The 67,635-nt window shown below is 46.0% G+C and overlaps 1 protein-coding gene and 1 long non-coding RNA gene across 5 annotated transcripts; one reads left to right on the top strand and one right to left on the bottom strand.

Moving 5' to 3' along the window:
• Nucleotides 1-9,995: 9,995 nt before the first annotated feature.
• CYS1 (cystin 1) lies at nt 9,996-56,605 on the bottom strand. 4 transcript variants are annotated; one of them, XM_084622095.1, is made up of 5 exons: nt 55,780-56,605; nt 37,470-37,521; nt 15,770-15,858; nt 14,784-14,844; nt 12,992-13,053 (listed from the first exon to the last, which is right to left on the bottom strand). In XM_084622095.1, exons 1-4 carry the CDS (start codon nt 56,173-56,175, stop codon nt 14,797-14,799), a joined length of 585 nt encoding a protein of 194 aa, XP_084478221.1. In that variant the 5' UTR covers nt 56,176-56,605; the 3' UTR covers nt 12,992-13,053; nt 14,784-14,796. The 4 variants fall into 4 exon arrangements, with proteins under 4 accessions (XP_084478222.1, XP_084478221.1, XP_084478220.1 ...); XM_084622094.1 differs by lacking the exon at nt 12,992-13,053 and having other exon boundaries at nt 14,241-14,844; XM_084622096.1 differs by lacking the exons at nt 12,992-13,053; nt 14,784-14,844; nt 15,770-15,858 and adding an exon at nt 9,996-11,494 and having other exon boundaries at nt 37,466-37,521; nt 55,780-56,578.
• Nucleotides 56,606-60,361: 3,756 nt separating this feature from the next.
• Nucleotides 60,362-65,621, top strand: LOC311517701. Its single transcript, XR_014710766.1, has 3 exons — nt 60,362-60,453; nt 63,893-63,978; nt 65,511-65,621. It is a non-coding gene; the product is annotated as an uncharacterized lncRNA (long non-coding RNA).
• The last annotated feature ends 2,014 nt before the right edge of the window (nt 65,622-67,635 follow it).

Here is a 67,635-nt window from a genome sequence, read left to right as displayed (position 1 = left end):
AATAACATGGAAGAATATTTCTGCTATTTCTTTACTGTGCCCTTCCCACCAACCAAATTGCAGCAACACTTATTTCTAGCTGAGTCACTTTAAAAAGTCTGGGTTTGTCTTGGACTAGAGAACAATAGTGTAGAAACAAACAAAATAAGTTTAAAGCAAGAAAATAGAGGCAGTGTTCTTCAGCTCTTCACTGCAGCCTTCTGCTGTGACACCTGGCTGTACTCATCGTCCTAGCCCCTTATAGCTGGCAGCATGCCCTGAATTTGGGAAGACGAGCAAAGCTGTACTGGTGGGTGGGTAGATAAGACAGCAAATATCATGCCCCTATATAAATCCATGATACGCCTTCACCTTGAATACTGTGTGCTGTTTTGCTTGCCCCATCTCAAAACAAACAAACAAACAAAAAACCCAAAAAAACCTGAAAGAAGTACAGAGAAGGGCAAGAAAAATGATTTAGGAGTATGGAACAGCTTTTATATGAAGAGAGATTAAAAAAGACTTCATCTTAGAAAAGGAACAAGTATGAGGTGGTGAGGTGGAATATGAGTCTATAAAGTGGAGAAAGTGAATAAGGAAGTGTTATTGCCCCCACATAACAAGAACCCGGGGTCACCCAATGAAATTAATAGGCACTTGGTTTGAAACAAACATAAGGAAGTACTTCCTCACACAACATACAGTCAGCGTGTGGAACTTGTCAGCAGGGGTTATTGTGAAGGCCAAAAATATAACCTGGGTTCAAAAAAGAATTAGATAAGTTAATGGAGAATAGGTCCATCAATGGCAATTAGCCTTTGACTGCCAGAAGCTGGGACTGGACAACAGGGGCTGGATCATTCCCTCTGAAGCATTTAGCGCCTCCCACTGTTGGAAGATGGGATACTGGGCTAGATGGACCATTGGTCTGACCCAGTATGGCTGTTCTTACGTATGTGCACCACCTGACAGCAACCCCTCCCCACAACAAAAAGCAGATTTTCCTCACAAGCCATTGGAGGAGGAAGACCATGAAGAAGAAAAGATCCATGGAAATAGGGTTCCCTCCCAAGAACTCTGTCTTCTTGATGGAAGAGGAGAGGAGGAGGTTCCTGCATTAAGGGCTCCATCTCTGTAATTAATTCAGCATCTTGTGTGCGTGAACTCTTCTGCTTTTCCTGATGCCTTTCTCAGTCTTTCTGTCACGGGATCCACCCATTGCACATGGTGCTTCCCCCTGGCACCTCAGGGGATTAGATCTTGCCAGGTGCTGCCCACCTTTGGTGGTGTCTCTACCCGTCATCTCTTTCACTCTGTGACCCCTCTCTTTCCCAGACCTGCAGCTTCCTGTTCACGGTTTGGCCCTCTGGCTGAGTCACTGAGATCCTCCCCTTACAGGGAAGTCAAAATCCTTCTGGATCAACTGTCCGGCAGGCGTCTCCAATGCCCTGCACCACTTCCAGTGGCTGGTAGGGGAACCCAGACCTGCCCTCTACACTGGGTTCCAGCCCAGTAACCCTATAAAAGCAGCTCAGGTCTGCATGGTCCTACCCCTTGCTGCTGTTTTCCTGGGCTTCTTCCTACTTATCTGGCTTCCCCCTCTTTCTGCCAGCACAAGCTCCCTCCCCGCAGGGAGTGGCTGCAGACTACTTCCTTGCAGCCTCTTGCTGCTCACAGCTCCTGGGCTTTATATAGGCCCCCTCCTGTTCCTGCCCAGTTTCACCCATTTCCAGTTTGAGGCCTGTGCCCTGTTTCCTTCCTCGGGTGTAGCCTGGGCAGTTAATTGGCCTGCCTAGCCACTTTAACACCTCCACCCCTTGGGCAAATGTTGTGCCACCTCTTTCAGGAGTCTCTTAATGGCAGGTCAGACCTTAAGAAGCTACCTGCCCACTCTTTCCTCAGACTTTGTAACAGCTTGCCCTAAGCCTGCTCCTACTAACAAGGGGACAGGCTTGTGTAATTCACAATGTTGGTGTAGAATCAGACTTCATTATCTTAAATGTTCACATAAAGTTGCTCTAGTTTAACTAAAGCCTAGTCTACACTTAAAACCTATAGTGACTAAGAAATGGGGTTGCAGTAACTATTTTAGTGGCCAAAAGAGTTATTTTGAGAAAATAGAAATCTGCAAGCCCTCCCTCATACACAGATAGGCTTAGAGAGCTCTCTACTGCTGCATTAATGGAAAAAATGACTGTCTAATAGAAATGACTGGGGGGAAAAAAATGAGGCTGTCTGCTCATACATTGCAAACTTTTGCAGCTTAGTATATATTCATCCCCAATACTCTCAGGTTATGTTCTCATTTATCATTTTGGTCACTTTAATTGACCCCCTGCATGACCTCTATCGGTTCAGGGTTTTCTAGTTTGATTATTTGTTTTTGTTTTTTCCCAGGTTTTACAAATACTGTGACCGGGGTTCCTGAGGGGGAGCCAGCTGAGGTCACTCAATTAGGGTGAACTGCGAAGAATGGGGCAGACAATCCCCAAAGCTGGTGGATATTTTCAATACTTAGAGTTACCTAGCCAGCACAAAACAGCTTCTTTATTACTTCACTTGTTGCCCAGAAGCCAACAACACAGTTCCCTTAAAGTAACCCAGCCTCAGGCCTCCCCCCAGATACCCAAGTCAAGAATGATGAAGAATACTGAAAATCTTTTTCATCATATAAATGAAAAGCTTCTACCAATCTCAAAGGATCAGACCTATTACCTCCCAGGTTAATGAATATTCCAGATCTTACCCAAATACACGCTTACAGCCAATTCTTATTAACTAAACTAAATTTTATTAAAAGAGAAAAGAGAGAGAGTATGGTTTAAAAGATCACTATATATACAGACGAGTTCAGTTCTTGAGGTTCAGATATATAGCAGAGATGGTGAGCTTTGTAGTTGCAATGAGTTTTTTTAGAATTTAGTCCATAGGTTATAGTCCAATGTCCAACATCATATTCAGGGTGTCTCCAGCTTAACTGGGACCTCAGTCTCGCGACTCAAACATCCCCTGATGAAGCTTAAGCAGATCTGAGATAGAAAGGATTGGGACCCAAGGATCTTTTTATACAATTTCAAGCCTTCTTTGCCAGGTTGGAGTTCCTTGGGAAACAATGGGCTCTCATTTCCTAAGCATCATCATTAATTGTTCACACAGATTAACAAAAGGCAATTGCCTGTTTTTCCACCATTTACAGGTGATTTGCTATACCCTTCAAAGAGATGAATACAGCGGTATCCCGTGTTTATGCTTCATTTAAATGCTAGGATGTTCTTTTGATTTCTGAATTAACAGAATACAGCATAGGGGACTGTTGATTACATTGTTGACCACTACCCGTATATATGTAAATACACAGAAACACAAACATCATCTCCCCATATGTCTTTAAGAGTTGAATTTGAGTCATTCATCCTGCAGGATGTTTAACCCATTCTGGCCATGCGTCATAATGAACCTTGAATTTTGTTAGTTATATGCTATTTCCCTTTTCATGTATTTATATATTTTGGTTCATTATGTGTTTATATTTAATATAAAAACAATAAATACTAAGTTTAAAAAATAAAGCCTATAGCGGCATAGCTACATTGCTTGGGGTGTGGGGGGAAAAACATACACCCCTGACGCCATAGCTGTACCAACCAAACTCCGAGTGTAAATGCAGCTGCACCAACAGAATGCTTTTCTGGGTATAGCACATCATTCGGGGGAGGTGGTGTTCCTATTCTGACAGAACTCCTCGTCATCCTCCTGATTTAATTAAACTGGTGCAAACCCCTCTCAGCCACTTACTTTGATTTAAACCAGGCCTATTTTAGTTTAGTTTAAGTCGGTTAATGAATTAGTTTAAACTGGAATAAGTGACTTTTAAAGCAAAAAAGGTTTGCATTAGTTTGACTAAATAATTAAAAATCATACATTTAATTAAATCTGCAACTTTCTTATCTAGACCCTTATCTAACGGTCCAGGTTTCAGACCTCAGTAACTCAGGCTCCCTCTGCTGCAACTTGAGGAGTGCCCATCAGGGAATATGTTCCTGAACGTGCAAATTTACTCTTTAAGATGAACTGAGGTCATTTTTTTTCTTTACATGAGGCCTTCCATGTTTGTTGTGTATCAGTAATTTCTCTCTTTCAAATGTGCTCAATTTACAAGTAGAATGATAATTTTTTCTTAACTGCAAACTCAGCCTGATTGAGCTTTTTCTATCTCATACATAATCACCTGTTACACAGGTTAGGTCAGCATGCTAGGCCACTGTCTTTGACCTATGCCTTCAAGGACACCTGTGCCATAAATAGATTTCCATAAGAGTGCAGCTGATGGAAGTTTACTCAGCAATTCCAGAGATGCTGCACAAGAAGGAATAGAATTTAGCTCCCACTGTACTGGTCTGTTGATTCTATGAATAGCAGCAATAAAAAGCAGTTAGAACTTACTTTTGTTACTGTAGTCAGTAGAGATGAAAAGGCTCCCAAGAAGCAGATCTGCTGAGTAAAAGTGTCACTTTTTACATATGAACTCTTCAAAGTATAACCGCACTCTAAACCAGCATCTTACCCGAGCCCCTAGTTAAGACACCCATTGCTCTCTGGAGCCTCAATTTATTTCTGAGGTTTGATCTTTGGGGCCATTAATGTTCATTGGCCTTTGCTTTCCCTCCTGGAAGGGAGCCTTACTTGTGGCCAGAGTCTGGTCCAAAAATGGCATGCACACACACACACACAGAAAATTCACAAAAAGGTCAGTACTTGGAGAAATCTGATCATCTCTACAAGTGGGTCAAAAAAGCAGCAAAATCTTTTAATGAAAATTTTAAAAAATCTTGAACATCTCTACTCATGATAGTCTCCTTGGTGGGGAAAGAGAAGGAGCGAGTATTGCCATTACCTGCAATTCTCTATCCCAGATGAACTAGTGATCCAAACTCATCTTAATTTTCTTCTCCATGTAGTTTCCTTCTCTGCCATGGCATCTCCCTTCCTAACTTTTGCCTGGATCCGCAGCCTTTTCCCACTGAATGCATCCGATGAAGTGAGCTGTAGCTCACGAAAGCTTATGCTCAAATTAATTGGTTAGTCTCTAAGGTGCCACAAGTACTCCTGTTCTTTTTGCGAATACAGACTAAAGCGGCTGCTACTCTGAAGCTTTAGGAGGAAGTTCCTCAGCACTCATTTGATGTGCTCAAAGGGCTCTCAGTGAATCTTGCTTGTACTAATGGTAATAGGAAGTCTGATCTTGCCTTGCTTTTTGAGAGAGGGACCTCAAAAGGAAGATAAAGCTCTAGATTTTATTCTCCCCGTGGGATCTTCTCTTGTATCCAGTTTTGTTGACTCTTCTGCAGGATGTCTCTGTCCAGTTGAACTCCATTGAAGTAGTTGCCACCTGCTGGTCCGAAAGAGAGTGGCTTAAGTCAATACTAGCTGGCTGGTGTGCTGCCCCACTTGTACCAAGAACCATAGTCAACCCCAGCAGCAGCCAAATGGAGACGTCAGGATCCACTGTGCTCAGCAGCTTGAGGGCTGCTATCTTTTTAGAAGGAGGGAGCTGTTTTCCCAGCCCAACTCCATTTCCTTCATGGCTGGATTGTTCATCCTCTTTACATTTCAGCATACATGTGTGATCCCAACCATAGGTGCCGACTTTTACTTTTTCCCAGGGGTGCTCCACCCCAATTCTGCCCCAAGGCCCTGCCCCCACAGCCCCCCTTCTCCCAAGGCCCCACCCTCACTCTGCCTCTGCCTGCCCCCACTCTGCCCTCTCCCTAAGGCCCCTGCCTTCCCGCCATTCGCTGCCCTTTCCTAAGCCCCTCCGTGAGCTGCCAAACAGCTGTGGCTGGTGGGGCTGGAGCACCCATGCAGTCAGCGCCTATGGGCCCACCCCTGGGCAGGGCACTACTACTCAAGCTGGATCTACACTGGTGGCAGCGGTTTCAGTGGAAAACAAAATTTTCCTACTTTCTAGTTGTCTTCTGTAACATAGCAACACCAGTACAGAGTTCCACCCTGATGGAGACAGGCACACCTGAGGAGTCAGGAAGTCGTCTCAGGTATTATAATCCAGGTGATGGGAAGAGAGTGAGACTGGCTGTGAAAAGCCTTCATCTGAGTAACCTACCGGAGTGAAAGCTGCGAGGTTGTACAGTAGGCTGTATTATTAGAGCTGTGAGTATTGGTTAACAGAGTACAGAAGACACACTTTAGTTTGCCAACAAAGACTGTTTATTACCACACCAAGCATATAGATAAATACAGAGCAAATACTGCTGCTTATAACAAGCGAGTCCTCATTGCTTGATTTTGGCAATTTCCATGTTAATCTTTCCTATCACCTGCCCACACAGTAAGTCACAGCTCCTCCCATTTTGAGTCTTCAATTTCTAGCTCAGTTTGTCCCCTGACCAGTTTTTAAAGCCCTGTAAAAAGGTCTGCTGGCCCATAGCCAGCCTATGAGAGGGTATTTCCCTTCTTAAAACTGCTCTAGAGGTAACCACTTTTTCTGGTTGTTTTTAGGAGACAAAGCAACCAGTGGTTTCCTCTCTAAAGGTCTTGCTGTCTTTGTGCTCCTTCCTGTACAGGTATGTACATACTCCAGGAAAGGCTAGAATGCTACAACAGTGACTACACCCTTTTTATTTCTTTTCCTTGTTCAGTGGCAAGGCATGCGCCTATCATGGTAGTAATACCATGAAAAGCAATCCGCAGGTAAGAAAAAAATTTTCTGTGTATTATATCTTCAAAGGTGCAGTTCTGCATTTGCAAAACCCCAATTTGCATGTAACTCAGAAGTTGAGTAGATGCAAATGGCGTAAGCACAAAAGTGGCTTTTGTTCTGTTTTTGGAAGATTTTGGCCTAGTTAACTAACTTCTAAGAATTCTTTTCAGGCTCTTAAATTTCTTACCATTACAGAGTCTTTCAGTGTTAATCTTTTTACAGACCAACTAGTAAATCTTATGAACGCCAAATTGCCTTCTGCTAAGTTGTCATGCTGCTGGCCAGGTCTTCAGTTTTTTTGGCCTGCTGTCCTCTGCACAAGACTGCTTTTCACGAGACAGATGGTCAGTCAGAAGCCAAGATATTTGCCTTTTGGTTAATATTTATATAAAAATCTCTTATGATCTAGTTTTTTTAGTTTGCATGGCATGCTCTGAAAGCTCACTTTTTGTTTGTTTTTGTTTTAAACACTACACTCAGTGAAAGCTAAGTAAGTGGCTGGAGCTGATAATCTATTTAAGTGGTACCATGGAAAATGTGACCCTTTCCTTAACCCTCTGACCAATGGTGGTTTGGTTTGGTGTTTTTTAAGAAGTGGCTGTGTGTAGAATGGTTAATAGCCAGCACGGCACTAAACATAAGGTAGTTAGTTTGTGCAAAGTTCAGAACATACTGTATTTGTATAATTTTGTATTTACGTGCTGCTTCTAGACAAGGGAAGATACCATGCTAAATTGTGGAAAATATTTTATTGTTTACTTGGAGAAGACTGAAAGTTTTTTGCACTAAATACCATGCCCTGCTCCAGTACACTAGGCTGTATATGTCATGTAGAAGGGTAATGACTGAAATGACAGGCCAGCTACCCAGCTGGTGTATCTCAGTGTAGTCCCATATGTTTAGGGACAGGCTAGATGAGATGCTTTTTTAAAATAGGAATGAATTTTGTCATCTTATGAACAACTGGCTGTCACACAGGGGAAATGGCCATCACAGACAGGACTAAAGTATGATGTCACCCCAAATGCTAATGGGGAGAAAATAAATCATCTTGCCAGGCAGGTTAGATTTCAATGTTCAGGCCTAGTGCCGACCTCCAGGTACATTTCCTAATAATCAGTCAGGGATGACTATTTCTTCATGCTTTTTATTTTAATATTTTCTCTTTCTATAAAATTCCCAGAACACAGTCTTTTCTTTAAGACAACCTGAAAAGCATTCTTAGCTGGAGCAGTTATAGAATACAGCTGCAGAGAGAGAAACTGAACTCTGACCTCAGCAAGGCAGACAGGGCTGTCCTTACCCATACGCAAAGCACGCAGCTGCGGAGGGCACCAGGACATTTGGGGCACCACATTTCCTGGTGCCCTGCGCAGCTGCGTGCTGCTCCAGCCCCTGCTCCGCCCCAGCCCCGCCTCCACCCCACCCCTTCCCCAAGCCTCTGCCCCTGCCCTGCCCCCACTCCCCAGAGGACTGCTACAGGGGTCGGGCGTGCACTCACCGTGTGGTAAGTGGAACAACCCGGACCCAGCCTGCTCCGCTCCTCTGGCTCCCAGCCGCGCCGCTGGTGAGTGCAGGGGGGTGGTTCCCCCTGCCCCCCAAGGCTGGGAGCCAGGGGAGTGGAGCGGGCTGGGGCCGGGGGCAGTCCCCCCCCCACCACAGAGGCCTGGGGGGCTGCATAGGGCACCAAAATGGCTAGGGACGGCCCTGAAGGCAGAGCCTGGAGCAGGGGAAGCTCTCAGATACTGAAGGAGGCTGTGATCTCCCTGCCTACACAGTATAACAGGAAGGTCTGGCAGCTCAAAGTGTCTGGAAAGTTGGTAGATTTCTCCAGCCTGGGATTCCAGCTGAGCGGTCCTCAACTGACATGTGTGCCACCCTTCTCCAGCCTCCGTAGTGTTACATTGGGGTGTGGCCAGAGGGTACTTTCATCCACCTATTCATGGCTGGTAAAATGAACCCTGGAGGCCACAGCCAGCTGCCATATTTTAAAGCATCTTGGTTGTCATCCTAAAGTAGGCAGGCCCCAGCACATAACTGGCCCCAGAATCAGAGAGCCACAAGCAGTTCCTCTGTGGCTTCCTTCCCCTCATCTGTGCCTAACACAAACTGGGCACCCCTTAGAATCTGGCCCTCTGTGTCCAAGAACAGGCTCAATCTAAAGGAAGAAACCTGGATAGCGTAGAAATCTAAAAGTTGGCTAGTTTTTGAACAAAAAGGGGACACACCATGCATGCAGCATCATGAGTAGGTACAGCCACTAGATTTAGAAATCTTCAGATATTTTTTATGTTCTCTACAAAAAATGCACTATGTATTCTTCTCACACTGATATAATTTTGCTTGCTATTATGGCAGGTTATTGGAGATTAATTTCGTTTAATTTAATTCTGGCCAATGTAATAGAATATGGACCTTGGCCATATAAATTCATGTTATTACTTTTGTATAATTTTCAGACATGGTAATATTATTGAACGTGTTGTTTCTACTCAAGAACCAGTTATTACCATATTTTCTATTTTTGTGTGTGGTTCTACTCCTGATACGTTAAGCTACCTCCCCCAACCACTGCACATATATCTTTTGACTGACAGCAGGATATTTCTGGATATACCAAGCTAGGCTCTCTTAGTGCGCAGTCAGTGTCCCCACATGGCGAGCTAGTGTGGAGTAGCTAATTGAGTACCTAGTACACTTTAAAGTCACATTTTAGCTTATTTAGCATATTAGCACTAACATCCCCATGTAGACATGCCCTAAGTATAACTTCCATCTCATTGGGTACCACACCAGACCTCCAACAGGAACATTTCTGTCCTTCTCTATGCAAAGTTCACACCACAATGATACCCACCATCTGAGTACATAAGCAGGACATCTTTTGGAACACTGCTTCTTATCCAAACTGGTCAGTAGGGTTTTTTGTGCTATCTGCATGATCCTCTCCATCCTTCTAGAATTGTGCACGTCCCCTTACAGATGCACTTTGTCTCTACTATCTTCATATTCCTGGAAGATTCATTAAAAGGCTATCAGTGTGCTGAAGAAGCACTGAGTAGGGGAGGACTATGAACCAGCATGGAGACGTATGTGCTCAGTCACATTGGCTACGAGAACATGACAACCTGGAGATAGCCACAGGTTCCTCATTATGTAATCTGGAGGAAAAACTAAAACTAGATGCCTCATTAGGAAGAAAAAATCATATGCAGTGAGACCACATTAAAAATCCTACTGGATATTTCCATGAAAAAATAACAGTTGGAGGGACAGAAGATTGATCACCCAGTCTCTCTCAAACTGATACTTTTGCCTTTTATTGAGAATTATCTGGAACATAGACATTTGTGAAATCTACACCAAAATACAAAGGGAAAGTCAAACCTTGACATCTTAAGGTGTATCCCACTGTTTCCATTAACATGTGCCTCATTGATTTGCCCTTGAGATTTCATCTGACGTGTTATGTTCCATCAGAGGACAGAAAGAAGTTATTTTTTCTAATTCTGATAAGCAGCTACTCCAAGTATATCAGGCTCCAAACCAACCAACCAACCAACCAAACGCACAGAAACCTTAATTAAAAAGTATAAGGCTTCACTGTCAATCATACTGAAAACCTCTGAGTCTTTGCGCTTATAGGATTTTTTGTTTTACTTTTCTGTCCTTAGTGATAAATGTGGTGAATTTTAAATTAAGCACTAATGAAAATTCCTGTGTAAGCCCGAAGTGTCAATTTATATCTAACTCCAGTGCTGGAGTGCTGATTTGTGAACTACTGCTTTTCAATGATGTTAAAGCCCATCTCAAAGTGGATGACCCAACAGGCGCGTACATGTGGCATTGGACCGGTATGTGCACGTCATTCTGTCCTTCTGATTTCCCTGTAGCTTCCATTTCTGTAAGCCAGCAGGTAAGAAACTAGACAAGAATCTTGCCTTTTAAGGAAGCAGGACTCTTGACAATTTCAGTCCCCTGCCTCTCTGGAAAAGGGGAGCTAGAAGGAACAGAGCCATGTGCACAATCAGAACAAATCCCACACCTGTTGTTTGATAGAGAACTGGGATTTCAACTCTTAGATCCTGCAGCCTAAGTTTGGAATGATTGACTCCCTTCCCTCCCTCTTTCTGTGCTGTGGAATATTTAAAAAAAACATGTGGGGGCAAATTCATATCTGGTGTAAAGAGTTGCAAGCTGCTTACCATAGGTCTGAATTTGACCCATAACTAAGTGCCAGGAAAGGTAAATTTTGGATATCTCCTCTCAAGTAAGTATTTATTCAAATGATTTGCTGCACTTCTCTGACTGAAATCACACTGTCAAAATGGCACATCTCAACCTTACACTACATTTAAGTCTTCATACACAAGTATTACTTAGAAACTAGCTTTTAAATATTAATTTACAAGAGGAAAGTAATAAGATCTTATTTTTTTCCACCGCATTGCTTTTGTTCACTGCTCAGCGAGGGTTCCTTCGTTAATCAGTGCTCTTGCTCAGCACTTGCCAAAGAGGAGTTCTTCGAAGTCCTACAATACTAACAGCCTCCTGAGTGGTAACATTCTCTCCCATTTCATTCTCGTCTTTTCCATTTCTTCAGAACAATCTCACTGTGTGCGGGGTTATTTTGTTCACAGAACCCTTGCTCATATGTGCCCCTGTCAGCTATGATCATACAGCACTGGGTCTCAGCGACAGTACTCTTGTTCAATACTCGCCATGAGCTCTTCTTCAGCGTAATCGTACGATATTGGGGATTGCATCTCAGGCTTCTTGTTACTTCTGACTGGAAACCTGGAGGACGAGACAACCAAGTATCTTTACTGTAAAAGAAAATCAAGCTCTCTGAGACATAGTAAGCCCCTTATCTCCAACAGGGAATGAGAAACAGCATTATTTGTGTGTGCAAAAGTCAAAACAAACCCACCGATCTTACTGAATCATGGATTCCTTAATAGCAGGCCTCATAGTTTTCCGACCCAAAAGACATGTGGTGCTCATTAGTGATCTTTGGGTAACAGTGATTTCTGAAGCAAGCACCGAGAAGAAACTGGAATGATTTTCACTGGTATAATCGGAAGTGGAATGTTCATGTTACGCATTGTCATGTTACGCATGACAATCCTAGGCTATGTCTACAGCATGAAATTAGGTCGAATTTATAGAAGTCAATTTTATACAGTCGATTGTGTGTGTCCCCACTTAAGACAATTAAGTCAGCGGAGTGCGTCCACAGTACCGAGGCTAGCGTCAACTTCCAGAGCATTGCACTGTGGGTAGCTATCCCACAGTTCCCGCAGTCTCTGCCGCCCATTGGAATTCTGGTTTGAGATCCCAATGCCTGATGGGGCAAAAAACATTGTTGCGCGTGGTTCTGGGTACATGTTGTCAGGCCCCCCCTCAACCCCCCATAAAAGCAATGGCAGACAATCGGGTCGCACCTTTTTTCCTGGGTTACCCATGCAGACGCCATGCCATGGCAAGCATGGAGCCCACTCAGCTCACCATCACCATACGTCTCCTAGGTGCTGGCAGACACAGGACTGCATTGCTACACAGCAGCAACTCATTGCCTTGTGGCAGCAGATGGTGCAGTATGACTGGTAACCGTCCTCGTCATCTCCTGGGCGCTCTTGGCCGCCCTTGGTGAGGTTGGTCGGTCAGGGTGCCTTGGCAGACATGGGTGCTCCTGGCAGACCTTGGTGAGGTCTGTCGGGGTGCCTGGACATAAAGGGGAGTGACTCAGGTCATTCTCTTCTTCAAGTTTTGTCTAATGGAGATTCAGTCCTGTCTGGAATATTGGCAGAGGGATAGCTCAGTGGTTTAAAGCATTGGCCTACTAAATCCAGGGTTGTGAGTTCAATCCTTGGGGGGGGCCATTCTGCCTCAGGCTGCTCTCCCAGCCAGCAGCACCGCGAGCATCCAGAGAAGATGACGGCTAGCAGTCGTACTGCACCATCTGCTGCCAGCCTACCCCTTGCTCCTCCCTCCGTGAAAGCAATGGCCAACAATTGTTTCACGCCTTTTTCCATGCAGGCGCCATATTGCTGTCAGCATCGTCATCCACCCGCCGCTTCTGCTTCCGCTGCCACTCTGCTCTTCTGCAGACACCATACCACGGCAAGCATGGAGCCCACTCAGATCACTGCGACAGTTATGACCATTCTAAACACCACGCGCATTATCCAGCAGTATATGCAGAACCAGAACCAGCAAAAGCAGGTGAGTAGGCAACGGCAGCACGGTGAGGAGAGTGACGAGGACATGGACACAGACTTCTCTCAAAGTACGGGCCCTGGCAATGTGGACATCATGGTGGTAATGGGGCAGGCTCATGCTGTGGAACGCCGATTCTGGGCACGGGAAACAAGCACAGACTGGTGGGACCGCATAGTGTTGCAGGTCTGGGATGATTCCCAATGGCTGCGAAACTTTCGCATGTGTAAGGGCACTTTCATGGAACTTTGTGATTTGCTTTCCCCTGCCCTGAAGCGCCAGAATACCAAGATGAGAGCAGCCCACAGTTCACAAGCGAGTGGCAATAGCCCTGTGGAAGCTTGCAACGCCAGACAGCTACTGATCAGTCGGGAATCAATTTGGAGTGGGCAAATCTACTGTGAGGGCTGCTGTGATGCAAGTAGCCAATGCAATCACTGAGCTGCTGCTACCAAGGGTAGTGACTCTGGGAAATGTGCAGGTCATAGTGGATGGCTTTGCTGCAATAGGATTCCCTAACTGCGATGGGCTGATAGACGGAACCCATATCCCTATCTTGGCACTGGAGCACCAAGGCAGCAAGTACATAAACCGAAAGGGGTACTTTTCAATGGTGCTGCAAGCACTGGTGGAACATTTCACCAACATCAACGTGGGATGGCTGGGAAAGGTACATGACGCTCGCATCTTCAGGACCTCTGGTCTGTTTCAATAGCTCCAGCAATGGACTTTCTTCCCAGACCAGAAAATAACCGTTCGGGATGTTGAAATGCCTATAGTTATCCTCGGGGACCCAGCCTACCCCTTAATGCCATGGCTCATGAAGCCATATACAGGTAGCCTGGACAGTAGTCAGGAGCTGTTCAACTACAGGCTGAGCAAGTGCAGAATGGTGGTAGAATGTGCATTTGGACATTTACAAGCACGCTGGCGCAGTTTACTGACTCGCTTAGACCTCAGCGAAACCAATATTCCCACTGTTATTACTGCTTGCTGTGCACTCCACAATCTCTGTGAGAGTAAGGGGGAGACCTTTATGGCGGGGTGGGAGGTTGAGGCAAATCGCCTGGCTGCTGATTATGCGCAGCCAGACACCAGGGCAGTTAGAAGAGTACAGGAGGGCGCAGTGCGCATCAGAGAAGCTTTGAAAACCAGTTTCATGACTGGCCAGGCTACGGTGTGAAAGTTCTGTTTGTTTCTCATGGATGAAAACCCCCACCTCTTGGTTCACTCTACTTCCCTGTAAGCTAACCACCCTTCCTTTCCCCCTTCGATCACCACTTGCAGAGGCAATAAAGTCATTGTTGCTTCAAATTCATGCATTCTTTATTAATTCGTCACACAAATAGGGCGATAACTGCCAAGGTAGCCCAGGAGGGATGGGGGAGGAAGGAAGGACAAGGCCACACTGTACTTTAAGACGTATTGAATGCCAGATTTCTGTTGCTTGGGCAGTCCTCTGGGGTGGAGTAGTTGGGTGCCCGGAGGCCCCCGCACCGCGTTCTTGAGTGTCTGGGTGAGGAGGCTATGGATCTTGGAAAGGAGGGCGGTTGGTTACACAGGGGCTAAAGTGGGGGTCTGTGCTCATACTGCATTATCCAGCATGATAATGGGTGTACATTTCCTGCACCTCAACCATATGCCGGAGCATATCAGTTTGATCCTCCAGGAGCCTCAGCATTGACTCCTGCCTTATGTCAGCAAGCTGATGCCACCTATCATCTTCAACCTGCCACCTATCCTCGTGTTTATATTGTGCTTTTCTGGACTCTAACATTGTCTGCCCCCTCGCATTCTGCTGGCTCCTTCAGTGTGGGAGGACTGCATGAGCTCAGAGAACATTGCATCGCGAGTGTGTTTTTTTCACCTTCTAATCTTTGCTAGCCTCTGGGATGAAGATGATAGGGGAAGCGTTGAAACATTTGCAGCTGCAGGAGGAAAAAAAAGGGAGAGTAGTAGTTAAAAGATGCATTTTAGAGAACAATGGGTACATCTTTCATGGTGAACCTTGCTGCTAACACTACATAGCACATGTGCATTCAGTACAAGGTCACATTTTGCCTCTTATATTGAGGGTCTGCAGGTTTGGTGTGAGAGATCACACACGCAGGGCCGGCGGGCAACAGAATTTGGCTTGCAGACAGCCCTGGTAAGCCACAGTCTTTTGGCTTCTTTAACCTTCATAACATGTGGGAATGGTTTCAAACAGCAGCGCCCTCATTTCACATACCAAGCACCCATTGGGTTGGCCATTTGAAATGGGTTGGCAATTTAAAAGGAGGGGCTGCAGTTTTCGGGTTAACGTGCAGCACAAACTCAACTAACCACTCCCCCCCACAATTCTCTGGGATGATGGCTTCACCCCTCCACCCACCGCGTGGCTAACAGCGGGGAAGGTTTCTGTTCAGCCACAGGCAAACAGCCCAGCAGGAATGGCCACCTCTGAATGTCCCCTTAATAAAATTACCCTATTTCAACCAGGTGACCATGGATGATATCACTCTCCTGAGGCTAACACAGAGAGATAAAGAATGGATGTTACTTGAATGCCAGCAAACACCGGGACCATACGCTGCCATGCTTTGTTATGCCATGATTCCAGACTATGTGCTACTGGCCTGGCGTGGTAAAGTGTCCTACCATGGAGGACGGAATAAGGCTGCCCTCCCTAGAAACCTTTTGCAAAGGCTTTGGGAGTACATCCAGGAGAGCTTTATGGAGATGTCCCTGGAGGATTTCCACTCCCTCCCCAGACACATTAACAGACTTTTCCAGTAGTGGTACTGGCCACAAATTAATCATTAAACACACTTGCTTTTAAACCATGTATTATATTTACAAAGGTACACTCACCAGAGGTCCCTTCTCCGCCTGGTGGGTCCGGGAGCCTGCCTTAGGTGGGTTCGGGGGGTATTGGCTCCAGGGTGATAAACAGTTCCTGGCTGTCGGGGGAAACGGTTTCTCTGCTTACTTGCTGTGCGCTATCTTCAACCTCCTCCTCATCTTCCTCATCCCCAAAATGCGCATCTCTGTTGCGTGATAATCCATTGACGGAGTCAAAGCACAGGGGTGGGATAGTGGTGGCTGCACCCCCTAGAATGGCGTGCAGCTCATCATAGAACTGGCATGTCTGGGGCTCTGACCCAGAGCGGCCGTTTGCCTCTCTGGTTTTTTGGTAGATTTGCCTGAGCTCCTTACGTTTCACGCAGCACTGCTGCAGGTCCCTGTTATAGCCTCTGTCCTTCATGCCCTTGGAGATTTTTTTCAAATGTTTGAGCATTTCGTCTTTTGGAACAGAGTTCTGATAGCACAGATTCATATCCCCATACAGCGATCAGATCCCGTACCTCCCATTCGGTCCATGCTGGAGCTCTTTTGCGATTCTGGGACTCCATCATGGTCACCTCTGCTGATGAGCTCACCATACTGGCCAAACAGGAAATGAGATTCAAAAGTTCGCAGGCCTTTTCATGTCTACCTGGCCAGTGCATCTGAGTTGAGAGAACTGTCCAGAGTGGTCACAATGGAGCACTTTGGGATAGCTCTCGCAGGCCAATACCGTCAAATTGCGACTACAGTACTCCAGATTCGACCTGGCAAGGTCGATTTCAGCACTAATCCCCCCGTCGGAGGAGGAGTACAGAAATTGATTTTAAGAGCCCTTTAAGTCAAAGTAAATGGCTTCATCATGTGGATGGGTGCAGGGTTAAATGGATCTAACGCTGCTAAATTTGACCTAAACTCATAGTGTAGACCAGGGCCTAGAATTCAATCCTGCCCTTTCCTGCCTGAGCTAGGAGGGGTGGGAGAGCAGCGGAGAGGTTTTGACCTTGCAAATGTTACCACAAACAGTTAACTCTACCAGGTAGGTCTGTTTTACCACTCCGCCAAGCAGACAGCAGCCTGTTGGGTTGCTTGGAGCCTCTCCAGGCTGCAGGTCTACACACTCTTTTGAAGCTGTGGAGAGCTGGAGGGCAAAGACCCTGGGTCTCTAGGCTTGTGTTCGCTTAAGTGCTCACAATCTTGCACTCCCTGTGTCCTCTTGCCCCCAGAAAGCATAGGAGGACATGGGGCCAACTTTAGCTCCATCTTGCTAATAGTGTTAACAGCACACACATCATTAAATACAGAAGTAACTGTCTCCCCAAATATTGCATGCTGCGTTAGCCCAGTGATTCAGGGGCACAATGCCTATGTCCAGTGGGGGAGGGAGGTGTTTGTCTGGGGCAGAGCCTAGGATCACGTACAGCACAGCAGAAACAACTTCTTCCCCCATGCCCTCTTTATCTGAGTAGTGGCCTCAGCCCTCTACCAGAGCGCAGGGAGCCCCCTCCCTGCAGCCAGAAACAGGAACCTTCTAGGGCTCTGGGGGCATGGGGGTACTGTGGGACGCTGTCAGGGGGCTGGTGCACATGTGGTAAAATAAAAAGACTGAAAAAAATCGCATGATTTTGAACTCTTCAGGTCAACAATACTGGATTAATCAAGAAATCCTGTATTCTAATCCTTGTTCTTGCATTATCTCCCTCTGTGGCATCAGGCAAGTCCATTTGCTTCTGTGCCTCAGTTTCCCCATTTGTCAATGGGGGATAATATGTATCTAGCCCACAGCAGAGCTGGGGACGTTAGTTCATAAACGTTTGTACAATGCTGTCTGAAGTGACTATTTCTGTGACCCTACGTTACCGCTAGTGCTGTGCTGCAAAAGAATGTCACTACAAGAGTAAAATGGTTTAATCCACACGAGACTTTGTTCTCAATAAACTAAACTAAAATTTTCCAGAGCTCCCAATTCTGACAATACCTGCAGGTGAATATTCTTCATATGTACAAGAATTCATCCCTGGTGTCTCTGAAAGGGACATACACCTGATGGCAATCACAGTCCTGCAGTAATTGCTTTGGAAGAATTTTGCCCACAGCATTGCACTGATTGTATGTCAATCCTTATAATATAAAACATTCTCATCTGTCTAGTTGCCCATTTGAAAAAAAATATCCTGATCTGGCTGCGTAAATGTCAGGAGCTGCAGATGTCAACAATGGCTTTTTTTTTCAAACCGGCCAACTGGCATGGCAGATGTCATGTGAATTTCCTACCCGAGAGGTAGCTAATTTACTTTGCACAATTTCTTCAACCACAAGTTCTATGGGCACCAAGAGGTATCTAGCAAATGAGTCTTCACTTGATTCCTTCATTCAGTTTCCTTCTTTTGACAGAGAGGAAATGATTTTTTTCTCTTCATATAGTAAATAAGAGATGGGAGTAACACTTAAAAGCAGGGTGTAGGGCCCAAATACTTCATAATAGGAAAAGGAAATGTAGAAACATGACTTAAACTCACAACTGGCATGTGAGTTATTGATTATAGCTCATCATGTGACCAGCCCTCTGCTAGTTTTACAGGAATGTTGAATGATGGATAAGAAACAGCCTGTGGCAAAATTTCCAAGACTCCATTTCGAAATCTACAAAACATTAATTGTTTCCGTTGGCACTTACACAACCCATTTTTTCTAATTATTCCTGACGGCTGAGGCTATGTCGACACAAGACAACTTACAGTGACACAGCTCTACCGCTGCAGGCTGAGCCGCTGGAAGGTCTCTCACGTAGCTGCTCTATGCCAATGGGAGAGAGCTTGCCCAGCGACTCCCAACAAGTGGCGGTAGCTATGTTGGTGGTAGACGCTCTCTCGTTGACATAGTGCTGTGCACGCTTCCACTTATGCCAGCAAAATGTATGTTGCTCAGGGTGTGTTTTTTCACACCCTTGAGCAACATACATTTTGCCGCCATAAGTGGTAGGGTAACCTGGCCTTAGTCTTCATGGTGACCTTTAGGATGAGAGACGCTCTCTAAATAAAAAACCCAACGTACTGCAAAATACATCAGCTGTCAACTTTTTCTTTTTAAACAATAATGAATGAATGAATGAATGAATGAATGAACAGGGTGACGCGTAATGCTAATGGGCTAGGACAATGGCTGGAAAAAAGCAAACAGCCCCATAGCCTTTCATTTCTTCCTGTAAACCTCATGGAAATATGCTCTAGAATTTAACAGGGATGAAACCTATACTGTCCTAGAGAAACAGAACATGGTTCCTCAGAAATTACTTGACTCTAAATGTCTGAGTTCTCTGGTCTCCTAAGGCCACTTTGTAATGCTTAAAACAGCCAGAGATAGCTGGTAGAGAATCCCCCTTGCATAGGAGAACTCTTGGATGTAAGAAAGCTGGCTGCTCTAGCAACAGCCAGTCCCAGTGTTAAGCAAGAGATGGGGTGTGTCAGGGGAATTCGGGGGGCAGGGCATGGGTGGGACTGGGTCTGCTGAAGCAGAGCTCTACTATGCTGATCCCGCACTGTAACTGGTGGTGCAGAGTTAAAGTAGGTCCCCAGCTGCTCTAATTTACCCTGGGGCTAGGTGGCTGAGGATCAGGAATTGTAACTGTCTGAGCTCAGCCTGTTCCGTTGCAGTGATAACCAATATTCCTCCTGACTTGGAACGGGGAAGCCCCAGAAATTTTTCACCTGGTACGCACAACCACATTTGCCCCTCAGCAACTGTTTGGTTCCTGTCCCATGGATCCGGGCACAGCTCACGACTCCAGGCATTGTGATCTGGTGAATGGGATCGCAGCCCCACTCAGCTTTGGCCCGGCAGGAGCCGCTCAATGAAACTTGGCCCTGCAGCTCTCCATCACAACCCTGCCAGATCACAATGCCATTTACTTTGGGGGCCCTCTCAAACAGGCACCCTGGGACAAACTGCCCCTTTTCCACTCCTCCCATGGGGCCGTGCCCCCACTCCCCAATTGGCACCCCTGCCAATGGTATGCACTGTGGATAATTTACACACCGCTGTGGGCTCCACTGAATTAGAAAATAGCAAATCAACACTTCTGGGGGAAAATAATTCAAAACACAGCTATTCAGTGGGAGTGAGAAATCTGGAAAGCAATAATGCAGAAAGGAAAAGGGCCAATAGTGTACAACACACAAGATAGGAGTTTTCAGTGGAGCAGAGCAGCACAAAAAGGCGCAACTCCACCAGGAATACTGTGCTCATGTCTAGTCACCTCATTACTAGGAAAATATTAACAGCTTGGAGGGAGTTTACAGAACAGCAACAAAAGTGCTTACAGGGCAGAGTGGACTGACGAAGCAAGAGAAGCTGAAAAGAAGCAAACATTTAATATAACTGAGGAAGGGGAACAGGAGAGGAGACTACATCTGTTTTAAGGGTGTTAATGCCAAGGAGGGAAAACAATTATGGAGAGGTCATAGGATACAGTAAATAGGATACAATGTGAGATGGGACAATTTAGACTAAATACAAGGAAAATTTCTTGTCATCAAGACTCATTAGGCTGTGAATTAATCTCCCACAAGGAACAATGGTGGGAGTTCCTTTGCTTGAGAAAGGACTCCTCGTTGTTTTTACACTTGGCAACGTACAACATGGGAAATCCTGCCCTGGCAGAGGGATGGACTAGAGGCTCCACAAGGCCTTTTCCTTAACGTCCATGATTCTGCTTTGTGTTGTCAGAACTAAGGAGACCCCTTTTTACTAGGGTTACTGCCTGCTGTATGACCCTTGCCACAGTCCAGTGGGGTAGTTGATGGTCACTGCAGAGAAGACGTAGCAGGAAATCTGGAATTGAAATGTCAGATTTTTTAAGACAGATTTATCCTTTTTCTGAGGATAGGAAAGTAAACAATAAATTGTTAACGTTCCTTCTTAAAGCAAATGTGACTATTGACTCAGGACCAGATCAATGCCTTGCTTAAACACTGTACTAGAAATACAAGCTTTAGGGGCGGTCATAAGATCACAGTAATTAGAAAGGGAAAAGATATATTAGGTCATCTGGTCCATCCTGCTGCTAGGTCACAGTGCCCTGACAGAGGGTGTCTGAAATACTAAACTGATTTAAAATTTTTATTAAAGCTAACTTTAAAATGATCTAATACACAGGTTAAGGAAAGAGTGCCTATACATCTGGGCATAATGCTTAAATTATCCAAAAGTACAAAGATTTTGGTTTAAAAGTCATAAAATACATATTGTATATACTATGCAATATCCCAAATTAAGGTTAATAAATTTAACAATACAGATAAAATATTAGCATCCAAATATTTGGGTACATCACTCATAAAAAGATATTAAGAATAGCTTCTGGAAAACAAACACAGCAATGAGTGTATAGTGTCCCTTAATAATTGAGAATTTAGGATAGATTGTCCCTCAGTAAATACAATCCATCAGAAAAGTATTTTGGTTACCTTCCCAACTTCACTTCTCGGTGGCACTCTGGCTCATCTCTCCTGGTATTGCCAATGTCCGGTAATGTGTTCTAAATAGATGTCCTTTGACCTCCTGATGGCATCTGATACCATGAGTTGCTGCATCAGCTGAGCGTAGCACTGACTGATTCCACATTCCTGCACCACTCGCTCGTTACTGGGATCCCATGTGCCTAGGGCTCCAATGATCGATGCATGTGTTTGAACTTCATAACCCCTAATTCTCAAGGCATCAGACAGAGAGGTGTATTTCTTCACCTTTCAAACTGGGGACATCCACCACGACAATCTTCTTCTGTTTCTCGTTAGTGATGATGACATCCGGTTGCAATTGGCTGTCCGTTCCAGGGATAGCGGAGTTCACGGCAACCTACCCCATGGGTGGTGAGATGGCTCTGACTAGGCGATCTTGGATGGAATTGTAGCGCAGCTGCCAGGCTCTGGAATGGGGCTTGCAACTACACAAGACATGAGGTAACGTCTCATTAGCATAGCCATACTTTCTGCATCGCTTGTCCCAATTTCCGGGACGGACAGCTCCGTTCAGCGGGAGGTAGTTGAGCCAGGCCCTGTGGATGAATCTCCAGTCAGCAAATCGGGTGAACCTGTCCCTGGGGAGGAAGTGGTTGATGGCATCCCACTTGCATGTCACTTTGAAGGCCTTGCCCTGGTCCGGCTTCTGTTTCAGGTTTTCCACATACTGGCAGTGGATGGCATCCTTCAAGATCCTCTCCAGCATAGTTCTAGCTCTCAGAGTGATGATTGTGTGCTCTGTATTCTTCACCTGTGGCACCAGGACTCCCAGTTCCTAACGTTCTTCACACCATGTCCAGTGGCAGCCAATACGCTTCTCCAGCCGTTGCGTAGCACTTTGGGCATGAGTCCAAAGTGAAGCAAAGTCTCCCCCATCTCTTCCAAAGTCGCTTTCCAGAGGTCCGCTCAGGTAGGTGGCAACATCTTGGTTGGAAGAGGTCCTGGCGATTCGCTTCCTGATGACGTCATGCACAGCACTCGCTGCGATGTTCCTCACCAAGGCGTCCAGGCATGTAGGAAGGCATGAGTGATTACCGCAACGTCATATCGATCACCCATTTGAGGGATGTTGGTGCCACCCTGCCTGAGTGAGATGTACACCAGTTCATTGCTGTCCCTCTGGAGAAGAAACATCCACTGCTTTATGGTGTTGTCTGCCCTGTTAAGATTGGATCTTCGCCAAAATGCTAAGAAGCAGCTGTGATTATCCTACGTCAAACCAAGCCTCCAAAGCTAAAAGTTCTCAGAACTCGCTTAATTATTTTGTGGATGTGTCACTATCTGGATGGATCTCATCTCCGACAGTTGTGGTTATGGGGTACAGACTGATGCAGGACAGGATTCAAAGTAGATTTACTGCCTTTGCGGAACTGCTTTCCAGGAAGAAATACAGCAAATGAGGCTGCATCTTCTTCTTCTTCTTTTTTTTTTTAAAGCTTTTCCACTTTTCTTGTTTCTTCTTTTCGTTCTTTTCCTTTGTTTTATTGGTTTTGTTATTTCTTCAGTGATTGGCTCTATCAGTGATGGACCTGATTTGGTCCACCTGGGACTGATTCTGCTCTCAGGCACACCAGAGTAACTCCACAAATGTCCATTTATACCAGTGTGACAGAGCAGAATCTGATCCGGTGAAAGATGAGACAACTCTAGGAACGAAACGTTACTTAGTTGGTTTGACTTTTCCAAAAACTGAAATTCTGTTGACAGAATGATTAGTTTAACAGATGTTCCCATAGAGTTCTTGATGCTAAAGACTATAGTCCTGATTGTTATTTACACTAAGGTCACTTTAGACAGTGTAAAGTGGGAGTAAGTCTATATTTACTCCCATTTTAAAACCTCTTAAAACTGGCAGAGCAAAGTGGCCTTAGTGTAAATGAGATTAAGGTTCTGCTTCTTCATCATAGACCTGTAGCTGTCTCCAGCTTGCTTTCTCCTTAATCCAGATGTCCTTCCAAATATTCTCCACATTTTCTTTTGAGAGTATGAATTTTCCAGCGGTGACCCACTTTCTATATTAGAATCACAATTGTTTCCTTTGCATTTCAAAGTGGCAGAGATAAGCAAGTTCCTCATAGAGGCGCAAGATGGGGTACGGATTAGCCAGAGCCTATAGCTGCTATGGTTAGTTTGGGAATCTTTTGACTCACTCTTTGGCATGATCAAATTCACCAAAAGGCTCTGCAGCAACCCTTTCCAGACAAAACAGAATAACTGTAATCATGGTGCAAAGGCCAGTGAGGGTGCTGGGAAATATCAGAAGAGGGTGGATTTTTTTACTGAGAGTGCCTGCCTGTATGACCACTCTGCCTAACCACTGCCCACCATCCTTGTTAGCTGTCAAGGGACTGGAGCTGACGAGAAGCTTGCTCAGAAAGTGGGATTCTCGTCAATTTCAATTCCCTACTGGCTCAAAAGCAAAGGAGCGAGCTGGCAGGGAGCAAGGATTGAGCCACCAACATGTGCTTTCATGTCATATCCATCAGTGATGTCTATGGTTAATAGGTCACAGCCTGATAACCAGAATTTTCACTCAGACTGATCTACACCTCCTTCTGGAGAGACAAAGCTGCTTAAAATCAAGAGAGTCACTGTTTGGCGTAAGAAAATGATATTTAAAATCTTTCATCAGTGCCCCATTCACACATCTATCTTACTGCTCCCAGTGCTCCTCTTGTAGGCAGTCATAGGAGAACAGTCTGGGAGCCATTGCTCGTGCTAGTGGACATACTGTTTCAGATTTTCTTTCCTTTATTGCTATACAAACACGCACCATTTTAATCCAACCAGCCTTCACGAAACCACGGAAGAGGCTGATTGGGCCACAGTGTCCTGTGTCTGCTCTGTGTGACTGTGAACCAAAGGGAAGGAATCTCCCTGAAGCGAGAAGAGGAGGGCGGCTTGGCTCACCTGAATGCAGTTGAAAGGGTAGTTATCTCACAAGCCTTATCAACCCAAGAGAGCTGGGCCACTGCAGTTTGCCCCTGTGTGACTGCACCGGTGCAAGTAGCCATATCTCCCCTGGGCACAACAGAGTAGCATGGTAGCACCCAGCATTCCTGCACCTGTGTTGTGGGGATCTAGTCCACAGTTCTCTGTGGTCTGTTCTAGCCAGATACTGGTATGGTCTTGTCATCGCAGTATCTGAGCTCCTCACAACCAGTCATTTGTGGAATTTATCCAGGAAGTCTGGAAGCATTATCAAACATAAGAACATAAGAAAGGCCATACTGGGTCAGACCAAAGGTCCATCCAGCCCAGTACCCTGTCTACCAACAGTGGCCAATGCCAGGTGCCCCAGAAGGAGTGAATCTAACAGGTAATGATCTAGTGATATCTCTCCTGCCATCCATCTCCACCCTCTGACAAACAGAAGCTAGCAACACCATTCCTTACCCATCCTGGCTAATAGCCATTAATGGACTTAACCTCCATGAATTTATTTAGTTCTTTTTAATCCCTGTTATAGTCCTAGCCTTCACAACCTCCTCAGGCAAGGAGTTCCACAGGTTGACTGTGCACTGAGTGAAGAAGAACTTCCCTTTATTTGTTTTAAACCTGCTACCCATTCATTTAATTTGGTGGCCCCTACTTCTTATATTATGGGAACAAGTAAATAACTTTTCCTTATTCACTTTCTCCACACCACTCATGATTTTATATACCTCTATCATATCCCCCTTTAGTCTCCTCTTTTCCAAGCTGAAAAGTCCTAGCCTCTTTAATCTCTCCTCCTACAGGACCCATTCCAACCCCCTAATCATTTTATTTGCCCTTTTCTGAACCTTTTCCAATGCCAGTATATCTTTTTTGAGATGAGGGGACCACATCTGTACGCAGTATTCAATATGTGGGCGTACCATGAATTTATATAAGGGCAATAAGATCTTCTCTGTCTTATTCTCTATCCCTTTTTTAATGATTCCTAACATTCTGTTTGCTTTTTTGACTGCCGCTGCACACTGCAGGGACGTCTTCAGAGAACTATCCACGATGACTCCAAGATCTCTTTCCCGATTAGTTATATCTAAATTAGCCCCCATCATATTGTATGTATAGTTGGCGTTATTTTTTCCAATGTGCATTACTTTACATTTATCCACATTAAATTTCATTTGCCATTTTGTTGCCCAATCACTTAGTTTTGTGAGATCTTTTTGAAGTTCTTCACAGTCTGCTTTGGTCTTAACTATCTTGAGCAGTTTAGTATCATCTGGAAACTTTGCCACCTCAGTCTTTACCCCTTTCTCCAGATCATTTAAGAATAAGTTGAATAGGACTGGTCCTAGGACTGACCTTTGGGGAACACCACTAGTTACCCCTCTCCTTTCTGAAAATTAACCATTTATTCCGACCCTTTGTTCCCTGTCTTTTAACCAGTTCTCAATCCATGAAAGAATCTTCCCTCTTGGTGGATAGAAAGCTGGCTAGATTGTCGGGCTCAACGGGTAGTGATCAATGGCTTCATGTCTAGTTGGCAGCTGGTATCAAGTGGAGTGCCCCAAGGGTCGGTCCTGGGGCCGGTTTTGTTCAATATCTTCATAAATGATCTGGAGGAAGGTGTGGATTGCACCCTCAGCAAGTTTGCAGATGACACTAAACTGGGAGGAGAGGTAGATATGCTGGAGGGTAGGGATAGGATACAGAGGGCCCTAGACAAATTAGAGGATTGGGCCAAAAGAAATCTGATGAGGTTCAACAAGGACAAGTGCAGAGTCCTGCACTTAGGAAGGAAGAATCCAATGCACCGCTACAGACTAGGAACCGAATGGCTCGGCAGCAGTTCTGCGGAAAAGGACCTAGGGGTTACAATGGACAAGAAGCTGGATATGAGTCAACAGTGTGCCCTTGTTGCCAAGAAGGCCAATGGCATTTTGGGATGTATAAGTAGGGGCATTGCCAGCAGATCAAGGGACATGATCGTTCCCCTGTATTCGACACTGGTGAGGCCTCATCTGGAGTACTGTGTCCAGTTTTGGGCCCCACACTACAAGCAGGATGTGGAAAAATTGGAAAGAGTCCAGCGGAGGGCAACAAAAATTATTAGGGGACTGGAACACATGAGTTAGGAGGAGAGGCTGAGGGAACTGGGGATGTTTAGTCTACGGAATAGAAGAATGAGGGGGGATTTGACAGCTGCTTTCAACTACCTGAAAGGGGGTTCCAAAGAGGATGGCTCTAGACGGTTCTCAGTGGTAGCAGATGACAGAACAAGGAATAATGGTCTCAAGTTGCAGTGGGGGAGGTTTAGGTTGGATATTAGGAAAAACTTTTTCACTAGGAGAGTGGTGAAACACTGGAATGCGTTACCTAGGGAGGTGGTAGAATCTCTTTCCTTAGAAGTTTTTAAGGTCAGGCTTGACAAAGCCCTGGCTGGGATGATTTAATTGGGGATCGGTCCTGCTTTGAGCAGGGGGTTGGACTAGATGACCTCCTGAGGTCCCTTCCAACCCTGATATTCTATGATTCTCTTATCCCATGACAACTTAATTTACGTAAGAGCCTTTGGTAAGGGACCTTGACAAAGGCTTTCTGGAAATCTAAGTACACTATGACAGGTTTCAGAGTAGCAGCCGTGTTAGTCTGTATTCGCAAAAAGAAAAGGAGTACTTGTGGCACCTTAGAGACTAACCAATTTATTTGAGCATGAGCTTTCGTGCTACACGAAAGCTCATGCTCAAATAAATTGGTTAGTCTCTAAGGTGCCACACGTACTCCTTTTCTTTTTAAGTACACTATGTCCACTGGATCCCCCTTGTCCACATGTTTGTTGACCCCCTCAAAGAACTCTAATAGATTAGTAAGACATGATCTCCCTTTACAGAAACCATGTTGACTTTTGCGCAACAATTTATGTTCTCCTATGTGTCTGACAATTTTATTCTTTACTATTGTTTCAACTAATTTGCCCAGTACTGACGTTAGACTTACTTGTCTGTAATTGCCAGGATCACCTCTAGAGCCCTTCTTAAATATTGGTGTTACATTAGCTATCTTCCAGTCATTGGGTATAGTAGCTGATTTAAAGGACAGGTTACAAACCACAGTTAATAGTTCCGAAATTTCACATTTGAGTTCTTTCAGAACTCTTGAGTGAATGCCATCTGGTCCCGGTGACTTGTTACTGTTAAGTTTCTCAATTAATTCCAAAACCTCCCCTAGTGACACTTCAATCTGTGACAATTCCTCAGATTTGTCACATACAACAGATGGCTCAGGTTTGGGAATCTCCCTAACATCTTCAGCCGTGAAGACTGAAGCAAAGAATTCATTTAGCCCTGGTCTACACTAGGACTTTAGGTCGAATTTAGCAGCGTTAAATCGATTTAAACCTGCACCCGTCCACACAATGAAGCCCTTTATTTCGACTTAAAGGGCTCTTAAAATCGATTTCCTTACTCCACCCCTGACAAGTGGATTAGCGCTTAAATCGACATTGCCGGCTCGAATTTGGGGTACTGTGGACACAATTCGATGGTATTGGCCTCCGGGAGCTATCCCAGAGTGCTCCATTCTGACCGCTCTGGACAGCACTCTCAACTCAGATGCACTGGCCAGGTAGACAGTAAAAGAACCGCAAACTTTTGAATCTCATTTCCTGTTTGGCCAGCGTGGCAAGCTGCAGGTGACCATGCAGAGCTCATCAGCACAGGTGACCATGATGGAGTCCCAGAATCGCAAAAGAGCTCCAGCATGGACCGAACGGGAGGTACGGGATCTGATCGCTGTTTGGGGAGAGGAATCCGTGCTATCAGAACTCCGTTCCAGTTTTCGAAATGCCAAAACCTTTGTCAAAATCTCCCAGGGCATGAAGGACAGAGGCCATAACAGGGACCCGAAGCAGTGCCGCGTGAAACTGAAGGAGCTGAGGCAAGCCTACCAGAAAACCAGAGAGGCGAACAGCCACTCTGGGTCAGAGCCCCAAACATGCCGCTTCTATGATGAGCTGCATGCCATTTTAGGGGGTTCAGCCACCACTACCCCAGCCGTGTTGTTTGACTCCTTCAATGGAGATGGAGGCAATACGGAAGTAGGTTTTGGGGACGAAGAAGATGATGATGAGGAGGAGGTTGTAGATAGCTCACAGCAAGCAAGCGGAGAAACCGGTTTTCCCGACAGCCAGGAACTGTTTCTCACCCTAGACCTGGAGCCAGTACCCCCCGAACCCACCCAAGGCTGCCTCCTGGACCCAGCAGGCGGAGAAGGGACCTCTGGTGAGTGTACCTTTTAAAATGCTATACATGGTTTAAAAGCAAGCATGTGAAAGGATTACTTTGCCCTGGCATTTGCGGTTCTCCTAGATGTAGTCCTAAAGCCTTTGCAAAAGGTTTCTGGGGAGGGCAGCCTTATTTCGTCCTTCATGGTAGGACACTTTACCACTCCAGGCCAGTAACACGTACTCGGGAATCACTGTAGAACAAAGCATTGCAGTGTATGTTTGCTGGCATTCAACCAAAAGCCGTTCTTTATCTCTCTGTGTTATCCTCAGGAGAGTGAGATATAATTCATGGTCACCTGGTTGAAATAGAGTGCTTTTCTTCAGGGGACACTCAGAGGAGCCCATTCCTGCTGGGCTGTTTGCCTGTGGCTAAACAGAAATGTTCCCTGCTGTTAGCCACAGGGAGGGGGGAAGGTTGAGGGGGTAGTCACGCGGTGGGAGGAGGCAAAATGTGACCTTGTAACGAAAGCACATGTGCTATAATTCATGGTCACCTGGTTGAAATAGAGTGCTTTTCTTCAGGGGACACTCAGAGGAGCCCATTCCTGCTGGGCTGTTTGCCTGTGGCTAAACAGAAATGTTCCCCGCTGTTAGCCACAGGGAGGGGGGAAGGTTGAGGGGGTAGTCACGCGGTGGGAGGAGGCAAAATGCGACCTTGTAACAAAAGCACATGTGCTATGTATGTAATGTTAACAGCAAGGTTTACCCTGAAAGAGTGTAGCGACTGTTTTATAAAATGTGTCTTTTTAAATACCGCTGTCCCTTTTTTTTTCTCCACCAGCTGCATGTGTTTCAATGATCACAGGATCTTCTCCTTCCCAGAGGCTAGTGAAGCTTAGAAAGAAAAAAAAAACGCACTCGCGATGAAATGTTCTCCGAGCTCATGCTGTCCTCCCACACTGACAGAGCACAGACGAATGCGTGGAGGCAAATAATGTCAGAGTGCAGGAAAGCACAAAATGACCGGGAGGAGAGGTGGAGGGCTGAAGAGAGTAAGTGGCGGGCTGAAGAGAGTAAGTGGCGGGCTGAAGACAGGGCTGAAGCTCAAATGTGGCGGCAGCGTGATGAGAGGAGGCAGGATTCAATGCTGAGGCTGCTGCAGGACCAAACCAGTATGCTCCAGTGTATGGTTGAGCTGCAGCAAAGGCAGCTGGAGCACAGACTGCCACTGCTGCCCCTCTGTAACCAACCGCCCTCCTCCCCAAGTTCCATAGCCTCCACACCCAGACGCCCAAGAATGCGGTGGGGGGGCCTCCGGCCAACCAGCCACTCCACCACAGAGGATTGCCCAAAAAAAAAGAAGGCTGTCATTCAATAAATTTTAAAGTTGTAAACTTTTAAAGTGCTGTGCTTAAAGTGCTGTGTGGCATTTTCCTTCCCTCCTCCACCACCCCTCCTGGGATACCTTGGTAGTCATCTCCCTATTTGTGTGATGAATGAATAACGAATGCATGACTGTGAAGCAGCAATGACTTTATTGCCTCTGCAAGCAATGATTAAAGGGAGGAGGGGAGGGTGGTTAGCTTACAGGGAAGTAGAGTGAACCAAGGGGCGGGGGGTTTCATCAAGGAGAAACAAACAGAACTTTCACACCGTAGCCTGGCCAGTCATGAAACTGGTTTTCAAAGCTTCTCTGATGCGTACCGCGCCCTCCTGTGCTCTTCTAACCGCCCTGGTGTCTGGCTGCGCGTAACCAGCAGCCAGGCGATTTGCCTCAACCTCCCACCCCGCCATAAGCGTCTCCCCCTTACTCTCACAGATATTGTGGAGCACACAGCAAGCAGTAATAACAGTGGGAATATTGGTTTCGCTGAGGTCTAAGCGAGTCAGTAAACTGCGCCAGCGCACCTTTAAACGTCCAAATGCACATTCTACCACCATTCTGCACTTGCTCAGCCTGTAGTTGAACAGCTCCTGACTACTGTCCAGGCTGCCTGTGTACGGCTTCATGAGCCATGGCATTAAGGGGTAGGCTGGGTCCCCAAGGATACATATAGGCATTTCAACATCCCCAACAGTTATTTTCTGGTCTGGGAAGAAAGTCCCTTCCTGCAGCTTTTGAAACAGACCAGAGTTCCTGAAGATGCGAGCATCATGCACCTTTCCCGGCCATCCCACGTTGATGTTGGTGAAACGTCCCTTGTGATCCACCAGAGCTTGCAGCACTATTGAAAAGTACCCCTTGCGGTTTATGTACTCGGCGGCTTGGTGCTCCGGTGCCAAGATAGGGATATGGGTTCCGTCTATAGCCCCACCACAGTTAGGGAATCCCATTGCAGCAAAGCCATCCACTATGACCTGCACATTTCCCAGGGTCACTACCCTTGATATCAGCAGATCTTTGATTGCGTGAGCTACTTGCATAACAGCAGCCCCCACAGTAGATTTGCCCACTCCAAATTGATTCCCAACTGACCGGTAGCTGTCTGGCTTTGCAAGCTTCCACAGGGCTATCGCCACTCGCTTCTCAACTGTGAGGGCTGCTCTCATCTTGGTATTCATGCGCTTCAGGGCAGGGGAAAGCAAGTCACAAAGTTCCATGAAAGTGCCCTTACGCATGCGAAAGTTTCGCAGCCACTGGGAATCGTCCCAGACCTGCAACACTATGCGGTCCCACCAGTCTGTGCTTGTTTCCCGAGCCCAGAATCGGCGTTCCACAGCATGAACCTGCCCCATTAGCACCATGATGCATGCATGGTCAGGGCCCATGCTTTCAGAGAAATCTGTGTCCATGTCCTGATCACTCACGGGACCGCGCTGACGTCGCCTCCTCGCCCGGTATCGCGTTGCCATGTTCTGGTGCTGCATATACTGCTGGATAATGCGTGTGGTGGTTAATGTGCTCCTAATTGCCAAAATGAGCTCAGCGGCCTCCATGCTTGCCTTGGTATGGCGTCCGCACAGAAAAAAGGCGCGGAACGATTGTCTGCCGTTGCTCTGACGGAGGGAGGGGCGACTGACGACACGGCTTACAGGGTTGGCTTCAGGGAGCTAAAATCAACAAAGGGTGTGCCTGTACATCAAGGAGTATTTCAGGCAGGACTGCACGGAGGGTTCCAATAAGAAATGGTGCACCTAAGTTATCGTTGTTATTGGAACAAGGAGGTTAGCCTGGCCTCTGATTGATACATGGCTAGATTTACCTCGCTGCACCTTCTCTGTGAGTGACTGCAGTGTGATCTAGACAGGGGAGGAGGCAAATGAGTACAAAACAAATCTGGTCTATTTCTTGTTCTGACCCACTCCATCTATCTTTTACATCTTTGGCTGGGAGCAGACAGTGCAGAAGGACTGCATGCCATCCACATCTCATGGCTGCTTGGCAGAAGATGGTACAGTACGACTGCTAGCCATCTTCATCTCTTGCCTGCCTGGCATAAGATGGTACAATACGACTGCTAGCAATCCTCATCTCTTGCCTGCCTGGCAGAAGATGGTACAGTACGACTGCTAGCAGTCCGTATCGCCTGCCCGCTCACCATAAGACGGTTCAATAGGACTGCAGGACTAAAGAGAATGACCTGGTCAAGTCACTCCAAATTTAGTCCCTGCGCCCATGTCTGCCCAGGCGCTCCCAGCCGACGTGGCCAGGAGCACCTCGGACACGACGAGGACGACTACCAATCGTATTGCACCGTCTGCTACCAGAAGGCAATGGGTTGCTGCTACTGTGCAGCAAAGCCGTACCGCGTCTGCCAGCACCCAGGAGACATAGGGTGACGGTTACCTGAGCTGGCTCCATGCTTGCCGTGGTATGGTGTCTGCACAGGTAACTCATGAAAAAAGGCGCGAAACGATTGTCTGCCCTTGCTTTCACGGAGGGAGGGAGGGAACGGGGGCCTGACGACACGTACCCAGAACCACCTGCGACAATGTTTTAGCCCCATCAGAGTGCTCCATTGTGAGTGCTCTGGACAGCACTCTCAGATGCCCGATTGTTTGCCATTGCTCTGACGCTGGGAGGGGCGCTTACAGGGTTGGCTTCAGGGAGCTAAAATCAACAAAGGGGGTGGCTTTACATCAAGGAGTATTTCAGGCAGGACTTCACGGAGGGTTCCAATAAGAAATGGTGCACCTAAGTTATTGTCCTTATTGGAACAAGAAGGTTAGCCTGGCCTCTGATTGATACATGTCTAGATTTACCTCGCTGCACCTTCTCTGTAAGTGACTGCAGTGTGATCTAGAAGAATGAGTCCCCTAGACAGGGGAGGGGGGAAGCAAATAAGTACAAAACAAATCTGGTCTATTTCTTGTTTTGATCCACTCCGTCTATCTTTTACATCTTTGGCTGGCAGCAGACGGTGCAGAAGGACTGCATGCCATCCACATCTCATGGCTGCTCGGCAGAAGATGGTACAGTACGACTGCTAGCAGTCCGTATCGCCTGCCCGCTCACCATAAGACGGTTCAATAGGACTGACTGCAGGACTAAAGAGAATGACCTGCTCAAGTCACTCCAAATTTAGTCCCTGCGCCCATGTCTGCCCAGGCGCTCCTGATCGACCTCACAGAGGCAACCAGGAGCACCTCAGACATGACGATGACGGCTACCAGTCGTACTGTACCGTCTGCTGCCACAAGGCAAGGGGTTGCTGCTACTGTGTAGCAATGCCGTACCGCGTCTGCCAGCACCCAGGAGACATAGGGTGACAGTTACCTGAGCGGGCTCCATGCTTGCCGTGGTATGGCGTCTGCACAGGTAACTCAGGAAAAAAGGCGCGAAATGATTGTCTGCCCTTGCTTTCACGGGGGGAGGGAGGGAACGGGGGCCTGACGATATGTACCCAGAACCACCCGCGACAATGTTTTAGCCCCATCAGGCATTGGGATCTCAACCCAGAATTCCAATGGGCAGCGGAGACTGCGGGAACTGTGGGATAGCTACCCACAGTGCAACGCTCCGGAAGTCGACGCTTGCCTCGGTACTGTGGAAGCGCTCCGCCGAGTTAATGCACTTAATGCACTTAGAGCATTTTCTGTGGGGACACCCACACTCGAATATATAAAACCGATTTCTAAAAAACCGACTTCTATAAATTCGACCTAATTTCGTAGTGTAGACATACCCTTAGTTTCTCTGCGATGACTTTAAGTGCTCCTTTTGTATCTCGATCATCCAGGGCCCCACTGGTTGTTTAGCAGGCTTCCTGCTTCCGATGTACTTAAAAAACATTTTGTTATTACCTTTTGAGTTTTTGGCTAGCTGTTCTTAAAACTCCTTTTTGGCTTTTCTTATTATATTTTTACATTTAATTTGGCAGTGTTTATGCTCTTTTCTATTTACCTCACTAGGATTTGACTTCCACTTTTTAAAAGATGCCTTTTTATCTCTCACTGCTTCTTTTACATGGTTGTTAAGCCACGGTAGCTCTTTTTTAGTTCTTTTACTGTGTTTTTTAATTGGGGTATACATTTAAGTTGAGCCTCTATTATGGTGCCTTTGAAAAGTGTCCATGCAGCTTGCAGGGATTTCACTCTAGTCACTGTACCTTTTAATTTTTGTTTAACTAACCTCCTCATTTTTGCATAGTTCCCCGTTCTGAAATTAAATGCCACAGTGTTGGGCTGTTGACATGTTCTTCCCATCACAGGAATATTAAATGTTATTATATTATGGTCACTATTTCCAAGCAATCCTGTTATAGTTACCTCTTGGACCAGATCCTGCGCTCCCCTCAGGACTAGATCGAGAGTTGCCTCTCCCCTTGTGGGTTCCTGTACCAGCTGCTCCACGAAGCAGCCATTTAAAGTATCGAGAAATTTTGTCTCTGCATTTTGTCCTGAGGTGACATGTACCCAGTCAATATGGGGATAATTGAAATCCCCCACTATTATTGAGTTTTTTATTTTGATAGCCTCTCTAATCTCCCTTAGCATTTCATCGTCACGACCACTGTCCTGGTCAGGTGGTCGATAGTAGATCCCTACTGTTATATTCTTATTAGAGCATGGAATTACTATTCATAGAGATTCTATGGAGAATGTGGATTCATTTAAGATTTTATTTCATTTGATTCTACATTTTCTTTCACATATAGTGCCACTCTCCCCCCGCCCCCCCCCGCCCCCGCACGACCTGTTCTGTCCTTCTGATATATTTTGTACCCCGGAATGATTGTGTCCCATTGATTGTCCTCACTGCACCAGGTTTCTGTGATGCCTATTATGTCAATATCCTCCTTTAACACAAGGCACTCTAGTTCACCCATCTTATTATTTAGACTTCTAGCACTTGTGTACAAGCACTTTAAAAACTTGTCACTGTTTATTTGTCTGCCCTTTTCTGAGGTGTCAGATTCTTTATGTGAATGTTTCTCGTCTGATCTGGCCCATACTTTATCCTCTTCCATCCTCACCTCCTGACTAAAACCTAGCAAATCTCTATCAATAGACTCTCCTCTAAGAGAAGTCTCTGTCCGATCCGCGTGCGCCTTTACAGCAACTGGCTTTCCCCCATCTCTTAGTTTAAAAATTGCTCTGCAACCTTTTTAACGTTAAGTGCCAGCAGTCTGGATCCACTTTGGTTTAGGTGGAGCCCATCCTTCCTGTATAGGCTCCCCCTATCCCAAAAGTTTCCCCAGTTCCTAATAAATCTAAACCCCTCCTCTACACCATCGTCTCATCCATGCATTGAGACTCTGAAGCTCTGCCTGCCTACCTGGCCCTGCGCCTGGAACTGGAAGCATTTCTGAGAATGCCACCATAGAGGTCCTGGATTTCAGTCTCTTTCCTAGCAGCCTAAATTTGGCCTCCAGGACGTCTCTCCTACCCTTCCCTATGTCATTGGTACCTACATGTACCATGACCACCGGCTCCTCCCCAGCACTACACATAAGTCTATCTAGATGCCTCGAGAGATCCGCAACCTTCAAACCAGGCAGGCAAGTCACCATATGGTTCTCCCAGTCATCACAAACCCAGCCAGCTATGTTTCTAATGATCAAATCTCCCATTACTAACACCTGTCTTTTCCTAATGACTGGAGTTCCCTCCCCCGGAGAGGTAACCTCAGTGCGAGAGGAGACCCCAACATCATCTGGAAGGAGGGTCCCAACTATGGGAAGGTTTCCCTCTGTTCCAGTTGACTGCTCTCCTTCTCTGGGCCTTTCATCCTCCTTAACAGCTCAGGGGCTGTCTGACCTGAGGTGGGACAAATCTACAGTGTCCCGGAAAGCCTCATCAGCATACTTCTCTGCCTCCCTTAGCTCCACCAGTTCCACCACCCTGGCCTCCAAAACCCGTACACAGTCTCTGAGGACCAGGAGCTCCTTGCACCAAATGCACACATACACCACCTGCCCACAGGCAGGTAATCATACATGCTACACTGAGTGCAATAAACAGGATAGCCCCCACTCTGCTGCTGGGCTTCTGCCTGCATTCTTTCCTACAGCTACCTAGGTTAATGATAGGGTTTTTTGTTTAAATCAAGAAGTTTTGATTATAGTTTAGTTTAAAGGTTTTAAAGAATGGCAAGTGTACCTCGTACCCTTTCCACTCCCCTTCCAAACTCCCTCTCGAAACTCCTTATTAGCAGCCTCTGTTCTCAAAGCTTTATCACCGCTTTACAGAGGAAAGGTTATCAGCCCATTTACAGACTGGAGGTTTTTCTGATTACCCGGGAAGCCTGTGAGTGAGCCAGGAATTGATCACGTCTCCTGTGCCCTGGTCTAGTGCACTACTCCCTATATCACGCTTCCTCCCCAGGGCCCTGTCCAGACGCTGGAAGGTCCAATGGATTGCTCGTCCTAAGGATGAGGACCTTCCGAAGGCCACATGACCCATCTCCCTTCTTCTGCACCCCAGAGTGTCCAGGACTGAAACTCAGTGCTGTGCTCCAGCTGAAACTTGGCTCTCCTAAGGGAACATGTCCTGTGGGGTGCAGGGGAGTGTGTGTGTGGAATTTCTTCTGACTCCACTCCCCTTTCCTGCAGACCTCCAGATATTCACAGCACAGGAGCCCTCCTCATGTGTACCTAGGAGGTGTGCAGGGATAGTCTTCTCTTCCTGCTGATCTCTGCTCCCTTCCACATGCATCCATTACAACCTCTACTCCCATCTCATGCCCTCCCTGCAGAAGTTCCCATTGCAGGGCCTTGTGCACTGGTGCACCTCAGTCCATCCTATTCTCTGCCTGTGGCACACAACAGTCTAGTCTCTGGTGGGCTGTGATACTTCGACCTCATTTCATTTGTTGGATCTAGTGTGCAGGTGCTGTCTGGTGTTGGTGGCCTGTGACATACAGGAGGTCAGACTAGATGATCTGGTATCCTTCTGGCCTTAAATTCTCTGAGATCTTTCAGAGTAGCAGCCGTGTTAGTCTGTATCCGCAAAAAGAAAAGGAGTACTTGTGGCACCTTAGAGACTAACCAATTTATTTGAGCATAAGCTTTCGTGGGCTAGAACCCACTTCATCAGATGCATGGAGTGGAAAATACAGTAGGCAGGTATAAATACACAGCACATGAAAAAAAGGGAGTTGCCTTACCAAGTGGGGGGTCAATGCTAACGAGGCCAATTAAATTAGGGTGGATGTGGCCCATTCTCAACAGTTGACAAGAAGGGGTGAGTATCAACAAAGGGAAAATTACTTTTTGTAGTGACCCAGCCACTCCCAGTCTTTATTCAGGCCTAATTTGATGGTGTTAAGTTTGCAAGCTACACTGAGCTGCTTTAAACAAATCATTTCTACCTTTTTCAGGCTTATTTTCACAAACTTTACTAGCCAACAATTCATCACTTACCAAGACTGTCCCCTTCCTTCTTCAGTTAGGGCTTTAACCTGAGGTACTTGGGAAGCAGCAATGAGGGTGTGGGGGCTCCAAAGGGACGTGTGGTGGGGTACAGAAGAGGAAGGGGCCTTCTCTGCCCTGAGACACACAATATGTGATAAAATGATTTGCTACTGTCACACCCTGATGCTAAAGATGTAATGTGAAAGGAAGATGTACCTTTCTGTCAAATGTCACACTGAATGCTACTTACTCACTCGCGGAGTTGTTGTTGTTCTCTGGGTCCTGTGTACTTCTTGTTAAGGAGGCCTAGAAAAGAATAAACGGAGCAGTGCTGTCATATTTGAAATAAAACATTTGCAAATATATAGCTACCTTTGCATGTGCAGAGCCACGTTGGCTCTGCCTTAGCATTCTATGCAACCTCAATGAAGGCAATCGAGGTGCCCAAGATGTAAGAAACAGGCCTGTTGTTTTTTAGTTATAAAAGCCTCGCTAGGTCACCTTCAGCATCTAAGGAGCCTGGCTGTCTTTGATCTGCAGATCTGAAATCATTAAACATTAACTAATTAAGCCTCCTAATTTCCCTGTGAGGCAGGTGAACATTATAATGCCTAGTTCAAAGATGAGTAAATTGAGGCCTAGAGTGGTGATGTATTAAAGAGAAGTTAAAAGAAAGATGCCCTGATTCTTCTCATCTGACTAGTCTGAACATATCCCTGAGGAGAAGCACTTCCCACCACGTACAAACCAGGAATTGCTCCTACAACTGGCACTTGTAGTTACAGTTGGTATCGCTGTGCCCCTTGCTGGCACCGACTGTCTTGGTGAGAGCTGACTTTTATCTGGGACCCTTAGAAATCTTGGCCCAGGCCCAACATTCATTTTCTGTCAAAGCATGAAACTTGGCTTACAGAAATCTTCATGAAAAGCTTTAATTTTTAAATTAAAGCAATTTAAAAGGACACTGGATGCAAGTGAGGGGAAATCCCACTTACAAATATTTTTTCTCCTTGTTTTCCTGCTTTGGTTAATATACGTTTTGGGGATGTTACTGCAAAGAGCAAGTGGAGAGTAGGGTGGAACCAAGGAATGCAGGAGTAGTACAGAACACCCTCTGCAATGCTGCAGTCTCACAGTGCATTTCCATTTATTTTTTTTTTAAATGGAAGCACTTCCATCCGTGTTACTGACTATGCAGATTTGCTGTTACAGAGTGTTCGTCGCACAGTGATTGCAGGAAGAAGGCTACGCTGACTGTTCATGTTTTCAGTGAGACAAGAAACGAAATGGGGGTGGTAGTGTTTCCCATTCTCAGTTCATCTTTTCTTTAATTAGAGAGAGACTGGAGCCCCATCCTCCACAGGAAACCTACAAGGAAGGACAAAGGGAAGGAAATCTCTGCAAGGTTCCCACTTGTTCTGTGGGGGGCCAGGGTTTGCTCCCCTATGGAACAGGCTGTAGGGCCAGTGCCTAAATCCTGGGGTCCCCAGGAATCTAAATGGATCCTGGGAGAATCAATACCATTGAAGCAGAGGCCCTGTCTCTCTGAGCTGCCTGTGTTTCTAGTGATTCCTCCCCACATGCCCTGTTGTCACTTCAATCAATGCACAGGGCTTCCAGAACTAGCACCTGCTCCTTGAGGGATCCTCACCCCAATTCCTTCTGTCTTTTTGCTCTCACAGGAGGGTGGCTTCCAATAACAATCACACCCAGCCAGGCTAATTTGAATTTTTAATTTAATTTTTTTAAATATTGGTCCTGAATCGGCCAACCCTGTTTCCCAGGAGTTACCCTGATTCAGGGGAAGGGTCCAGCTGACATGAAATGGACAAACCTGCATAAGGTGAGCAGACTTTGGCCTTGGCTTTTATTTTCTTTGCAGGAAAATGAAAAAGTAGCTTTGTCTCCAGAGAAAGAAAGAGAAAAGGCCTTCCTTGGAAAAATGAGACTGCAAAGGGGAAAAAAAATATATAGCATAACATTAAAGCCTCCTGCCCAGCTTACAGTCTGTGATTCAGCTTTGCTTGGCTTTTTCAGGCCGAGATAGCTTGAGAGATTACTCAATGGGGTGCAGCACCTTACATGAGGGTATGCCTACAGTGGGTGGGACTGCAGCTCAGGGAGACAAACCTGAGCTACCTTTAGGCCTGGTCTACAGCTAAAACGTTAGCTTGACCTAGGACTGTGAGAAATGTCATGCCCTGTGCGGCACAGGGCGACTCACCCCCTCTGTAGATGCCGCTAGATCGAGGGGAGCCCACCCCTCCACTCCTACAGCAATGGAACCACCCTTTCTGTCGCTGCAGGAGGTGTCTACACTGTGCCACTGCAGCACTTGTACCTTTAATCTAGCTAGCCTGGGTACCTGAACAGTGAAGCTGCAGAAGCACGGGCTGTACAAACCTGCCCAGAAGCGTGGGTAGTTTACTCACAGGACTAACCCACGCTGAAGCGGGCACTGCACAACTGTTCTGGTGCCCAAGCTAGCTAGATTAGCCCAGCTAGCATTATGGCCATTTGAGCTACACTCACACGCCGTGATTGCAGTGTAATCATAAAAACAACAGGGAGTCCAGTAGCACCTTAAGGACTAACAGATTTATTTGGGCATAAGCTTTCATGGGTAAAAAAACCCACTTCTTCAGATGCATGGAGTGAAAATTACAGAAGCAGGTATTATTATACTGACACATGAAGAGAAGGGAGTTACCTCACAAGTGGAGAACCAGTGTTGACAGGGCCAATTCGATCAGGAGGGATGTAGTCCACTCCCAACAACAGATGAGGAGCTGTCAATTCCAGGAAAGGCAAAGCTGCTTTTGTAGTGAGCCAGCCACTCTCAGTCCCTATTCAAGCCCAAATTAATGGTGTTAAATTTGCAAATGAATTTTAGTTCTGCAGTTTCTCTTTGAAGTCTGTTTCTGAAAGTTTTTTTGTTCAAATATAGCTACTTTTAAATCTGTTACAGAATGTCCAGGAATCTACTTTTAAATTTGTTATAGAATGTCCAGGAATGTCAACACTGGTTCTCCACTTGTGAGGTAACTCCCTTCTCTTCATGTGTCAGTATAATACCTGCTTCTGTAATTTTTACTCCAATGCACCTGAAGAAGTGGTTTTTTTTACCCACGAAAGCTTATGCCCAAATAAATCTGTTAGTCTTTAAAGTACCACCGGACTCCCTGTTATTTTTGTGGATACAGACTAACACGGCTACCCTGATAGTGTAATCACACATACCCTTAGCCACCTGTTTAATTCCAGTCCAGTAAGGGCTGCTCTACATACTGGTTTCCACCAAGTTAACTAAATTGAGCTCAACCCCAATTCAGTTAGATCTGTGCAACCCCCTAGTCTGAAGGCAGTTCCATGTGGATATAGCTGAGTTCATGCGAGGGGGTTACACTGACTTCACTACAGCTGTTTTTTATACTGATTTAGTTACACCAGTGAAAAAAGTGTGTGCAGATAAGTTGTGAGTAATGGCTGCCTCGAGGCTGGGACGGATGTGTGGTACCTGTGACTTTGCAAATCCTTGGCCTCTCTGTTATAGCTGTTTACAAAGTAGGCAGTTGGGTGATGGTGGCTTTGGTGATGGTGGCACTAGTCCATTAGCAACCAAGGGCCAGACCTGTAAAGATCTTTAGGTGTCTAAAGATCTTTACAAATCCGGCCCCAGCTTCTTTCATACAGGCCACCGGAAAGTTAAAGTTTTTTGTTTTGTTTTTTTGTTTGTTTTGCAATGCTCTGTTTGAAGTTTGCCTGGGATTGGTGAGTATCCGAGTGTGTGTTTGCTGAGTGAGTATCTGAGTGTGTGTTTGCTGGGAGGGCAGTTTGAAAGCCTGAGCGAGTGCCTGATTGGGTGGTAGCCTCCGGGTGGCGGGTATTGGGAGTGTCTGTTTGTATGTTTCAGGGAAGCCTGGCTGTTTAAAAATAGCCAGAGCTCAGCGAACCAGCTGAGCAGCGGGGAACAGCAGAGCAGCACACAGCAGGAGTTTGCCTGGGAGTTCGCCTGGGGTGAGCCCAGTGAGGCTTACATCTTGCCAGCTTCTCTGAGGAAGCTCATAGTAGAAAGATGATATGGAGTGGGGGTGTTCAGCTATTGTGACCTGCACTGGATGTGCCATGTTTGTCTTTCTTCCACAGGACAGACGCGACTTTGTCTGTACAAAGTGCAAGCTAGTATCCATATTGGAAGAGAAGATTGAAGGTCTGGAGCAACAGATATCGACCCTGCGTTGCATACGAGAATCTGAGAATTTCCTGGACAAAAGTCAGGATATGCTTCTACGGGCACAAAGCTCTAAAGATTTAGAGCAGGTTGCACAGCAGAGCCAAGAGGCCAGTGAAGAAGCTTGGCAACATGTGACCTCCAGAAGAAGAAGGGGGAATGTCCGGGTACCAGCAACGCAGACACAGGTAAGTAAACGTTTTCATGTTCTCTCCACAGGTACCATTGCGGAGAGTGGACCAGATGATACGTCTCGGGGGAGAAAGCAGAAGGAGACTCGGCTGGTTGGAAGGCATGAGATGCGATGTCCTGAGGTTGGGGGTTCCACGACCACCACTCCCAAGAGAAGGAGGCAGGTGGTGGTGGTCGGGGACTCTCTCCTCAGGGGGACTCAGTCATCTATCTGCCGCCCTGACCGGGAAAACAGAGAAGTCTGCTGCTTGCCAGGGGCTAAGATTCGCGATGTGACAGAGAGACTGCCGAGACTCATCAAGCCCTCGGATCGCTACCCCTTCCTGCTTCTCCACGTGGGCACCAATGATACTGCCAAGAATGACCTTGAGCGGATCACTGCGGACTACGTGGCTCTGGGAAGAAGGATAAAGGAGTTTGAGGCGCAAGTGGTGTTCTCGTCCATCCTCCCCATTGAAGGAAAAGGCCGGGGTAGGGACCGTCGAATTGTGGAAGTCAACGAATGGCTACGCAGGTGGTGTCGGAGAGAAGGCTTTGGATTCTTTGACCACGGGATGGTGTTCCATGAAGGAGGAGTGCTGGGCAGAGATGGGCTCCACCTAACGAAGAGAGGGAAGAGCATCTTTGCGAGCAGGCTGGCTAACCTAGTGAGGAGGGCTTTAAACTAGGTTCACCGGGTGAAGGAGACCAAAACCCTGAGGTAAGTGGGCAAGCAGGATACCGGGAGGAAGCACAGGCAGGAACGTCTATGAGGGGAGGGCTCCCACCTCATACTGAGAATGAGGGGCGATCAGCAGGTTATCTCAAGTGCCTATATACAAATGCACAAAGCCTTGGAAACAAGCAGGGAGAACTGGAGGTCCTGGTGAAGGCAAGGAATTATGACGTGATTAGAATAACAGAGACGTGGTGGGATAACTCACATGACTGGAGTACTGTCATGGATGGTTATAAACTGTTCAGGAAGGACAGGCAGGGCAGAAAAGGTGGGGGAGTAGCACTGTATGTAAGGGAGCGGTATGACTGCTCAGAGCTCCGGTACGAAACTGCAGAAAAACCTGAGTGTCTCTGGATTAAGTTTAGAAGTGTGAGCAACAAGAGTGATGTAGTGGAAGGAGTCTGCTATAGACCACCAGACCAGGGGGATGAGGAGGATGAGGCTTTCTTCCGGCAACTTGCAGAAGCTACTAGATCGCACGCCCTGGTTCTCATGGGCGACTTTAATCATCCTGATATCTACTGGGAGAGCACTACAGCGGTGCACAGACAATCCAGGAAGTTTTTGGAAAATGTAGGGGACAATTTCCTGGTGCAAGTGCTGGAGAAGCCAACTAGGGGGAGAGCTTCTCTTGACCTGCTGCTCACAAACGGGGAAGAATTAGTAGGGGAAGCAAAAGTGGATGGGTATCTGGGAGGCAGTGACCATGAGTTGGTCAAGTTCAGGATTCTGACACAGGGAAGAAAGGTAAGCAGCAGAATACGGACCCTGGACTTCAGGAAAGCAGACTTCGACTCCCTCAGGGAACTGTTGGGTAGCATCCCCTGGGGGAATAACATGAGGGGGAAAGGAGTCCAGGAGAGCGGGCTGTATTTCAAAGAATCCCTATTGAGGTTACAGGGACAAACCATCCCGATGTGTCGAAAGAATAGTAAATATGGCAGGCGACCAGCTTGGCTTAACAGTGAAATCCTTGCGGATCTTAAACATAAAAAAGAAGCTTACAAGAAGTGGAAGATTGGACAAATGACCAGGGAAGAGTATAAAAATGTTGCTTGGGCATGTAGGAATGAAATCAGGAGGGCCAAATCGCACCTGGAGCTGCAGCTAGCAAGAGATGTTAAGAGTAACAAGAAGGGTTTCTTCAGGTATGTTGGCAACAAGAAGAAAGCCAAGGAAAGTGTGGGCCCCTTACTGAATGAGGGAGGCAACCTAGTGACAGAGGATGTGGAAAAAGCTAATGTACTCAATGCTTTTTTTGCCTCTGTCTTCACTAACAAGGTCAGCTCCCAGACTGCTGCACTGGGCAACACAGCATAGGGAGTAGGTGGCCAGCTCTCTGTGGAGAAAGAAGTGGTTAGGGACTATTTGGAAAAGCTGGACGTGCACAAGTCCACGGGGCCGGATGCGTTGCATCCGAGAGTGCTAAAGGAGTTGGCGGCTGTGATTGCAGAGCCATTGGCCATTATCTTTGAAAACTCATGGCGATCGGGGGAAGTCCTGGACGACTGGAAAAAGGCTAATGTGGTGCCCATCTTTAAAAAAGGGAAGAAGGAGGATCCTGGGAACTACAGGCCAGTCAGCCTCACCTCAGTCCCCGGAAAAATCATGGAGCAGGTCCTCAAGGAATCAATCCTGAAGCACTTACACGAGAGGAAAGTGATCAGGAACAGTCAGCATGGATTCACCAAGGGAAGGTCATGCCTGACTAATCTAATCGCCTTCTATGATGAGATTACTGGTTCTGTGGATGAAGGGAAAGCAGTGGATGTATTGTTTCTTGACTTTAGCAAAGCTTTTGACACGGTCTCCCACAGTATTCTTGTCAGCAAGTTAAACAAGTATGGGCTGGATGAATGCACTATAAGGTGGGTAGAAAGTTGGCTAGATTATCAGGCTCAACGGATAGGGATCAATGGCTCCATGTCTAGATGGCAGCCGGTATCAAGTGGAGTGCCCCAAGGGTCGGTCCTGGGGCCGGTTTTGTTCAGTATCTTCATAAATGATCTGGAGGATGGTGTGGATTGCACTCTCAGCAAATTTGCGGATGATACTAAACTGGGAGGAGTGGTAGATACGCTGGAGGGGAGGGATAGGATACAGAGGGACCTAGACAAATTGGAGGATTGGGCCAAAAGAAATCTAATGAGGTTCAACAAGGATAAGTGCAGGGTCCTGCACTTAGGACGGAAGAATCCAATGCACTGCTACAGACTAGGGACCGAATGGCTAGGCAGCAGTTCTGCGGAAAAGGACCTAGGGGTGACAGTGGACGAGAAGCTGGATATGAGTCAACAGTGTGCCCTTGTTGCCAAGAAGGCCAATGGCATTTTGGGATGTATAAGTAGGGGCATAGCCAGCAGATCGAGGGACGTGATCGTTCCCCTCTATTCGCCATTGGTGAGGCCTCATCTGGAGTACTGTGTCCAGTTTTGGGCCCCACACTACAAGAAGGATGTGGAAAAATTGGAGAGAGTCCAGCGAAGGGCAACAAAAATGATTAGGGGTCTGGAACACATGACTTATGAGGAGAGGCTGAGAGAACTGGGATTGTTTAGTCTGCAGAAGAGAAGAATGAGGGGGGATTTGATAGCTGCTTTCAACTACCTGAGAGGTGGTTCCAAAGAGGATGGTTCTAGACTATTCTCAGTGGTAGAAGATGACAGGACAAGGAGTAATGGTCTCAAGTTGCAGTGGGGGAGGTTTACGTTGGATATTAGGAAAAACTTTTTCACTAGGAGGGTGGTGAAACACTGGAATGCGTTACCTTGGGAGGTGGTAGAATCTCCTTCCTTAGAAGTTTTTAAGGTCAGGTTTGACAAAGCCCTGGCTGGGATGATTTAGTTGGGGATTGGTCCTGCTTTGAGCAGGGGTTTGGACTAGATGACCTCCTGAGGTCCCTTCCAACCCTCATATTCTATGATTCTATGACTGAGAAGACTTCCTAGACTAATACGAAGCAGTCGCATGAGTCAGCGAGAGGCCCATCGGCAGGGTTGTGTGGAGAAATTGAGAATTTGCTCTGGTACTTTGGCACCATCTACACAATTTATTGAAGAAAAGAGAAACCTGCTCCCCCCTGACTCTCCAAAGGGACGACGTATTGGTGGGAATGGTGTAAGGAGCAGTCTGACACCCAGGTGCTGACTTTTGGTTTTGCCGGTGGGTTCTCCTCTCTGCCTCCCCCTCTCCCCCGCTGGTTTGAGTGGTGGGTGGTGCCTTGGGTGGAAGAGGCCGAGCAGGGGTGTGGCCTCAGGCAGAGCACAGGCAAGGCCTCTGGGCTGGGGGGGGGGAAGGAAGAGGGCAAATGGAAGCAGGGCTCAGGGCAGAGCATGGGCGGAGCTGGGGATGGGGCCACAGTCCAGGCACCAGGGCCCACAAAAGATTAATCTGGCCCTGCGGGTGCTGAGAACCTTCTTTTTTTTTTCAGTGCATGTTTGAGCCCGGAGCACCCATGGAGTCGGCACCCATGGTCTGACAGGAAGCTGTATCTCAGAGTGGAGAACCAGAGTAACCCTTCCTATCTCTGCTGCTGTGGAACATACCATCTTAGCATGCAGGAGATTCTCATTAGACACAAAGGGCCATAGCCATCCCCGCTGAACTCCTGGTGCAGGGCCGCGGAAGGAAGACAGTCTCACATCACATCATCCCTTCCACTACAGAGGACCAGAATAGCACCCAAAGAATAGACAGCACTGTTCAGGGATGGGGAGCAGAAGGGCCCTGTGACTTGCCCCACAATAGCACAAAGCTGGCATCCCCTGCAGTAACGCCTGTGAGAAGGCAGTACTGAAAACACGGGCTGCTCTCCCTCAGGCTGAATCCCTCCCTTGGTGGACAGAGAGGGTGCAGCTCCTTGCACAAGCAGGTATGAATCTCGCCCCCAGTGGTAAAGCTGCAATGAGCACTTTATTCCAACAACAGTATTAGGCCATGTCTACACTGCACTTTCATTGGTAAAACTTTTGTCACTTGGGTGTGAAAAAAATAACTTCTTTTACTGATGAAAAGTGCCAGTCTGGACAGCACTTTGTCCGCGGGGGATGCTCTCCCGCTGACAAAGCTACCACCCACCTTGTTGGGGGGTGGTTTTATTTTGTCGGCAGGAGAGCTCTTTTTTGCCAGCAAAGAGCAGTTACACCAAGTGCCTTACAGCGGCCCTGCCGTAGTGGAACAGCTGTGCCACTGTAAGGTTTGCAGTGTAGGGATAGCCTTAATCATGAGCACTGAATGGGAATATACACTTCTAGGGGCATTTGACTCTGCTCTTAGCTCTGGGAGAATGTAGCCAACATTCCCAGTTTCCAACATTTTTCTAGGCAGGAGGATGCTGGATGTTTTAAGGGTGTGTTTAACTTATACAACAGATTTTTCCCCCTGTGGCTAACTCCTCCACACTGTGAGCTGTACATGTTATGTGGGCGGAAGAGAGAATTAATTAGTCATCAGGACTGTCTCTGGTTAGTAAAACCTGCTTCACAAAGCAAAATTAGCTGCTGCCTTCCAGGGGTGCTGGAACAATTTGTATAATGGGGGTGCTGAGAGCCACTGAACCAAACTGTAAACCCTTTATATGATGGAAACCACTTCAAGCCAGAGGGTACTACAGCACCCCCAGCACCTATGCTACCTTCTGTAAGGACCTCTTTCAGCAGCAACACTTGTTTCCGAAGAGAAATGCGTATTAGTATATGTAGGTATCTACTACTCTGTAATCTACTGCCTCAAGAAAAGCTCTGGGAAACTGAAAAGAGAGGAAGGTATAGTCTACACCTTCAGGTCTCTCCCCACACTTCTGTCTGCTCTCAATTCATCCCAGACGGGCAAGATGACATGGTCAGAGTGACCAGGAGAAGGATACGATCTTAGCAGCAGTTCAGGTCATATGGCATGAGATGTCTCATCGAGTATGGCATGGAATAGACATAGAATGAAATCTAACTCCACCCTGGTGTGCTCATGTTAGTTGTAATTTGTATGGTGCACATGCAGCAGGTAACTTACATTAACGTTTTATGTGGGTTAATGTGATGCACAAGGCTTGAATATCAGTGGGTCCCTGTCCTGGAGCTAAATGAATAATCACTGGGTTGTTTGGTACCTCTTCTATTACAATGAAGTGAAAAATTAAATCATGTCAGCATCTTATGATGCAGCTTTCAGCCTCTTTCTAGTTCTCAGCCAGACTGCAGAGCCTCCTCCTTGTTTTCTTTCCATCCTATTTCCAGGTTGGGAAGAAGGTTTTGGCACATGGTGCTGAGTTTGGCGGGGATACAAATCATTAGAACTCAGCAGATCAGATCCATCCCTGCAGTGAAACTCCACTAAAGTCAGCATACTTACTGCAGGGGCGAATTTGGCCTAGTATGTAACCAGATGTGACATTGTGGAATGGAATCCTAGGCAATAAGTAAGGCACTCAAGGCCTGGAGAGGGGCATGTCTCACCAATCTGCAGCAGCATCCTGTGGCCAACCCAGGAGTGTTACGACAGATGCTGACAGGAGTGTCGCTCAGGAAATGAAGAAGACTATGGGGAGCTCCCAGAAGAAGGATTCTCTAAAATGTTTGAGATCTAGAATTTTTTCTGGTAAACATCCTCCTCCCCACGCTCCATTTTTTTGCTTTAGATCAGCAATCATTTACAGTACAGAAGCAGCAAAGTGAACCAAACTCTCTGTAAAGACCAGAAAGTGATGTTGGTAGAAAACACACCTCTGCGTCCTGGTGGCCATTCTGTTCAGTTGTCAGTTTGAGTGCAGCACAGCTGTGCTGTGATTACATAAACTCTTTGTCATTCTTTTTAGTTAAGATTACAACACGACTACCGGTTTGTTCGTCCACTGGCCAAACTGCAAACTTGTGTTAAAATTTTAGTGGCTTGTGATCCACACACAAAAAAAGTGAAATGTTCAGCTTGGGATCATCAAGATCCAACTCTGGAAATTAATGAGGGGAGTTGCACAGTTTGACAAAATCTCAATTTGTTTGGATTTTCCATCCAATCATTCCCCCAGCTGTAGCTAGGAGTTGATAGATTCACAGATGTTAGAGCTGGAAAAGATCTATTTATTAGGTCATCTAGTCCATTTCCCTGCCATCGCAGGATTGTTCCCTTCAGTATGTTTTCTAGTCTTTTGGTCAACAATGGACTTGACGTGAGGGCACTTTTGACCATTAACAATCATTTTTAAATGTTGAAAATAATATTTAATAGTGTTGAATAAAAGACAAAAAGAAAAGGAGTACTTGTGGCACCTTAGAGACTAACCAATTTATTTGAGCATGAGCTTTCGTGAGCTACAGCTCACTTCATCGGATGCATACCGTGGAAACTGCAGTAGACATTATATACACACAGAGACCATGAAACAATACCGCCTCCCACCCCACTGTCCTGCTGGTAATAGCTTATCTAAAGTGATCATCAAGTTGGGCCATTTCCAGCACAAATCCAGGTTTTCTCACCCTCCGCCCCCCCCCCCCCCACACACAAACTCACTCTCCTGCTGGTAATAGCCCATCCAAAGTGACCACTCTCTTCACAATGTGTATGATAATCAAGGTGGGCCATTTCCTGCACAAATCCAGGTTCTCTCTCTCACCCCCTCACCCCCCTCCAAAAACCACACACACAAACTCAATCTCCTGCTGGTAATAGCTTATCCAAAGTGACCACTCTCCCTACAATGTGCATGATAATCAAGGTGGGCCATTTCCAGCACAAATACAGGTTTTCTCACCCCCCCCACCCCCATACACACACAAACTCACTCTCCTGCTGGTAATAGCTCATCCAAAGTGACCACTCTCCCTACAATGTGCATGGTAATCAAGGTGGGTCATTTCCAGCACAGATCCAGGCTTTCTCACCCCAGCCCCCCCGGGAACACACACACACACACACACACATATAAACTCACTCTCCTGCTGGCAATAGCTCATCCAAATTGACCACTCTCCAAGTTTAAATCCAAGTTTAACCAGAACGTAGGGGGGGTGGGGGGTAGGAAAAAGCAAGGGGAAATAGGTTACCTTGCATAATGACTTAGCCACTCCCAGTCTCTATTTACGCCTAAATTAATAGTATCCAATTTGCAAATGAATTCCAATTCAGCAGTTTCTCGCTGGAGTCTGGATTTGAAGTTTTTTTGTTGTAAGATAGTGACCTTCATGTCGGTGATTGCGTGACCAGAGAGAGAGAGTGAGTTTGTGTGTGTATGGGGGTGGGGGGGGTGAGAAAACCTGGATTTATGCTGGAAATGGCCCACCTTGATTATCATGCACATTGGAGGGAGAGTGGTCACTTTGGATAAGCTATTACCAGCAGGAGATTGAGTTTGTGTGTGTGGTTTTTGGAGGGGGGTGAGGGGGTGAGACAGAGAACCTGGATTTGTGCTCGAAATGGCCCACCTTGATTATCATACACATTGTGAAGAGAGTGGTCACTTTGGATGGGCTATTACCAGCAGGAGAGTGAGTCTGTGGGGGGCGGAGGGTGAGAAAACCTGGATTTGTGCTGGAAATGGCCCAACTTAATGATCACTTTAGATAAGCTATTACCAGCAGGAGAGTGAGTTTGTGTGTGTATGGGGGTGGGGGGGTGAGAAAACCTGGATTTGTGCTGGAAATGGCCCACCTTGATTATCATGCACATTGTAGGGAGAGTGGTCACTTTTGATAAGCTATTACCAGCAGGACAGTGGGGTGGGAGGAGGTATTGTTTCATGATCTCTGTGTGTATATAATGTCTACTGCAGTTTCCACGGTATGCATCCGATGAAGTGAGCTGTAGCTCACGAAAGCTCATGCTCAAATAAATTGGTTAGTCTCTAAGGTGCCACAAGTACTCCTTTTCTTTTTGCAAAGACAGACTAACACGGCTGTTACTCTGAAACCTGAATAAAAGACATTGTTTATTTCCACTTTAAAAAGTATTTCAACAAGAAAAAGAACACTATTTAGTACCAATGTAAAAGTATCTATAAAAAGTGTGTGTGTGTGTATACATGTGCAATGAAAAATGTCTCTTTGGACTATCCATATGAAATACGGAGCATAAATAAGATTCAGCTAACCAGCCACAAGGTGACACTGTTTCACACAAATTTACAGAAAGGGCACTTATCTGGATGTAAAAAGTATACACTACCTTTCTGACTAAATCAGATTTTTAAAAGTACATTACAATCCATTGGACTATAACTACTAAGTATTGTATACTACTATTAACTATACCATCCCATATGCAGTGCTATAATGTAATCACTTTATGTCTCTACTAAGTAGGTGCTACTACAACTCTGCTGAAAGCTATTTAAAAAACCAGATTGCTTGCACATTTTTCCATGTTAGGAAGCCAGGAGCGTGATGAATGAGGCCACGGCAACACAGTCCTTCCTGGTTTCCATAGAGAGCGGCCACCATGTACTGTACTATGGCATCTTTTGTAAAACCACAAATATTCTTTTTGAGCTGAGCAAAGAAAAGTGAGACAGAAAAACAAGAGTGATTGCTCAGGCTCTAGATGGGTGAGTGGGTGGCTGAAATTAAATGGAAGTTTCAAAAGAAATGGTGACTGCTGTCAGAGCGATCCAGGGGTCCCAAAAGAATAAGACTCAGGAGATTTGGGTTCTATTCCTAACTCTGCTGCTAGCCTCAGTTTCTCCATCTGTATAATCAGGATAATACCAGTCCATGTATGAGAACTGCTTTGAAATTTCAGATGAAAATGCTTCGTGCTCCAGGTTCCAAAGGAAAAAAACCCTGACCTAACCTGTGAGTTAATTCTCTTTGCAAAGCCCCTGTAATTTTGTTTCTCTTCAAATGACTTGGGAGGGGATGAGAGTGCTTTTGTCAATTGTGTTAGCTCAATTGAGTTAGGTTAACATAATTGAAAACCCTTCTTTCCACCTGTGTAGATACAAGCTGACATCTTTGAAGTCCTGGTAGCTGATCATGTTGTATCCTAGCCTCCCGACTAGTCTAAGCCAATGGTGCACAAGCCTCTGTTCATGGGTGCCTCCAGCCGACTGGGGTGTTTCTTGTGGCTCCTCACTTCCTGCAGAATGTATGCTGTAATTTAATTGGTTCTGTTTGAACCAATGCAGATCTGTCTTAGGGCTAGACTGTGCCCTCCTCTCCTACCCTGAGTACCACCTTACTCTCCAAGGTGTTGTCATCATGCAGGTCTCATCATAAGTCAGAGGATCAGAATCTTGCCTATTGTGAGTCTGTAGAGAGTTAGCCTGAAACTATTGCTTTGAGAGATGTGAACTGACCCTGATTTATCTCAGTGTGGTGCTAACCCTGAAGCCTAATGATGATAGTGTAGATGTCAACATTCTTCACTAATATTTAAGTGAAATATCCAATTGATATGAATAGCCACTAGGGCTGGATATCAGAAATTCTAGAAAAGATATGAAAAAGGCTAATACCTTTAGAATACACCTTACTTGAACATATCTGTGAAGGAGAGGTGTACTGGCAAAAGTGGGTTGGAGAGGGCAGAAAGCTACTGGGTTTGATAGATAAATCCTGCAAGGAGTTTCAGCAGCATCTTGTAAAAGGCTAAAAATAGTGCATGGTATCACATATCAGTATGTGCTGTATCCACTTAGACCTAGTTAGATGAATTCAGACATGTCTGCTACAACCTTAATTCTTCAATTCTTGGACCTTTATTGATTTGTCAGTTCAGCATTTTCTTAATATCTACTCTTATGGATTAACTTTCTCTGGTTTATCTTTATTAAAAAAGTAACCCTGTTTGTCACCTGTCATGACTTACTGTAGTTTGCCAATTTATGTTATCAATAAGAATATACAGAATATTAAAAATTTAGTTACTTAAAAATAACCCTACACATAGCAGCCAAATTTCAACTGAGCTGTCTTATTTTTAAAAACACCACAATCAATATTTGAGTGCACGTTGGAACAAAAATGTGGAGTCGTATCCTCTAGCCCTTACATAAGTAAAGATTAACTAGTGAAGTCAGTGGGATTGCTCAAGAGTGAGAATTACTTAGGTGAGTAAAAGTTCTAGGATCAAGTGAGTGTGTTTGAGTTATAAGAGCAAAGAAAAGATATTAAACCTCTATTTTTTCATGATGTCTAAATACGACTTCGCTTTGAGGTTTGTTTTTTTATATGTGCCCATGCTGATCGTTGACAAAATAATTACTCTGTTAAGAAATTATATCAAAATTATCATTATCCCTTGCAAAAACAGAGTTTTACAATGGAAATACAAATATAATCTTAAAGTGAGACTGTCAGGGCTTTAAGCTTCCATTTAACCTAACCTAAAAGTTGTTAGGCATCTGATGGGGAAAGTCCTCTGAATTCTAAATATTTGTTACTATTTTTTAATCTATCAGTGTATTCCCACAATTTTGGTAGTCCCTCCTGCAGCAGCATCTAACAGACAGATCACTGTTCTTGGTGCCCTTGGTATCCTACTAAGGTGAAACAGAAGTTGAAGTTAATGTTGTCTTCGTTGGATAGGAAGAAAGCCCTGCTAATTACAGTTCTAGTCACAGGAAAAGTCATTAGTTGCTGTATAGAATAAAACTGAGGTGTTGGTTGTTTTTTTTTCAGATGGCACCATTGTTACTGCAGTGAACTGGCAAACATTAAAAGGTCCTGTATCTATATATATGGTCAGGTTTCAAACTATTGCTTACATGACTAAACAAAGGAAAAAATTTGAGCTGTGCCAGATGCTTTATTTAATGACACTGGGATACTTTTACAAGGAATTAATCGAAGGAGGAAAAAACCTTTAATGGAGCACAGAAAACTGAGACTCGCATGACCCTTTCATGATTATATTTCCCCTAAAAGAGATAAGGAATTCGGGGAAGAGCAACAGAAATGATAAAAGGGCTGCAGGGAATGATTTGTCAGGAAAGATAAAAAGAACTGACTATGCTATAGCTTGGCAACCACTGGCTACGTAGATTGATATTACAGTGATAGACTTTTCTAACGTACACAGGGCCTAGGTCGAGAACCGGCAACGGAAAGAGAACTATCCAAGGGCTTACCCCACAACTTTAGCTGAAGGGGCTATAGCTAGGAGTAAAAGGATAAAATTAAAAGAAAGGACGAATTAAGCTATGCAACTGTCTCCACAGAAAAGGGAGAGCTCTATAGGTTGGGATGCTGATCTGTAAACGTTATAGGAACCAGTTCTGTATTGAACTCAAAGAACTGGGCGGGCTGGGACACCCCTCCCAAGGAGGCAGGCTAGCTGGGACTCCCAGAAGGGATTAAATAGAAAGGGACCTGCAAGGGAAATGGGTTAGCTGAGTGATAGGTTATAGGGGAAGTCCTAAGGGGATCAGGCTGGCTGGATCCCTGGGCATTGGGTTAGAATGGAAGTCCAAGTGACGGATGGGGCTAGGTAGATCCTCAGGGCAATGGGCTAGATGGGATCCTGGAGGGATGGGGCTCACTGGATCCCAAGGGCATTGGGCCCTAGGGTGTGGGCCAGAGGGGACACCAGGGGTGGGATGAGCTGTCTGGAACCTTCACTGCACTGGGCAGCACAGTATGGGGAGGAGGTGACCAGCCCTCTGTGGAGAAAAAAGTGGTTCATGACTATTTAGAAAAGCTGGACGTGCACAAGTCCATGGGGCCGGATGCGCTGCATCCGAGGGTGCTAAAGGAGTTGGCTGATGTGATTGCAGAGCCAGCGGCCATTATCTTTGAAAACTCATGGTGATCGGGGGAGGTCCCAGATGACTGGAAAAAGGCTAATGTAGTGCCCATCTTTAAAAAAGGGAAGAAGGAAGATCTGAGGAACTACAGGCCAGTCAGCCTCACCTCAGTCCCTGGAAAAATCATGAAGCAGGTTCTCAAGGAACCAATTCTCAAGCACTTAGAGGAGAGGAAAGTGATTGGGAACAGTCAGCATGGATTCACCAAGGGCAAATCATACCTGACTAACCTAATTGCCTTCTACTATGAGATAACTGGCTCTGTGGATGAGGGGAAAGTAGTGAACATGTTATTCCTTGACTTTAGCAAAGCTTTTGATACGGTCTCCCACAGTATTCTTGCCAGCAAGTTAAAGAAGTATGGGCTGGATGAATGGACTGTAAGGTGGATAGAAAGCTGGCTAGATTGTTGGGCTCAGCGGGTAGTGATCAATGGCTCCATGTCTAGTTGGCAGCCGGTATCAAGCGGAGTGCCCCAAGGGTCGGTCCTGGGGCCAGTTTTGTTCAATATCTTCATTAATGATCTGGAGGATGGCGTGGATTGCACCCTCAGCAAGTTTGCAGATGACGCAAAACTGGGGGAGTGGTAGATACGCTGGAGGATAGGGATAGGATACAGAGGGACTTAGACAAATTGGAGGATTGGGCCAAAAGAAATCTGATGAGGTTCAACAAGGACAAGTGCAGAGTCCTGCACTTAGGAGGGAAGAATCCCAGGCACTGCTACAGACTAGGGACACAGTGGCTAGGCAGCAGTTCTGCAGAAAAGGACCTAGGGGTTACAGTGGACAAGAAGCTGGATATGAGTCAACAGTATGCCCTTGTTGCCAAGAAGGCTAACAGCATTTTGGGCTGTATAAGTAGGAGCATTGCCAGCAGATCGAGGGATGTGATCATTCCCCTCTATTCGACATTGGTGAGGCCTCATCTGGAGTACTGTGTCCAGTTTTGGGCCCCACACTACAAGAAAGATGTGGATAAATTGGAGAGAGTCCAGTGGAGGGCAACAAAAATGATTAGGGGACTGGAGCACATGACTTATGAGGAGAGGCTGAGGGAACTGGGATTACTTAGTCTGCAGAAGAGAAGAATGAGGGAGGATTCCATAGCTGCTTTCAACTACCTGAAAGGGGGTTCCAAAGAGGATGGCTCTAGACTGTTCTCAGTGGTACCAGATGACAAAACAAGGAATAATGGGCTGAAGTTGCAGTGTGGGAGGTTTAGGTTGGATATTAGGAAAAACATTTCACAAGGAGGGTGGTGAAGCACTGGAATGGGTTACCTAGGGAGGTGGTGGAATCTCCTTCCTTAGACGTTTTTAAGGTCAGGCTTGACAAAGCCCTGGCTGGGATGATTTAGTTGGGGACTGGTCCTGCTTTGAGCAGGAGTTGGACTAGATGGCCTCCTGAGGTCCCTTCCAACCCTGATATTCGGGCTGGCTGGATCCCAGGGCGATGGGCCCTGGGGGGGACAGGCTGGCTGGATCCCAGGGCGATGGGCCCCGGGGGGGGCGGGCTGGCTGGATCCCAGGGCGATGGGCCCCCGGGGGGGGGACGGGCTGGCCGGGGGGCAAGGCGCTGAGCGGGGGGGACGGGTTACTTGGGCCCCGGGCCGGGCCCTGCCTCGCCTCCATCTTGCTGCCTGGGCTCCGCTCCGCTCCCGCCCCCCTGTCGGGATGGGGGTGTCACTTACCGGCTGGTCCCCTCCGGCGGCCCCGCTGCCCCGGCCGCTCCCTGCTGCCGCCGCCGCTGGGTGCCGGTCGTGGCCGGCCCCGGAGTCCCCGGCGGGCCCCCGGCGGGGCGGGCCCGGGATGGGGGCAGCCGGGCCCCGGGCCGTGGGGGGCAGCGCGCCCGGCTCCTCGCACTCAGCCAGCACCTCCTCCAGCAGCTCCCAGTCCGAGTCCTCCGCCGCTTCGCCCGGCTGCGGCCGCCGCAGGCTGGTGCTGGGCAGCTCCGTGGGGGCGGGCGCCTGGCTGCCCCTGGCCTCCTCGCCCTGCCCGCTGGGGGCGCTGCTGCTTCTGCCCCGCCTGCCAGGACGATCCGCGGCGGGGCTGCAGCTCCGCTTCCTCCTGCTGCTGCCGCTGCCCATGCTGCCGCCGCTGCCCTCCGGGCGGGGGGTGCTGGCGGGGCCTCCTAACGGGGTGACTCGCCTGGCCGGGATTCCAGAAGCCAGCAGCTGCCGCTGCCTCGGAGCATCCTGGCTGCTGCTGGGGCAGGAGAGGCTGATCCCGGATCCCCTCTCTCCCCTCCCCGCCTCCCCCTTGTTTGCTTTGAGGGACCTTAGAAGTGAAGCGACTAACTCCTCCTGGGGACGGTCCAGCAGTGGCAGTCAGTGAGCACAGGAGCAGCAGCCTGGGAACCTGCCCTCCCAGCTGCGAGGAAAGGAAATCGGCTGTTTGGAAGCTGCGAATCCCAAGAATTTACCCTCAAGAAGGAACCAACTGGGTGTAACCTCGCTGTGAATGTGTGTGTGTGTGTGTGAACACGGAGTCAGTTCAAAAACATCCTGGAAAAAAAATCTCAAAAAAGGAAATACCACAAAGCAGTGCTCACAACCTCAATCTGCTGTTGAGCTTAGTCTGTGGAAACCATGACAAATAAACATGGATTTTTTTTTATTTGTGTGTGTGTGTGAGAGAGAGAGAGAGAGTGAGAGAGAGAGAGAGAGAGCCTGGACTATAAAGTGAAAGGAGAGAGGAACTCAAAGCAAAAACTTTAGATTCGAACTTAAACTTAGTCCAGAGAAATATGGCCCTTTCCTCTTCACTCTTCCCCCAGCACAATGTTTTCATATTCTCTGATGCTTTCAATTTCAGTTACTTTAAGGGCAGGACAAAAATCAAGCTGTCTATACAACATATTTGGACTCTTGAACATAACCAGGACACTGGTCAGATTAATTGCAGAATAATTATGGATTTTAGACTGTAAGAAAGGAGCTCTTTCGAAATTGCCCTTTCTAAAATGTGAATCAGATAATTACTAAAAAGCCAAACAGACTGAGAAAATAAGATCACACAGTAACTCATAAAAAGAGTGTAGTATAAATTACAAATCAAAATATGCATTGATTCTTGGTTCACATTTCTCCAGGGGACAATAAATTGTTTCATATTATCTCCTTTTAAATATGTGCTGTGTTTCACACCCCAGATGCATCAGATCTAGCCAAAACCTCATACTTTGGCTTCATATGGCTGTTATAGATCTCCAGATGGATAGTGTACGGGCTAGTCATACAAATTCTTCTTAAGCCTGATCTGCCCTAGCAAATTGACCATTACGAAAAATGGTTTTCAGTAGCAGCTCCTCTGAACTGGTATAAAAAATGGGCTTACACTACACAAAACAATGTCTAATCCTATTACAACCTGGCCCCGTCCTCACTTTTGGATAGACACCAGTCCATAATAAACAGACCCAAATCCTGCCCCAGGTGCTTCTAAGCCCCTCTGAGTCTGAGTAGTGACTGGTATGGTTCCCAGTTATGGGTCTGTCAGGCATACTCCCAGGAGCACACCCCATGTTTGACACCCTTTTAGAGCAGTGGGATCCCACAGTTCAGCTACCTCTGTCCTCCAGGCCAATGACCCAGCTCTCCTGAGTCCCCAATTATTTAGATATGTTCCCTTCCATTGATCACCTGGCTCTGGGAACTCTGATTTCTCGTTAAAACCTTCAGGACCAACATGGCAGGAAAGCAAGGGAACACAGGCCTAGCAAAGGAATTTCTTAACCACAGACACTTTACTCTTAGGCTATGTGTACACTGCAGACCTTACAACGGCACAGCTGGACCGCTGCAGCTGCCCCACTGTAAGTTCTCCCACGCACATGCTCTATGCTGGCGGAAGAGAGCTCTCATGTCGGCATAATTAAACCACCCCCAGTGAGTGGTGGTCACAATGTCAGCAGGAGAGTGTCTCCCACCGACATGGCACTGTCCACACCTGCGCTTCTCTTGGTGAAACTTATGTCGGTCAGGGTGTATTTTTTTCACACACTCCTGATCGAAAAAAGGTTTACCAACAAACGTGCTAGTGTAGACATAGCCTTAATAAAACACATGAGAGAGTTACAGAATCTTTGAAAAACAACAAAATCCAGAACTCACTCTGCTTAGTCTGTTCTGACACAAGAGGCCTGGGTTGGGTCAGTTTCTTTAGGCTAGGCAGCCCTTCCTACCTTCTCTCTCCTTAGTCTGATCTTATATGAGATCAAACATAATGATATAGAAAGTCGCTATTGATAAAATCTCTATTTAGAATATAGAAGTAGAATGAAAGATCTAACTTGTGTCAATGTATAAATTATAAGGGTAGAAAGTGGACCTCTATTTATGTGGCCAAATCCTATAGCTCTCTCTCTCTGTCCAAACACCCATTGACTCACATGAGAGTGTTGCTCATAGACTTTAAGGTAAGAAGGATCATCATTATCATCTAGTGAATCTGACCTGCACGTTGCACAGAACCTCACCCCACTTCTGAAATAGACCCCTAACCTCTGGCTGAGTTACTGAAGTCCTCAAATCATGGTTTAATGACTTCAAGTTACAGAGAATTCACCATTTACATAGTTTAAACCTACAAGTGACCCATGCCCCATGCTGCAGAGGAAGGCAAAAAGCCTGCCAATCTGACTGGGTGAAAAATTCCTTCCCGACCCCAAATATGGCGATCGGTTCGACCCCGAGCATGTGGGCAGGACCAATCAGGCAGATACCTGGGAAGGAATTCTCTATAGTAACTCAGAGTCTTCCCCATCTAGTGTCCCGTCTCCATCTGTTGGGGATTTTTGCTCCTGGCAGTCGCTCAAAGTAAGGACTGAAGGATGTAGCCCATAGCCAAGGTCTATGGGGGAAAAAAGTGATTTCACTGGCAGTGGGTCCCAAGGTGTATGCAAAATGGCATGTGTGAGCAAACCAGATCAGATCTGAATAAACATTTCTTCCTTGTGTCTTCTGAGGTGTACTACTAGTGCTCAGAAACCAACAGACCCTTTGTTTTCCACTGCAGGGCTATAGTATATTTGTTCAGAAACAATGTAGAAGGTTCCTCAGAGGAACAAAGGTATGTGTACACTTTCTACATTGTGACCAAACAACATAAAGAGCAGTGCCTCTGGAATGTCACAGTTCAAAGGAGAACGCAGTTGGATACGTGTTCCCAAGTAATTTGCACCAAAAGGCATATCCAGAACTTGCCACCTGAGGGCTTACTACCACCCCATGTCCTCCACAGCCTGGTAAACACACTGGAGTTTCCCCAAGTTCTGTACTATGAAGATGAACTGTTGTGAAATGCAGCTAATCCTTGATATGGAGCTGAGTGGTGGTAGTCTTGCACAAAAGGAGACTGAAAATATATTTGCATAAAGGCCCATTTGACACACACCCATTTGAGAATGAGGGCCAGGAAAAACTGAAATATGTATCTGTGGTCCTGCTAGTCACGGATTTCCTCAAGTTCTCATTTCATTCTTTGTTGCTGGGAATGGAATGTTTGTTTGATTGACAAATCACTAGATATCATTCAAATTAAAATATCTTTCAAGGGCAAAATTTTCACTCTCCCCAGGTAGGGAAGTAAGAGGGTGTAAGGAGGGTCCCTTATTTCCCAGCATGGTCTACTGTATTGCAAGGAGCAGAGTAGGGGTAGGAGGGAGAACAGCCTCTGTGAGGCTGCTACTTCCCCTTTGTAACAGGGTGATTGCTCCTTAAGGGTAGTAAGAATGAGTGGTCAGTCAGCAGCTGTTCCGTGGTGTGTCCCTTTAAGTCCTGGTACTTTTAGAGTGTATGAAGACCTAGATAAAGCAGAGGTAGTTGTTGGGAAAAGGGAGACAGCAACAGGGAAAGGATCTGAGTGCTGGGAAAGATGGTGGTGTTGTCACCAGCTGGGGAGACAGGAATACATAATTTCAAAACAAAACACAGTATAAAATGGTACAAAGATTGATTCCGAGCATTCTCATCATTTTGCCTTTCCTTGAAATCCCCTGGTTTGTGGAGACCTTCCTTTTGGCAAGGAGGCCTGGATGTAGTTCTTGCTGGATTCTGTTATCACAGTTGGCCAGAAGGCAGTCAGTCTCTTTGTGGGCTGAGGTTGTTGTTGCCACTACACACCAGCTCTTACAAGTCAGGCAGATCGAGGTCAAGCTTAGAATTTTTAGTATCCTAGGTAACATAAATAGATCTGTGCTGTGCTTTAAAGAATTGGACTCCTAGTTAAACTGTCCTTCAAGAATATAACTTCCTGTTGATGAAAAAGGTCTACAGATGATCTGAAGTCACTGAGCAGAGCAGATCTGCTACTCCACTTCATCAGAAAATAGTAAATACAGCCTTCTTTTATAATAGTATAAGCAGGTGTGTATGAACTCTCTGTGGACATTCATGATTTTCCATAGAACAGCTTTACAGGAGCCAAATTCAGGTTCCCTTCCCTCCTTGCCTATGGGGAGCTAGCAATTAGGTGGGCTAGATAACAGTAGTGTGGGACTCTGCTGAGCATTGTTGGGGCAGGGAGGATGATTAATTTATGTTGTCACTTGGTTTGATCTAGGCTGTTTGTTTACTGGTGTATTTTAAAAAGATTTTCAAGGGCACCCAGCACAATGGATGGGTGCTTTTTCATTACGGTCGAGCACAAATGTGAATGAATGAATGAATAAATAATACAATTGGCCTGTTCCTCTGTTATTGTGAATTCATAGCTTTATACCATGTGCGTTTGTTTGTAGTCACAAGGGTTCTGATCCTGGGAGGTACTGAACAACCTGGCCTCCCACTAATGTCAGTGGGCCAAATTCTGAGGTCCTTACTCAGGGCCAGATCCCCAGCTGATGTCTGATGGACGTTGTCATAGCTTCACTGACTTCAGTGGAACTATGACAACTTACGCTAGCTGTGGATCCATCTCTCCACTTTCACTTAGTCCTTTCTCAGGGAAGACACCTATACCCGCGTAAATAGTCATTAAAAACAGAGGAAGCACCTCAGTATTTGGCCTCATGGGAGTTTTGGATGCCCTGCCCCCAGAGGACAGGGCCCACACATACCGTAAATGACATTGCTTGGTTCTTTTACCTTGTGTAAACACACTGCCAGGATCCCCTGCCCTGTGTACGCGCTGGGATGTTGTGCTCAGCTGTGTTCTCTTGCTCCATTTTATTGACATGCTGTAAAGAAGCATTTCTGTCCCTTTCCAAATGTAATTGTTGCTCCGTCTCCTGAGGGCTGCAGCTTGAAATTCTTTTTGTGTGGTGCTAACGGGGTGCATTCCTCCCTGAGTGGAAGGGCATCCCAGAGATCAGGGACAAAACCTGTCTTTCAATCTTTTAACGAGAAGAAGTGAGCAAATTCCTCCTTTTGCTCCATCTTTTCAGCCAGGGTGAGTGCTGCGCCAAGCTGGGGCTGCTGTTTGTTGACTCTCTCTCTTTCTCTCCAGCTGGAATGTACACACAGGCACACAAAAAGGGGGATCACTGCTAAACTCCTCTTCAGAGGCTGGCAATGGCGTTGTGTTCAGGCTCCAACCATTCGTAAAACTCATGTGAGGCATCTTCTAACTCACAGCAGTTATTAATTCGTAGATCTTCTCAGCTTTCTGAAAGACTGAAAACTCCCGGATCATGTCCTAGCTATCCTTATGGAAACAGGCTACTCTTTACTCTAGGGCAGGGCTTTCAGATTCATTTGGATGGGATGCCTATGCAGGTAAACTACATGTAAAAAGGGATTAAAATATATCGCAGTTTAAAGCCATTTGCTGCTTATTATGTTGCAAATGACAATACTCCAGCCAAAAAAGTATTTCAGTATTCTACAGTAATGATTCGATGCAGTGCTGCATGCAACTGCTGAATAGTGTGACATTTCCTTTCCATAAAGACCCTTTCTTTTTCTTTCCACCAAGACTTGAAAATTAAGGGGTAGATTTTCAAAGGCACAAAGGGCAGGTGGGCACCCAGCTGCCAGTGAAAGTCAATGAGAATTGACCATGTAAGTCAATGGTTCTCATACAGGGGTATGTGTACCCCTAGGAATACACAGAGGTCTTCTGGGGGTACATCAACTCATCTAGATATTTGCCGAGTTTTACAACAGGCTACATAAAAAGCACTAGCGAAGTCAGTACAAACTAAAATTTCATACAGACAATGACTTGTTTATACTGCTCTATATACTATACACTGAAATGTAAGTACAATATTTATATTCCTGTTGATTTATTTTATAGTTATATGGTAAAAATGAGAATGAAGCAATTTTCAGTAATAGTGTGCTGTGACACTTCTGTATTTTTATGTCTGATGTTGTAAGCAGGTAGTTTTGAAGTGAGGTGAAACTTGGGGTATACAAGACAAATCAGACTCCTGAAAGGGGTACAGGAGTCTGGAAAGGTTGAGAGCCACTGATCTAAGTCACCTTTGTAAATCTCTCCCTATGTTCCATTGCTAATATATTGATTGACCTTATAGGCAACACTTGAAATCTGATGTTTGTTTCTTCTAGTACAATCACTTATACCCCAATATCCATATCTGTGTGTGCTTAACTCCCTTTTGCCCAAAGCACCTCGCTAGTTTCTATCAGCCTGGGAGTGACTGTTTTATTTTTCTGTGATTCCTCAAAACCACTAATGTCACTATATGGTCAAAGTGGCACTTGCCAAATAGGCTCTTTTGGACTTACAGGAATGAAGAACAAGATGATGAAGGGGAATACACGAGTGGATGGACAGATGGCTACCATGCCATCTTATTGCCAGGATTTTTTTGTAAGAGGGTTTGAGGGTCAAACAGGGTGGATGTACCCCAGACCTCACCCATCAGAACAGCAGAGAACTGTGACTGCCAGCAGAACTCTCATCTATCCTCTCTGTTACGGGAGTCGTCCATATTGGAAAACACTGACTGGGGGCTTGTATTTTAAAATAATAACCAGCTCCCCTCAGATTGGCTGCTCCTCCTCTCTCCTCAGCTCCCTGCTTCCAGTGTTTCCCTATAGACAGGTGTGGGGAGTGCAGAGAGAAAAGGCAATTGCTTAGGCCAATGATGTCCAGACTGCATCAGATCCCCTATTCCAAGCATAAAGTGCCGTTGCAGTAAAAGGTGATTATAAAATTGATATCTGTTGGGCTTGATCCTGCTCCCCATTGAAGTCAGTGGTCAAATTCCCATAGGCTTTTATGGGGAGCAGAATCTGGCCTCACATCTCTTTCCTGTGAGCCATATTCGGGAGTTCTAACTCTGACAGATCATGCCCTTTGGCTGTATGCCTGGAGGGACTCCTCTGTGCACAGATCTGGCTCTGGCCAGGCAGAAAGCAGGGATGAGGGTCAGCTATGTCTGCAGCAGCACTGCACTTCACTCAGACCCTGCAGCTTCTCCCTGTGTGTGTGTGGGGAGAAAAGGAAGCCAGGTGGGAGCATGCAAGACAGGTATGGGCTTTCAGAGGCAGGCATCATCTGAGGAGCCCCAGACTGCATGACTCAGGTGCACCTTTTGAGTTCTGCTGGCCTTTCGGCAGCATGGAGATGGAAAAAGCACAACCTGTTTGTGGCACCAAAATGAGATGTCACTCAGGGCCGTGCTATTATCATTCGTATTACCATAGCGCCTAGGGGCCCCAGTCCTGGACCCGGACCCCATTTTGCTAGGTGCTGAATGAACACAGAACAATGTCACAAGGGTTGCTTGTTTCGTAGGATAATGGGTCTGTCAGTAAAGTGTGATCTCTTCTGCATAGCCAAGGTCAGAGGCTAGGAAGGAAGTTAATATTCACCATTCTGGGTTTTTTTCAGGAACTTGTTTCCACCAGAAGATTTCTAGGGTGAATGTTTTAAGTCAGACAATCCATGGAAGAGGCTTATCTCATGACAGTGCTCAGGTAACTAGTTCAGTCTGAAATGCCATCTTGTGAGTGTAAAATTCTTCTCCTTCTGTGCTACTTACAGTATTTTGAACAGAATGCCAGTAAAGACTGTGCACGCCTGGTTTATGAGTGCTGGGTGCCCATCAAAGTACAGGAACTCTGGAATGTTAAGGGGTTTTCTTATCAACAACATTGGGAAACAATGGAAATGTCCTTGATGTTAGAGGATTCAGAAGAAATCTCTTCTTGTTGCTCACTAAGACTCTCTTCTTGAAATGCCCCTCTCTTCAAGTTTCTGAGTCATTTGACCAAGAATGTTTAGCTGTCATAGACTAAAAGATGAGTATAGAAAATAGCCAGCTGAATGGCATAAGAGGTTAAAAAGTTTACATTGTCATTTTTAAAAAGGGGCATTTTTAGCTCGAACACTCACCTTTTTCTTTAATAAAAGATTTGGACCTCACAGAATAAGCGGGAAAAATCTTCAGCTTTCCTATTGCAAGCTGCCTCGACTACAGTCATCCTTCAGTGCGCAAGGTTTATTTATTAATCTGCCTTTCTAGTATTAACTTGTATGTACATAAGGCAGCCCCTAACTTCACCATCATTCAAATAAGAGAGTGATTGCATGAGAAAAGGAGGAGGTTTGGCATTTGGGCCTGGTTTTCAGATCTGGTTGATTTCAGCTGAAGTTGTGAGTGCATAGTCTTTCTGAAAATCAGATTCAACTTTGCCTTTCAATTAAGCCAGTAATTTCCAAAGCACTTTAGAATGTTGCTCTGAATGCAGAGATCTCTCACTTCCTGTGATTCTGAACATTGTCCCAACCTGATGTGTTATAACATACAAGGCATAGAAAAAGCTGTTCCTGAGTGCAAAGCAAGTATCATTCTGCTACAAAAAGGGAAAGGAGTTGGCTTCACTGCTACAAGCTAAATCAAGAAAAACAACTGTTGAGGGGAGAGAGAGAGAGATGTGCTCACCCCATTAGACCTTACACAAGACTGGGAGCCAGGAACTCTTGAATTAGTATCATTATTCCATTTAAGGCACTTCTTTGGATATTTTTGTGCTGCCATTTTAGAGTCTGATCCTGCAAGGTACTGAGCATTCCCATCTTTTATTGACATTAATGGGAATTGAGGGCACTTGGCAGTTTGCAAGATCAGGTCTTTCTTACTGAAAAGCAATCCTACAAAAGGGTTTAGGACAGGAAGTGAAGGAAAACTACAGCTGGGATTAAGCATGTAATTACTTGAGCTAGAATTTGACCTAGTGCTGGGGTTTAATACTCCAACAGAAACTGCTTTATAAATTAGTACAGAGAAGTTTCAGATATTCAGCTGAGCCATCGTCTTTACAGTATCATTCAGCATGTGTTGGATATTACTGCACCACAATGTTATTTTAAACATTTATTTTTTCCCTAGCTCAGCTCTTTAAAATAGGAGATTTGTTTTGTTTAAAAAGATGGGATCTAAAATCAAACCAGGTGGAGTTTTACATTTCATGCACTTCAACACAATCTCTTTCTCCCTTCTTCCTAGGGGAGGGAGAGCTGTGAAAGATGCAAAGACTCGAGTTGTGAAAGTATTTCCGCCAGCAACAGCATCTGGCTCCTTGCAAGCTTTGCAGTACACTGGGAGGGCAGCTTTCAAGTAGGTGGAATATGGTATGTCTCATATGATCAGACTGTATGCTAACAGACTGTGCAGTTGATCTAGTCCTGTTGGACTACGCTTTCCATGGAGTCTCCCTTTTAAGTCTGACAAATTATATCCAAATGGTGAATAAGGCCCTGCACAAAGCCCTGATGCGGTGCACGGTACATGATGGGCCTTTCCTAATGTAAGATAAAGGCTTTTCATTGCCACTTCTATGTGCGAGGTCTTTAGACTGCACATTTGCTGAGAAGCTGGACTCTCTTGCCAGCATACAGCTGTCAGTGTTGCACATTTCAGAAACAGTGGGAGAAATGCAGACAAACTGTACAGCACTCTAGGTGCCTTACTTGTATACAAGCATATTTTACATCAACAGGACTTGAACCCAAAATCCCCCCCATTCAAGCCCCCGCTCTAGTTTGGAGTCCGAGAGGAAGGTGTTTGTTTCCCAGGTCCAGGCTGGAAGTGGTTGAAAGCTCTCAAGAACATCTGATCTCATGAAACTTTTACTATTCAAGATGGCCAGAATGTCATCGGATTAGATTATCTCCTGAGATCTCAGCTATTTAGGATCGAACACTTTAGACAGATTTTAGCACTGTAAAATCTGGATTTGAATAAACCTAAATCTCTAAACCTAACTGGATTTGAATACAACTTTCTCATCTCTTCCCATCTCATCTCTTTTACTGGCAGCTACGTAGCATGGTCTAGTGGATCGGGCCCTGAGCTATGACTCTAGAGACTTGGGTTCAGTTCCTAGCTCTATGATAGACTCATTGTGCAACCCTGAGTAAATCACTTAATCTACCCTGTGTTGTGGTTCCTAATCTGTAAAATGGGGATAATACTTCCCTACCTCACAGGAGTGTTGTGATTTTAACATCCATTAATGATTGGGAAGAATGCCGATATTTTGCTGAGGAGGTTAGCTAGCTAGATAATGTGTAAGTAGCTAGACAGAGTTTGGTTTTTAAGGGTAATTTCAGAAGCACTAATTTTGCATGCAATAGCTGTACTAATTCATTTCCCATCTCTTGAACTGGACTGAAGTTATGTACACATTTGTTAGTTCAGACTTGCATGCCACATCCCTGTTGATCACCTCAAGTTCACTTTGCTTAAACAAATGAACTCACACATGCTGCCAGCTTGATTTAGACAGACCCCGTCGATTCTGTGATACTGTGTTTCGCAGGAGACCAAAGGACAAGTGGTCACATGAATGATTGTTATAGGTCACAGCATAAGCAAGCTGAGCCCATTTCTCAATTGTCTCTTCATTATGAGAGATGCCTCTTGTTTCATACATACATTTACCTTCATCACAAACCTGGTGTTCTTATAAATTGATTCTTATAAATTATTTATCTCACTACCATGGAGTCCTGAAGCTGAGGTTAGAGGGAAATGTAAATATGTTAACAATGTTAACAAAATAGCTTTAAGCTTCCTGGGATCTTAGGTTTTCTTTTGTCCCTTATTTTGGGCCTGCTCCAATTAAAGTAAATGGGTGTCCTGCCACTTCTACAGAAGCAGTATCAGGCCTTGTATATATTAGGGAAATGGATATCGTTAAAACCCCTTATATGGAGGCACTGACCCCTTGCTTAGATACGTTTATCTTGTGTTAGTACCTTACCAATAGGCTTTTTAATCAATGTAAATAAACCAGTGCACTTCTCTGGTATAAACAAGTCCTGTGTCTTTGGTCCATAGTCAGACCATGGCAGGCTTAGAGGTATGGTCTTGTTCTAAACTGAGCTAAGCTGGCCTCAAGCACAAGCAAAGGAAGCTTCTGTGATGGAGGCAAATGCCTGGGTGGAATGGAAGTGAAGGAGCTGGGTGGCTGGGGGCAGTCCAATAAGCCAATAATAGCTCAAACTGGGGCAAAGGAGGAACTACATGTTGGTAACTGCAAAGGAAGAGGTGGGCGTGGGGGAAATGAACTACATATCTGTAGTAACAGGTGCAGTGGGAAGCTGTTGCATCTAATTAATCCTTTTAG

The sequence above is a fragment of the Lepidochelys olivacea genome (assembly GCF_965140295.1).
Source record: "Lepidochelys olivacea isolate rLepOli2 genome assembly, chromosome: 3".
In the NCBI taxonomy this organism is placed as follows: Eukaryota; Metazoa; Chordata; order Testudines; family Cheloniidae; genus Lepidochelys; species Lepidochelys olivacea.
The sequence above is the reverse complement of the archived record's forward strand: the minus strand, read 5'-3'. Positions and strand labels throughout refer to the sequence as shown.

Excerpts from the sequence above, each read along its gene's own strand:
- CYS1 (XM_084622095.1), bottom strand. The coding sequence starts at position 56,175 with ATGGGCAGCGGCAGCAGCAGGAGGAAGCGGAGCTGCAGCCCCGCCGCG. Across the intron at positions 37,522-55,779 it reads CCGCCGGAGGGGACCAGCCG|GCCTCCTTAACAAGAAGTAC; the intron begins GTAAGTGACACC and ends ATTCTTTTCTAG. Across the intron at positions 15,859-37,469 it reads GAACAACAACAACTCCGCGA|CCAGGAACTGTTTATCACCC; the intron begins GTGAGTAAGTAG and ends TTCCCCCGACAG.